The sequence below is a fragment of the Psammomys obesus genome, unplaced genomic scaffold (assembly GCF_907164565.1).
Source record: "Psammomys obesus unplaced genomic scaffold, mPsaObe1.curated_primary_1811, whole genome shotgun sequence".
NCBI classification, from domain to species: domain Eukaryota; kingdom Metazoa; phylum Chordata; class Mammalia; order Rodentia; family Muridae; genus Psammomys; species Psammomys obesus.
In genome coordinates, this window is record NW_026596109.1 from 15,103,807 (window position 1) to 15,175,405 (window position 71,599).

At 42.7% G+C, this 71,599-nt stretch overlaps 3 protein-coding genes across 4 annotated transcripts in view; 2 read left to right on the top strand and 1 right to left on the bottom strand.

Moving 5' to 3' along the window:
- Positions 1 to 4,290, bottom strand: part of Cmpk1 (cytidine/uridine monophosphate kinase 1) — a 29,141-nt gene extending 24,851 nt beyond the window's left edge. Inside the window, exon 1 of the mRNA XM_055629030.1 lies at positions 4,033 to 4,290. Coding sequence (XP_055485005.1) covers positions 4,033 to 4,200 — 168 coding nt within the window. The 5' untranslated portion in view covers positions 4,201 to 4,290. The remainder of the gene's footprint in view (positions 1 to 4,032) is intronic.
- An 8,959-nt stretch (positions 4,291 to 13,249) lies between these two features.
- Stil (STIL centriolar assembly protein) lies at positions 13,250 to 56,872 on the top strand. The gene is made up of 17 exons (XM_055629085.1): positions 13,250 to 13,354; positions 16,210 to 16,294; positions 18,242 to 18,349; positions 21,627 to 21,739; positions 22,397 to 22,584; positions 24,463 to 24,710; positions 26,717 to 26,800; positions 28,392 to 28,478; positions 30,855 to 31,005; positions 32,559 to 32,674; positions 35,020 to 35,134; positions 36,527 to 37,462; positions 42,264 to 42,420; positions 45,731 to 45,953; positions 51,435 to 51,624; positions 52,750 to 53,000; positions 55,088 to 56,872. The coding sequence occupies exons 2-17, from the start codon at positions 16,284 to 16,286 to the stop codon at positions 55,872 to 55,874; spliced, it is 3,765 nt and encodes a 1,254-aa protein (XP_055485060.1). The 5' UTR covers positions 13,250 to 13,354; positions 16,210 to 16,283; the 3' UTR covers positions 55,875 to 56,872.
- An 11,150-nt stretch (positions 56,873 to 68,022) lies between these two features.
- Positions 68,023 to 71,599, top strand: part of Tal1 (TAL bHLH transcription factor 1, erythroid differentiation factor) — a 13,681-nt gene continuing 10,104 nt past the window's right edge. Inside the window, exons 1-2 of one of the 2 annotated variants that reach the window (XM_055628705.1) lie at positions 68,023 to 68,362; positions 69,724 to 69,863. The gene's annotated coding sequence lies outside the window, so the exon portion shown is untranslated. Of the gene's footprint in view, positions 68,363 to 69,618; positions 69,864 to 71,599 lie in introns of those variants that run through there. The other variant, XM_055628704.1, reaches the window with a different exon arrangement.

The following is a 71,599-nucleotide window of genomic DNA, read 5'->3' on the forward strand; positions in this document are numbered from 1 at the left end:
GTACGAGATGAGTCCCAGATTTTGAAGTCAAAAGCTTTAAAAATTCTGCTTAATATGTAACATTCCTTCACTCAGAGTAAACAAAACCATCTGAAAGATAGGTCTCATTCATGTTAAGTCCAGAAAGCTACTTGGGTGCCCCCTAGGGAGCAAATATTTAAAATGTATATAGCTTCAGGATACATTAATAACTTCTGTCATCAATATTTATTCACAAAGTACCCACTATGTGCTAGGTACAATGCTCAACAACAGAGACAAAAAGATAAATAAAATCAAGTTTCTATTTTTATATTCTTAAATTTAATCTCATTCAAAACTTTTCTAAGCACAGTATAAGTCTTAAGGAAGTATGCCACAGATAATAGATGTTTTACTTATTACTTATGTAAACAAAATATTCACAATCTGTAAAAGAGAAATTAAATATTCTTTCCAATCAACTCATGCAAAATTGTGGATGCTGTTTTCAAAGTTAAGTTTAGGTTACAGCACTCTAATTTATTCTGGGCCAAGACAAAAATAAAGCTTAATTTTAAAAGTATTAATAAAGGAGGCCCGATGACCTACTCTCCATTCAGGGGCTCACATAAAGGTGAACGGAGAGAACCAACTCCACAAAGCTGTCCTCTGACCTCACATGGACCGTAGCATGTGCACACACATATGTGCGCACAACGTAAGTAGTAAGTATACAGCAGCCCTCTGAGTTTTACAAGTACATCATTAAGCCAGTCCAAAGGGCACATGCCTGTAATCCCAGCACTCTGAGAGGCAGAAGCAGGCAGCCCTCTGTGAGTTTGAGGCCAGCCTGGTCTACAGAGTGAGTCCAGGACAGCTACACAGAGAAACCTTGTCTTGAAAAACAAACAAAAAAGGAGGAGCCAGGAGTAAGAGGAGAAGAAAGAAAAAACATCCGTTGAACATTTAATTAAAATAAAAGTATTACACTGATTCAGAAAATGGTTAATTAAAAAGTTAGTATAAGAGATTTAGAATTAGAAGATAAAATTAAACTGAAATGGACTACTGTAAATAAATGAGTAAAGTCAATTCCCACAGCTCCCTCAAAACTTCTCTTCCCAGTAGGAGAGACCTTAAAAGGTTCTTCATAAGACCTGCCCCCTCCTCCCCGCCACTGGAGCAATTACTAAAGTGGACTGTGACTCCTGAAAAACTCCCAGCTTCCCCCCAGCACACTCTCTTACCTAACTCCAATATTCCAGAACAAGAGGGCAAGACACTCTCAGGTTCTGTATCCCTTGACTCTGACAGCATATGGCAGCACACATCTGTAATCTTAGAACTTGGTAGGCTGAGGCAGGAGAATAGAGTTTGAGGTCAGACTGTGTTAATATACCTCAAAACAAACAACACAGCACAATACAGCTTCTGGCAGCCTGAGATGGAAACCAAAATAGCTTTTCTCCAAAGAAACAATTCTATAATCAACACTTCAAGTACCTTGTGAAGTAAAATTGTTTTGGCATGATAGTTGGAGAATTTAACATTGAGTTATGTAACTTTTTCCTACAGTAAAAAAATAATAATAATAATAATTTTGAAACCTGCCATCTTTGGGGACTAAGTTCATAGCTCCTTGCATAATAAAATATTGAGCAAAATGCAGACTCTCAAAGGGGAAAATACCTGATTTACCTGACCACAGACATTCCAGTGTGTAATCAGCTAGGGAACAGTGATTGCTAAATCATACACTTGGAATAGCAGATTATCAGGTGAATGTTTATGGGAAATGAAAACAACAGCAAAAAAGTTCAAAATAATTTTTTCTAGATGGCTCAGTAGGACATGCCTATAATCACAGCTTTTTATGAAGTTGAGTCATCAGTTCAAGGCCTGCCTTGGTTACAGAGTGAGTGCAGGGACAATTTATTTAGAATTTTAAAGTAAAAAATACAAGGAGGATGCTCTGTAGTAGAGTGCATGCCGTTCATGTGTTGAAACCCTGGGTTCCACTGCCAGTGCAACCAGAAAAATGAACAAAAACCGAGACAAACAACCCACAGCTTAAGCTCATATAACTGCCAAAGTCTTAAATAAGTAAAAGAGTAAAAGAATAAATTTCAAGAAAAAAAAACCTCATCATGGACTCTCTTAATTTTCTTTTGTTTTTTTTTTCAAGACAGGGTTTCTCTGTGTAACAGTCCTGGCTTGCTTTGTAGACCAGGCTGGCCTTGAACTCACAGAAATCCACCTGCCTCTGCCTCCCTGAGTGATGGGACTAAAGACATGAGCCATAACACCCTGCTTCATGGACTCTTATAATTGCTAATTAACAGATTTAAGAATTACCAGCTATTACTTCATGAAGTAGAACTACTAGTTGCGGAACACAGAGAGTTTTTAATACAGTAGAGTAACAGGGGTATTATTAGGTTGAGTGTGGACATTTAAGGACTCACTACAAATTCAGAAACAAAGTAATTGAGTACACTCAAATAGAAAAGTCATAATCCAAGTTTTGAAAATGCATCTTTAAAATAAAAATTACCAGTTTTAGATAGTACTGATGCCCACCCTGCTGCCCCATGCAGTACATTAAATAAACCTGTTATCTTTCCAAAAATAAATTAAATGACCAACGTAAAAAAACCAGGAAGCTTAAAGAAGAAAATATTTGCATCTATGTGCCAGGTGTCAGGCCCATTTAAGAGTCACAAATACAAAACAGACATTTCTATTTTCTCCCTTCTTACAAAGCAACTGAAGCTAAAAGTCACTTCTCTTGTGCTAGAAAAACAATAGCAGAGTCAGGCACCGAATTGCTATCTATTTTGACTATAAAGTCCCTGGTCCTTCCTTTACCATGCTATTAATATTTTAATCATATTACTTATAAAATAAACTGAAACCAGTTATAAAATTACTTATAAAATCCACTTGTCATGGCTTTTAAAAAGTCAAAACCAACAGAAATAAAAATGAGAAAAATGCTATGTACTCTGTGATTGAACTAGTTTTCAACTGTAATTATAAATACAACTGTAAAACACATTATTCTATTATCTGTGGATGTTCTTTTGAGAATAGAATATAGGACAAGGAAAAATCCAAAGCAAATATAGGCCACAGCCTAGGAAAAGAGGAAATATTTTGTCAACTTCTGGGTCGAAACCTTTTACCAAACAATTCAGTGGTGAACGTTGGGTGTTTTACCCCAACAGTGGCTGCCTTTCGTTTTTGTCCTGTTTTCCTTTCAAACATTGCCCAAGACTGTCCCTTAAGCCTTCCTCATCAGATCATTTTACAGCTCACTGCAACTGGAAAAACGGGGTGTGGACCCACACCTGCTAGAGTTTAAAAGTCTTTTCCTCTTCCCGTGTACACGCCACCTCCGACCTCAAACACTAAGAGAATGGAACTGGTAACCTTGTGCCAAAACGTTGACTGTGTTTATATTTGTTTGTGTGGGCAAACACTTGAGCCACAGCTCGCTGGGGCTGGTTCCCTCCATGGGAGTCTTGGGGATGGAACTTGGCGGCAGGAGCCTTTAGCCGCTGAGCCATCATCTCTCCAGCCCTAAAGCAAACTTTTTTCCTAAAGAGGATTTTATAGTTGGGTGGTGTTTCACTTTCTCAGAAAGCAGAGTTTCTTATTTGCTTAGACAACTGAGGTCCAGAGAGAGGGGGTGACTCACTAGCCCAAGGAAAAAGCGTGAGCTGGCAGCTGGGCCAAAGGTTAGAGCCTGGGCTCTCACGGATCCGGTGCTTTAGCTACCACAAGATCCGGGTCCAGATCCTCGAGGCGGATTAGCCGAGGAATGACAGCCAGGACCTAGCCAGAAGAGAAGAGCCCCGTCCGGGGAACGAAAGCAAGGGCGCGCGGGAACAAAGCAGACGACGCTGCGCGCACCCGCAGACCCGACGCCCCCCGGCCCGGGCGCGCGGTGGCCGTCGGGACTCGTAGTCCGCTGCCCACGGCGGGGGGCGCGGCCGCCAACGCGGCGGCTCCCGCTGGCCCCGGCCCACTCACCCGGGAGCTCTCCATCGCCCTCCCGCACAGCCTCACCTCGACGATGCGCGCGCACTGGGTCCCCTTGCCCGCACCGGGCCCGCCCAAAACGAACACGACCAACGGCTTCATGAGATGGAAAGGGCAGAGCCGCAGTGCGCGGGTCAGCGGCGGAAAGCTCGGGACTGGGACGTGCAGCAGCCAGCGACGACAGCTGCTCAGCATACAACGCGACTCTGACAGCGGCCGGCGCGGCGGCACGGGCGGGGCGGCAGGGAGGGGGCGGGCTGAGCGGGCTCCCGGCCCGGCCGCCAGCTGCGGGCCGCCGCGACCGGAAGGGGCGGGGCCTCCATGAGCGGCCCCAGCTTCCGCTCGCGGTTCCGGTTCTTCCTAGCGTGGCTGGAGAGCCAGGGCGTTCCAGTTCCAGAGCCTGGGTCCGTGTTTAGCCAGACCCGAGGTTTGGTCACCCGGATTCCCCTCTCCCACGAGAAGCGACCGAACTGAATAGGCAAACACAGGAACCAGTGAGAGCAACGGCGCTGTTGGGAAGAAACCGAGGAAAAACAAGAACAGTTTGGTTGAGGTTTGCAGAGAAGGCCTCTGAAGAGGTGACCTTGGTACCAAGACTTCAGAGGCTAGGATGCAGTGGCACACCAAGAGACGGGGCCATGTTGGAAGGTTAGGGCTGGATTGAAAGGAATGAAAAGTGATGGAGAGTTGAGCCGATTAAGGAAAAGCACTTAGATGATAGTCTAACCGCAGTGAAAGCCTTTAAGCCCAGCTCTGTTACCCCGACCCGGGCCATTAGGGGAAAATCTTGAAGAAGAAGAAAAGTCTAAGGAGTAAGCCTGGATGAACACAAACCTTTGAAAGTTGGAGACAACAGTGATAGCATTTTCATGGATTTTTAATTCACAGAACAGCGTTATGAATCAAGACATTTTTCAGATAAGTTAGTGGAAATGGTTGATAGCAAAGCTGGTGATCTCTGCTATTGGCCTTAGATGCTATATGATGACATTCTTAGACTTTGGTTTTGGAAGCTAGGATTCTGTTTGTACATTACAAAAGGACTTACCTAATAGTCACAAGAATGTTAGGTCACACAGAGGTGGGCAATAAATGGTTGTTTTGTTAAGATAATTTGACTCTGGACCTGCAATAATAATACAGCTCCCCAAATCACTGAAGTTCTGATCAGTTAACCATTTAATGTTACACAGAAATGCCTTTTTCTTCAAACTACTGTTGGCAGGTAGGAGAGAAATCTGGAGAATGTGGTGACCCCTATAGAGCTCATTTGGGCCCTGAGACCATGGATTTCAGTTAACTGAAGGTGTATGATTGTTCCAGTGTAGCCAGAGAAAGCAGATGGTTATGATTTTTCAGAGTTCAGTTTTTAAGGTAAGTACAACAGAGAGAATCAAGAGGTCTAGAGAGTTGAAGATGTTTATGATAATGTTTAATCAAAACTACACAGGATAGCATATGGCATTTGTGGGATGATAGTGGGAAGGGAAGTGGACACAGTGGCAGGCATTTGCTCAAGTGAGCTAGCAGCACAGATGCTGCTGGTCTGTATGTGATATTGGGAAATGAAATTTCAGAGATAGTTTGTCCAGGGTTTCAGACCAGAGACAAGCAGCTAAGGTGCGTATTTAACATACCAAAGTGGAGCTGGCCTGCAGGTTCTCCCAGCATCCCTCAGTCCCAACCTGTTACAGAACTTTTCAGCCCACATCCAGACATTTTGGTTCCCTCCCTCTCTGCATTTTCTCTCTCCCTGGGAACCCACGTTTTTTCTCTCTTTCTTGTCCCCTTCCTCTCTGTCTTCTCCATGGCAACTTCCCTGGCCTTGTTCCTTGGAACTCCATCTAAGAGCTGCAATCAGTAAACTTGCCTTTATGCTTTAAGCTGAACTGAACTGACTCATTTCGTCAACGAAGAAAACCTTTTAGTTTCTATTATACCCATCAAGGTCTGACCATGTGAGTAAGGCTAGAAGAACAGAAGGCTGAAAAGAATGCATGCCCCTGTTTTTAGAAATGAGTGGCCACGTGAGCATTAGCTCCACGTGAAAGATGGAGTAAGTTATCATTGTGTTAAAGAGACTATGAAAAAGAAACAAAGCTTTAGAGACAGTGACCAGAGGTTTAAATGAAAGCAAACAAACAAACAAGCTGCAATTTAGCCCTCTGATTACCCTCTTTTTCCTTCTGTTACTCTTTTTTTCCCTCACCCTTCATTCCCTGGCCTCCTCAAGTCTTGGGCTGTTTTTTTCCTCCCTGGTCTGCTTTCTGCGGTTTGCTTTCCCTAACTTATTCCCTTCCCTCTCCTTCTATTCCCACTGGTAGTTTTCTTAAAGTCTCCCTGTCAACTTCTTTTTTCTTATCTTTCATTTCACCCTCTTATTTCTTTGCCTTTTGTGGGGAAGAGGGATCCAGGATATGATCTTTATTGCACTTATCCAATGGAAATAATGTCTATATCAAAGCCTTTGTTTGTTACTATAACTTCTACATCACAATTAAAATTCAAAGTTTTTTTTTTTTAAAGTCAACTCAATTAAAATACAGAATCAATAAGCTTCCTTAATCACACAGAAATTCTAAATATGGTAAGTACTCAAATGCAGAAATTTGGCTGGTTAGAAAGCTAATTAAACTTCTGGCTTTCTCAAATAGTATTACAAAAAGACAAAATTTGTGAGGTTTATGGAGATATTGGAATCCAAAATTAGCTGTGGAGAGCAGTCCTGAGGTAATAGGGTAACCAGGCAGCCTCTCAAATGGCAGTCCTCTGTGCCCCCTTTTTTCTACCTTTGCCCTTTGTGCTTCTCTCAAGTTCCTTCATTTCCACAATGTTTATCTTTCCAGCAGGGAAGGAGGGATAGGATATTTCCAGTTATTGCCACAGAAGAAATCTAATTAATAATAATTTATTGCTAACATTCTTTCAATACGGTTCATATATTGTTTATTGTGTCCTATCATAACTGCAGTCTTGTGTAGCAACATAATTATTGTTAGATAAGCTTATTTTGCAGAAGAAACTTAAAGCCAGAGGCTGAAGCAGGAGGATAATGAGTTTGAAGCACGGCTCTATTCCCAGCACTTGTGAGGCAGAGGCAGGTGGATCTCTGTGAATTTGAGGTTACCTTGTTCTGGACTACACTCTTAAGTTCCAAACCAGCCAGAGCTACATCAGCAAAACGAACCCAAACAGTATGATCATAACTGTAATTTCAACAGCTGGGAGATGTCAGTAAGAAAAGAAGAACTTTACGGCCACTTCAACTCGAATAGCAAGTTCCAAGTCAGCCTGGGCTAAATGAGACCCCATGTTTTAAAAAAAAAAAAAAAAAATTCAAAGCCAGTATCTGTAGCAATAAGAAGCTAGGCACTTCAAATTCTGGTCTCTCCAAACTGCCACACCTCCTCTTTCTGTGCTCTCATGTTTATATCCCTCAGAGCTCTACACCATGCTCCTCCATGCTGCATGAGGCAGGCCATTACCAGCTAACAAAGACCACACCCCACAGGAAGCAATTATCAGCTATGGACAAAACTAAAGCCCAAACTTAAAATCCCACACTTAGGATTAAAACAAAAACATTTATGGGCTGGAGAGATGGCTTCAGAGAGCCTAAGAGCACTGATGTTCTTCCAGAGGTCCAGAGTTCAATTCCGAGCAACCACATGGTGACTCACAACCATCTATAATAAGTTATGTTCTGCAGGCATACATGTAGACAGAACATTGTATACATAATAAACAAGTAAATCTTTAAAAAAACATTCACATAACATAATTGAGTTTTTAAAGACACCAAAACTTCCATTGCACACATTCTAAAAGATTAAACTGGGAGATCAAAAATTAATAAAGGAAATTGGGTTTATTGCAGCATAGGGCAGAACTGAAGCTAGAACAGTTGCTAATTTCTCTCTACCATTCCTGTAGCAGCCTTAAATTTATAGAAACTACTATACAATAGTCGGGTAGTAGCTGTTAGCTGTAAGACAGCTTTGCCTGTATTTTCCTGGAGAGGGCCACTTAGTGCTACTATCAAAGGGTGCCTCCATCCTCCGAATGAAAGCTATGTTATATTGTAAAGGACGGCTGACGAACCCGTTGCAGAATCTCAACAGAGAACTCGGAATTCAGGAGGTGGTGAAACAGAAAGAGCCCTAGCAGATTTGGTATCTGGTGAGGGCCTACAGTCTGTCTCAGGGTTCCTGTTCCTTACACTTGCTGACTTGCTGAAAGGTTTCTTTTGTTTAAATTTTAACACTTTTAGAATTTCATGGGGCTGGAGAGATGGCTCAAGGGTTGTTGTTATTGCAGAGGACCTAGGTTCAATTTGTAGTGCCCACAAGGTGGCTCACAACCATTTGTAACTCCAGTTCCAAGGGCTTTGACATCCTCTTCTAGCAGGTATATATATGGTATACAGACAAAATACCCATACATATAAGATAAACATTTTTACAAAAAAAAATTTATATATGGGAACTATACATAATTTTCACCCCTCCTTCATGCTCTAGAACCTGCCATGTCCTCATTAACTTTCAAATTCATGACCTCTTCTTATTGTTACATACACATACACACACACACATATGTACATGTAAATACAGCCTGCTGAGTTCACTTAGTGTCGCTTGTATATGTGTGTTTAGGGTTGAGCACCTGAGACTGGCTTACCTATCGGGGCTTGTCCCTGATTTTCCCCATCTATCCCTCTGCCTCTGCCTCCCTAAGTGCTAAGATTAAAGGCATGCCCCACCATGACTGGCTGGTGGCACATGCTTTGAATCCCAGCCCCCCAGAGATTCTCTATGAGTTGGGGTCAGCCTGGTCTATGTAGTGTTTCAGGGCAGCTGGGGCTACATAGAGAGACCCTGTCTCAAAACAATGAAAGGAGCCAGGCTTGATGGCACATGCTTGACTGTAATCCCAGCACTCAGGGAGGCAGAGACAAGCAGATCTCTGTGAGTTCGTGGCCAGCCTGGTCTGCAAAGGGAGTCTAGGACAGCCAAGGCTACACAGAGAAACCCTGTCTCAAAAAACCATGAAAAGAAAAGGAAGAAAGAAAACTCTGTACTCCAAACTAACTGATATTAGTGACTTTGTCTAGTTGGGCCACTATAACAGAATACCACAGACTTGGCAGATCATAAATAACAAAAACCTCTCATAGTCACATAGGTGATAAAGTCCAAGATAAAGGCACTCCCCAATTCAGTATCAGGTAGGAGCCATCTTCCATGTTCTGTGACTTCAGATGATAGAAAGAAGAAAGTACTCTGGGATCTTTTATAAGAGCAGGATCCCTACTAGTAAGTACTGTCATTCCATCACATTGGAAGTTAAGATTTCGATGTGCCTTTCATCCCAGCACTTAGGATGAAGAGACAGGCAGGTATCTGAATTTCAGGCCAGCCAGGGCTACACAATGAGACCCTGCTCATAAAAACCTTTTTCAACGTGACTTTTGGCTGGGACACAGTTACTTTACAGTAGTTAGGATACAGAATTGTGGGTGAATTTTTCCTTTGTAATTAGCCTGGTACATTGTAGAAGTGTAATACAATTTAAAAATTATAACTTGCATTTTATTTCTCACCTTTATCTGGAGCTTCCGCATTTCTGGCCTCATGCATGCCAAGCAAGTACTGCGCCAGTACACTATAAACACAGTCCAAAGTAATAAGTATTTTTAAGTAAGACAGACTTGAAATAAATTACAGCATGACAGCATGCTTTCCCTGTAAAGGTCAGTAGCTATAGGAACTCCAGTGTCTTGATGTAGGATATATATGAACCAGGATCAAAGGACAGCACAGGATGAAGTCAGTCTATTTAACCTGGCAGGCAATCTACCAATAATTTATATTGGTTTTAGGCAATTGCCTTTTATTATCTAGCCTATAAAACAGTACTTTGCTTGTTTTATGCTTGCCACATCATTTAAACTTCTCCCATTGTTTAACATAAAGCTTAGTGTGTAACAGGTCCTTGGTAGCATTTGTAGTTCCTATTTCACTCAACTCCTGCCTTTTCTGACTTAACAAAACAGTTCCCTTAATCTCTTCAAATATAGGATGGTGTTGCTCCTTTATTACTAATGTTAACTATAGTATACCTAAAGTAGCACTATTTGGCAGCCTTTTAACTAACTGACACACACTCTTTCATGATAGTCTATGATATCTAGATAAGGGAAATGAATTTCAGAGACTACATAGCACAATTGGAGCTTGCTGCATTACACCATTACTCAAAATAAAAATACTTGGAAATACAAGCTTTCCTAAAACTAAGCAAAGTCATTCCAATTCTAAACGTTCTTAAATTTTTCATTTTTCAGAAGCTTTTTGTTGGGCCTCATGCTGCAACACCAGGGGGCAGCACAGAAGAGTGTTCACTCAGCTGATTGACAAAGTGAGGGAATAGCACAACCTGCTAAGTAGCACGGTTATATAGCAAGGACTGTGTTGATGTGGCGTGCAAATAAAGAACTATTTACACTAGTCACAGCAGTGTTTCTGGTTCTATCACAGGCCTCACTTTGAGCATAGGGAAATGCCTTACTCAGAGGACCTAGGTGAGCCAGGTCCTCTCAGTCTTGTCTTAAGTGGTGTCCTCCAGGGTTGGTGCAGGTTCTGTGGTGCAGTCATGCTGGAGAAAAGCTCTCTGTGACGTGTTGTTCAGAGCAGCAGTAAAGAATCTAAACAGTGGGCCACTTGGGCATGATGGAATATGCCTGGAACCTTAGCTACTCAGGAGTCTGTGGTGAGACTGTAAGTTCCTGGCCAACCTAATTACCAAGACCTTGACTCAAAAAAAAAGGGGTGGTGGTGGTGGTGGTGAGGATGTAGCTCAGTAGTAGGGCACTTCCTAACAGGTACAGAGTTCTGAGGTGAATCCCCAGTATTGCAAAGAAAAGTAAGAATAAGTAAACAAAAATGAATAGCCAGCCTGCCTTCAGGGTAGCCTTGTTTGCCAAGGGTGATCATTTTTCATTTTGGTCAAAAAGTGCTTATGCACTGGCACTGAGGATGCAGTTCAACTGGCATAATGTTTACACAACATAGACCATAGCCCTGGGTTCGAGCTCCAGAATGGCACAAACCAGGCATGGGGACCATGACTGTAATTCTAACACTTGAGAGGCAGAGGCAGGAGGATCTGGGTCATCCTTGACTACATAGTGAGTTCAAGATCAACTATATGAGACTCTGTCTCAAAACAAGTGTTTATGCATTTAATTAAATTACACATTCTGATGAGAAGTCCAGTGCTAGTGAAATGTTTAGTTCAAATTGTTGACATATGAGTTGTCATGCTGTTTTAGTTGTTCAAAAGATAATACATGCTTCAGCTTTTTTCCTTTGCCCCCCCCCCTTCTTTTTACTTTTTGTTTTGTTTATTCCTTTTTGAAGACAGGATTTCTCTGTGTAGCCCTGGCTGTCCTGAAACTAACTCTGTAGATCATGCTGGCCACAAACTCAGAGATGTGCCTCCCAGGGGCCACCACTGCCACTTCCTGACTTTTTTTATTTTTTTTTTAAGATGTATTCATGTGTTACGAATATACACCAGGGGTGGCTGTGCCCAAGGAGGCCAGAAGAGGACACTGGATCCCCTGGAGCTAGAGTTAAAAACAACTGTGATCTAAACAACCAAGGTGCTGGCAACTAAGCTCAGGTCATCTGCAAGAGCAGCAAGAGCTCTTAACCACTGAACTATCCCTACAGTCCAGATTTTACTTTTTAAAGTATTTACTTGTATTGTGGTGGTCAACCCAGGATCCTGCATGTGCTGGGCAAATGTACTACCCCTAAGCTGCATACTAGCCTCCAAGAACAGGCTCAGATTTACAGAAAAACAAACAAACAAACAAACAAACAAAAAAAACCCCACGACACAGCACCTCCAACCCACTCTCCCCTATTTTTAACATTCTATATTAGTATGTACATTTGTTTCAATTAATTCAATATTGATACATTAACTATAGTCTTTAATGCATTTAGAATAGTTTTATCTGCCTTTTAAAAAATATACATATCTAAAGTTTAATGTAACACGAACTAATTGTAGTACAGGTTTGCTACCCTCTCCTAACCTTACAGATGTGCTTTCTTTTTTATTTTAAAAAGTGTTTTGGGGCAGAGAAATGGCTCAGAGCTTAAGAGCACTGGCTGTTCTCCCAAAGGTCCTGAGTTCAACTCTCAGCAACCACATGGTGGCTCATAATCATCTGTAATGAGATCTGGTGCCCTCTTCTGACATACAGGTACACACACAGGCAGATTACTGTGTAAATAATAAATCTTTTAAAAAGTGTTTTATCACAATGCCTGATCATCGCTTAAAGATACTCAACACGTTCCTCTGGCTGCACGCCCACACAAATCACATACCACAACTGTCCCCAACTTTAGCACTAGAAATAAGTATAAATGGCCCACAGGTTCTTCTGTTCAACGAGAAACAATTTTCCAAAATTGCTAAGATCCTTCCCAAGAAACAACTTGGAACAAATTTAACCTCCTCTGTTCTCTGTCCATCCAAGTAAAGGGCTTGAAACTTTTTTTTCTTGAGACAGGTTCCTGGATTTGCTTCGTAGCTCAGCAGATGTTGACTTGCTGATCTCGGCCTCCACCCACCTCTTGAAAGTCGGGTTTCGGCACCACCACACCTGACTAATCTTTTTGAGACAGGGTCTCTAAACAATCCCAGCTCCTCTGGAACCCGCGATGACCCTCCTGCCTGAGGAAAGAGCAGGAATAGCCGGGGCGAACCTCCAAGTTGGAAAGAGACAATCCTAGCAGTTCGGCCACAATCGGTGTGTGGAGCCGCGGAGCACTTCCGGCAAGTCACTTTTTTTTTTTTTTTTTTTCTTTTGCGCATGCGTTTGGCCTACCCATTCCGGAACTTAACCGTCGCCCAAAGGAAGATTTAAATCCTCGGAGCAGCGCTCCGGCGCTTCGGAGGCGCTGGCTTCTCTACAGAGCCTTGGGATAGGGCGAGCGCCAGCCCAGGTCGGGCTCCGATTGGTTGTCAGAGCCGTCTGTCGCGGAGACGTGGCGCGCCGCTCCTCGTACCGCCTCTGCCGCGGGACTGGCCGGCCCGTGGCCAATCAGCAGGCGCGGCGCGCCCTCCGCTTTCCCGCAGCCGGCGCTTGCCGCCTCGGTTCCCGCGACCCCAACGTCCCAGAGGCGGGGCCGCAGTTACCTGAGGCCGTGCTTGGAGCCCGCCTCTGCGTGCCCAACAAACAAGCCCCAGCTTGGCGGCGGCCGTGCCCACGGCGACGTGGATCTTCGTGCCCGGGTCCCCCGCGACGCGCTCCGGGCGGAGAAGCACGGTGAGGAACGCGCGGCCGCGGAGGGTCGATGCTAGCGCCCCGGGGCTGGCGACCGCAGGGCAGCCGGGGGAGAAGAAAGCGGACTTCAGCGTCCTGCCTGCTGTCTGCTAAAGAGTATGAAAGAGGTTTACCTTCGTAACGCGCCTCAGATTGCTTTCACTGTAGGAATTTCACTCTTGCATCCTTTACGGTTTCTGGCCCAGACTGTAAGGAATCTGTGTGTTTACAGTCGGTCTACAGGAAGTAGACCCGTGTCAAAAGGGAGTTGTGAACGTTCTGTGTCTGAACACAAAGGCAGTAGTAACGTTACTAGGAGAGATTTCGCATTCGAGTTGGAGGTTGGACGGTGGGGTTTAGTCGGAAATTCCAGCTAAGGGGGAGGGCAGTCTGTGCAGTCCTACCTGGGACTGCGGATAGTTGAGTTGGGGATGGGGGATGAGTGACTTGGGTTTATAGTTGCAGTGATTGGGTAGGACCTTAACTCTGAAGGTTTTTTATTCTGTATATGAAGATAAGCTATTGACTTCCTAAGCTGGGAAAACCTTGAACATAGACACATATTGTGTCTGCACCGGAGGGACTTGTCAATACCTTCGGCAGGGCTAATGAAGTCAGCTAAAGTGGGAGGAGGAAAGAACTTTATATGCATAAGAGGGAGAAGAGGTGCAGATGACTTGATGGTTCTCGTTTGCCACGCAATAAAGACATTACCTGAGGAGAGGTGTTTTTGTTTTTGTTTTGTTGCTAGATATTCGTTTTGTACAGTTTTGACCATTAGCTTTATGTAATTCTGTCAAATCTCATTTGGTGGTTTTCAAATGATAAAGGCCTAATGCTTGAAAAAAGAGACTGGACATTTAAAAACACTTCTGTTGACAGTGTTTATGTACTTTGTGGAGGTAGAGTTATCAGTGTGATTACTGTTACTATGACAACCAAGTGCTAAAGAAAGTCTTTTTTAAAAATAGCCCGTATTTCAAGAAGTCCCATATCTCTGTAGGGGAGTTTTTAGTTTATCCTTAAGGGTTATGTCCAGTAGAGTTTCGTTCTCTTGGACGATATAGAAAAAGTCTCTTCTAGGTGACTTACACCTTTGTTCGCAATCTCTTTTCCTGAGTCAGATAATTCCTTTTTACATTTTTTATTAGAGTTTAAAATGTGTTTATTGTGTGCAGAGTGGATGTGTGTAAATGTGCAAGCTACAGAGCACTTGTGGAGGTCTGAAGATAACTTGGTTCCCCTTACACCAGCAGGCCCTTGGAATCAATCTCAGGTTGCTAGTTTTGGCAGCAAGCACCTTTACTCTCTGAGCCATCTTACTGGCCCTAGATTTTTATCTATTGTTATCATGACTGTTGTTGTTTTGGGGGGGAGCAAAGCGTAGGAAAACATGTCCCACTGAGTGCATGTGAAGATCAGAGGACAACTTCTAGAGTCTGTTCTTTGTTTCAACCTTGCACTCTGGGAATTGAACTCCGGGCACTAGCCTTGCAACGAGTGCTAAAACGCTTGGTCCACCTCAGACAATATCTTTTTGCTAAAATCAAAACAACCCACAGAAGGTGAAAAGTTAAGACTTTAAAAATACGGTAAACGTTGGCTGGTCTCAGTGACATGCACCAAGGAACATACCCCAGCACTTAGGGGATAAGTCTCATAATTCCCAAAAAGCCACACACACAAGTATCAAACAGGAAAATTCACAGATACATTTTATAAAAAGTTATAATTAACCCATTCATCAAAAGACTGACTTGTGGCGATGAACAGGCAAGTCTCTGCCTGGCTTGTGAAATGATCATGGTATGGATCCATAGTCATACTTGCTGGCTATCCTCACTATTCTCTGCACTCATCTACACAGCAAATCTTTAGTTTCTACCTCTCCTGAGTTTCAAATTCATATCTAATTTCCCGCTAGTTTCATTCAGTGCTAATAAAACAAAATACAGACTATATAGTCCTTTTTCTACAGGTTAACATTCACTGTTTTGTTTTGTTCTGTTTGCTTTTTGAGATAGGGTGTCTCTACACAATCCTGGCTGAACTCACTTTGTAGACCAGGCTGTCCTCAAACTCAAAGAGATCTGTCTGCCTGCCTCTGCCTCCCAAATGCTGGGATTAAAGGCAAGCACCACCAAACACATATATTAACTACTTCTTGTTCTACCAAAATCACTAAATTGAACTTGAGAATAAGATTTTGGGGCAGCCGTATATGGCCACCTTTAATGGCCATGTTTGGGAGGCAGAGGAAGGTAGATCTATGTGAATCCAGACCATCTAGGAATACATAATGAGACCTTGTGTGTGTGTGTGTGAGAGAGAGAGAGAGAGAGAGAGAGAGAGAGAGAAATTCTGTCTCATTCAATAGCTCTGAACTCACTGTGTAAGCCGGGTTGGCCTCAAATTCACAGAGCTCCATCTGCTTCTGCCTCCCCAGTGCTAAAATTAAAGTCTTGTGCCATGAGACCTTGTATTTAAAAAAAGAAAGAAAGAAAAAGATTTGGGGGTAAAATATGTAGTTTCTTTAATGAATAGATATACTTGTTGCTAAAATGAATATTAAGGTTAATATAAAAAGGTTAATATTCATTTTAGACCGAATGACTCTGGTATATGAAAGCAATCAAAATCTATTAACATTTTAATCTTTTATTTTTTCCTGCACTGGACATTAAACATAGGGCCTTCATGTAGTAGGCAAGTTTGCTACGTCCTCAGATTTACAAGCATTTAATCAAATTGATCTGTAGTAATGTTTCATATGAGCAACTTATTTTTCCAATAATTTTGTTACTATGTGATTAAGTAATGTTTCTTCTATGTCTAAAAATATTTTCTTATTTTTGTAGGGTACTGAGGATTAGAAATTGAATAAATCACTCACCAAATATAGAGCCTATATTTCCTCTAGAAAAAGTTCCAGATGAATACCAGGTACAGAAACTTTAACTTATTGAGTATATATTTAGATTTTTTTTAATTTATGTGTATGAGTGTTTTGCCTATATATATGTATATATTTGTACCATATACATTCTTGGTGTCCAAGGAGAGCAGAGAAGGTATTTCATCCCTTGGAATTGGAGCTGTATATGGTTGTGAGCTGCTATGTAAGTACTGAGAAATAAATTCAGGTCCTCTGCTAGAGCAGCAAGTACTCTTAATTGCTGAGCCATCTCATCTCTCCAGGCCCTATTTTATTTTATTTTATTTTATTTTATTTTATTTTATTTTATTATTTTATTTTATTTTATTTTATTGCATCAAGGTCTTGCTGTGTAGCCCTGACTGGCCTCACACTCACTGGCCTCCTTCCAGATGCTAGGATAGTAGGCATATGCCACTGTGCCTGGCTGTTTATTTACTTATTTGTGGTGGAGGTCTCATTTAGATACTCTTTCCTTGGCCTCTCAAACTTTGGGACCTCAAGACACCTGCCACCATGTCTGGCTTCAGACTGTTTTCATGTAGTGTTTTATTACAGCTGTCCATATTAACTTGAGAAGGAATACTGTAAGAGAAGACCATGGTCTTCAAACCAAGAATGTCTGGCTCTACAGTTAATTAGTTGGACCCCTCTATCTAGTTCCCCCACTAAACCCCAGTTCCTCACTGTAAGATGAGGGTCACTTTCTAATTGATTGCCGTTATTAAGAACAGTAAGTATTAAGTATTAAGAATGCTTATTAAACTATAGGAGCGGGTAGATAGTAGGCACTTAGTAGATACTAGCTCCCTTTCCTCGCAAAGTGACAGATGTTTTTATTGGTGAGACAGTAATTGAGGCTGTAAATTAGAAGGTTGCTTACTACCACCCTAGAGGGATGGGAAGTTTTGGGGTTACTTCTTTCTAAGCACTGAATCCTTGGCAGTAATCATCTCACATTGGCCAAGTTTCTCCATGCTTCCCTAAGCCTTTCCTTTTATGTGGAGTAGGAAGGAGGAGCTGGCCACCTGTCTCTGCTTTTTTGGTCTGTTATTCCATGGAGGACCTGGTAACCTGGCTTGGGTGGTTTAGTTTTATGGACTATTATTTCCCCTAGAGAAGAACAATTAATGCTGGCATATGGATTTTTTTTTTCTTCTAAACTACAGTTATGCCCATGGGGAGCTTTTATATTCTCTGTTGATTCCATTATGCCAGATGTTTTTGGTGAAGACAATAGGAAAAATGACCCAGGGAGGCTATCGTATTCCTTTTACTTAAGTCTTGACCCTTCTGTTGTATCACACTGCTGCAGTATATATTTTATTTTTATTAATAAATTAATTTGTTTATTTTGAGACAGGGTCTCCCTATTTAGCCCTGGCTGTCTAGGAACTCACTATGTAGACAAGGTTGGCCTCCAGTTCACAGAGACCTGCTTCAAGTGCTGGGATTAAAGGTGTGAGCCACCATGCCGGGCCCCATGCAGTATTTTTTAAATGAATAAAGTACAGCATAGAGGTATTGATCATTCTATTGTGATATAGTTAGTAAGTGGTAGAATTTCATCTGACATGTCTCTTTCTTTATTGTGCCGAGGAAATAAACAAAGTAGTATTGTAGGATGATCTTTAAAGGTACTGTGGACTGTGGAAAATTAAAAAAAAAAAAAAAAAAAGAAAAGAAAAAAAGACAACATTGAACATTTAACAATGATTTAGAAATTATTTTAAAGCATTTTACATACATGTTCAATATTCTACTGTTCAGAGAAGCATTGGTATCCTTTTTTGTCTTATTCAGGTCCTTAGCATAGCTCCCCTCAACTGTATTTTGGCTGGCCTGGAATTCCACGTCTTGGCCTTCTAAGAACTTGGGATTCCTGGCAAAGAGAATTAACTTTCTTATAAAATTTATAATGTTTGCTTTTCCTGTGCTTTAATTTTTTTTTAAAGGTTTTCCTCAAGCAAGATGGTACCCTTTCATTTTCCCCCGTCAAAATTGGCCCTTTGGAACCCAATGCCAATTGGAGATTTCGTCTACTTGCATGTTGGTTACTATAGGTATGTTTTTCTTTCCACATCAAACCAGTATAAGCATGAGTAATAAAAGAATATGTAAGACAGACTTGATTGTTATTGCAATTGTAAGTTGGGCTGCCTAAATCCCAAAGTCCAATTTTTTTGTTTGTTTTTTGTTTTGCTTTTTGACATAGGATTTCTCGAGATAGGGTTAGTCTGTGTATCTGGACTTGCTTTGTAGACCAGGCTGGCCTCAAACTCACAGAAATCCATCTGCCTCTGCCTCCCCGAGTGCTGAGATTACAGGCATCTGCTACCATGTCTGGCCCAATTGTGTGTATGTCCACTTGTGGAAACCAATGGTTGATGTCCAGTGTCATCCACTATTCCTTGCTACATTATCTTTTGAAACAAAATCTCACTGGATCTGGAGCTTGCCTTTTCAGCTAGACTTGCTGACCAGCTTGCCCCCATTCTACCAAACACTGGGTGATACAGATGGTGCCACTGTACCCATTTTTATGTGGATGTTGAGGACGCAAGCTCAAATCCTTGTGCTTACCTGGTAGGATCCATTTTCCGAGATCCTAAAATCTGAAGCTTGGACTGCCAAGACAGCTGAGTGGCTAAAGGCACTTGCCCTCAAAATCTGAAACTTATTGAGTGTCAACAAGATACTATAAAGTGCTCCATTCCACATCATATCTAAATACAAAATAGTTATATAAAAATCACCTTCAAACTATATGTATAGTTTATAAACATAAATGAATTTCACGTTTAGATTTGCGTTCTGTCCCCAGGATTTTATATATGCAACTATTCCCAAACCTGAATGTTGTATTGTTGATTAATATTTACTATTGATGTATCTTTTGGTAACACTGCTGTTAATCCTAAACAGCTGTATACCCAAATCACCACACAGAGACTGGGATTTATTTAGTTAACCTAGATCACAATGCTAGGCAATAGTTATTTCATCCTAAACCTCTAAGCCCATGTAGTTTCTTACCATTCAGATTTCCCACATTATACTTGCTTTTAGTGATATATTAGGTCCAGTCCATCTCTCCATGTCGTTCTGAGACCTCTCCTACAGCCTCTGTCTCCCAGCTTCTCCCTGTCTCTCCTCTGCCTCCCACTCCTTCTTGTCCACTGGCTCCTCCCCTCTCCCGCTTACACCTTCCTCTCCATTGTTTAACATTGTGGCTGGTTGTTTTATTTTGGCCTGTTTACACAAATTTGAGATAGGTGATGCATAGAATAAGTATCACAATGCAATGTCTGGATTGAAACCAGAGAGTGGGGGAGAGAAGTCAGCATTTGAATGAACAAGGGTAAGGTGTATACATTCCAAAAGAACATTATACCAACACCTGAAATGCTGTGGTCTCAAGTATTTCAGGTAGGCAATGCTCAACCTGTTCATTTTTCTTTACTTTTTCACTAAAAGCTCCTATCAGATAAAAATCTTGTCTGTTTGTTAAGTCTTCCTTACGCTTTTGAGAAATAATTTTAATTTCACAATTAAAGTATTTTGCAAATTTAAAGTTCTAAATATTGTAGGAGTGTCTCTTGTTGCTTCAGCATGGTGTCTGTGTAAAACACTGAGAAGATAGAAATGAGATGGAATCAATCAAGTTAGAAGGCACATGATACTATAGTTCTATATAGGACCTTTTGAAAGAAGTTCAGACTTAAAATAATAGTAATCAATTGAAATATTGTGTCTTACTTGCTAAAAGGAATATTCTGCAGAGGATAGATTATAGTGTAGAGAGCCAAGTCAGTCAGTCTGTAAAGTACTTAGCAGTAATCATAGATTTTTTTTTTTTTCCATAGTGATTTAAGGTACTCTTAACTGGGATTAGACTATCTGGACCCTCAACTCCTGATCCTGCCAATTCTTATTTAAATGATTCCTATAAAGAAGTCAAAGATCGGTTTCCTTAATTATAAAATAAATTTAAAAGTACCATGAAGACCATGTGTAGCTCAAGTACATGAAACTTGAGCATGCTAAGCAAACGCTCTACCATAGGGCAACACACAATCCTTTGCAGATGAGATCTTACTACATAGCTCTGGGTGGCCTGAAACTCATCATGTAGACTAGACTGGCCTTAACCTCACGGAGATCTGCCTACCTCTGGTTGTGTTTTGTTTTGTTTTGTTAGGTTTTTGTTTTGTTAATTTTTTTTTTTAATTGTCTGATCTTTCTTTCTGGCTTCTTGTTTCTTCTACATATTTTGGTTTCCCTCATATTTCTTTAAACTTTCTTTAAAATTTTTATTTTGTTTTTAATCATGTTAGTATAGGTGCCAGAAGAGGCCAGATATTCTGGAACTGGAATTACAGTTGATTGTGAGCTACCTGATGGTGCTGGGATTGAACTCCAGTCTTCTGGAAGAGCAGTATGAGCTCTTAACTACTGAGCCATCGCTCCAACCTCCACACCCACCCCCTGAGCCCCCTTTTTAAGACAGAGTCTTACTATATAGCTCTACTTGGCCTGATCACTATGTAGATCAGGTTGGCCTCAAATTCACAGAGATCTGCCAGCACCTCCTGAGCTTTGAGATTAAGGATTGATGCCACCATGACCAGCTCTTTTGTTGTTGTTCTTTTATTTTACATGCATTAGAGTTTTGACTGCATGTATGTCTGTGTGAAGGTGTCAGATCACCTGGAACTGGAGCTACAGACAGTTGTGAGCTGCCATGTGGATGCTGGAATTGAACCCAGGTCCTTTGGAAGAGCAGCCCGTGTTCTTAACCCTGAGCCATCTCTCCAGCGCCTCTTGTTTTAAATATGTTTATGTTTTGTATTCAAGAATGCTGTGATCCTACATAAATAATATGTAAACAAGTAAATGTGACTTTTTTTTTTTTTTAGACAGTTTCTCTGTGTCCTAGACTCAATTTGTAGACCAGGCTGGCCTCAAACTCTGAGAGATCTGCCTGCCTCCCTGAATGCTGGGATTAAAAGCGGGTACCACCACGCCCAGCTGAATGTGACTATTCTATCAAACTTTATTTACAGAAACACATTGGCCTCCTACTTTGTCACATTGTACTCTGATCCAAGGTAGGCAACAGCCTGGAGGACATTTGTACCTTCTCAGCTCATGGCCATTGTGGTTTCCCCGTGGCCTTGTCTACCCCTTGGTTTCTTGACTAGGGATATCCTGATGATAATCTTTGTGTACATTTTTATAATTTTGTGTTACATTTTAATCAGTACTTCTATAGGAAGTTTTTCTTTAATGTGGACATTAGATATACCACTTTCATAAAAGATTTTTCTTATTTTTCAGAAAGCCAAAGCTTGTGGTAACTGAAAAGGCCATCCGACTTGCTTATCGTCATGCTAAGCAGAATAAAAAAAATGTGCCATCCTTCTTACTTGGTTCTCTCACAGTGGATGAAGGTAATATGTTGTTTAGAAGGATATTCTATGGAGCTGTGTGTGGTGGGGAACACCTTTAATCCTAGCACTCAGGGAGGCAGAGACAGGCGCATCTCTGAGTTCAGTGCCAGCCTGGTCTACAGAGCAAGTAGCCAGGGCTACACAGAGAAACCCTATCTCAAAAAAACCTATACATAAATATGTACATATATTAATCGCTATTATAGAATATACATCTATTTCAGCAAGCTATTATGTGTACCTTTGCTAATTTCTTTTCTGTACATCATAGATATGAAAATGAGTAAAACTGCCCATTATAGAATTCACAGTGTAGTACCTGGTAGACTATGTAAGCAAATCGTTTTTTTTAATAATTTATTTAATTTTTTATTTTATGAGCATTGATGTAGGGTGTCACACCACCTGAACTGCTTATGGACAGTTGTGAGCTACCATGTGGGTGCTGGGAGTTGAACCTAGGTCTGGTGGGAGAACAGAAAGTGCTCTTAACCACTGAGCCATCTCTCCATCCCTGCAAATCAATTTTTTTTTTAATGTAAGATTTTAGTATAGTACTGGTATGATCAAAATACTTTGCTAAAAGTGTAATTTTGCTTGGTAGTTTCATGCTTTTAATTAGCATGCTACATAATAATTGGTATTTTTGTTCTGCAGATGAAGAAGGTGTGACATTGACAGTAGATCGCTTTGATCCTGGTCGAGAAGTACCTGAATGCTTAGAAAGAACTCCTACGGCTTCTCTTCCTGGAGATTTTTTGATCCCCTGCAAAGTTCATACTCAAGGACTTTGTTCAAGAGATATGATAGTTCATAATGCAGATGACTTCAGTTCAGGTTTAAAGGTGAGGTTCACTGATAACATTCTTTTTATAACAATTTTTATTTTTTGAAATTGTGATATAGTTACATCATCTCCCCCGTTCCTCTCTCCAACTCCTCCCATGTAGACCCCCTCTTGCTTGCTCAAATTTATGACTTTTTGAAAAATCATAGTTACAGATACTCACACACATACATAACTTCAACCTACTCTGTATATTACCTCAGGGCCGACTACTAGATGATGGATAACCAAATAGTGTGCTCTTCCCGAGGGAAGACTGTCTCCCATTCTCAATATTTCCCATTTGCCTGTAGCTCTTTGTCTATGCTGAGGCTCATAAGATTTCTGTCTTTCAAATGAGCATGTCTATTGGTATTGTCATCGTTCTTTGGGGCTTATTTAGGCAGCCATGTTGATGAGACTTTATTTATGTAGCCTCTAACATTTCTAGTAGAAACAGTCTCATAGCAAACATCCTATTCTCCAGCTCTTACAATCTTTCTGTCATATTCACCAGTGATTGCTGGGGCTTAGGGACAGGAGTTGTGTTGTAGATGTACCAGTCTGCATTTTGATCGGTTTTTTTTATACTGATCTCCTTCTGTTAAAAAGAGAAGTTTCTTTGATGAGGGGTAAGAACTACACTTACCTGTGTATAGAGAATATTTGGCATGTACTTAGGAATTAATGCAGTTGGGTAAACTTGTAGTTGAAGGTTTTCTAGAACCATGACTTTTCCAGCCCTGGGTAGTTGGCCAGGTTTCCAGTACCAGGAATGATTTCCCTCTTGAGTGGGCTTGAAGTCCATTAGAAAGCTGTTGGTTACCACCAAGGTATGTGTACCACCCAAGGTATTGCTCCCTTAGGGTGATTGTGCCATGCTGGTCCTTGTGTTCATAGGTGTCATACCTGGGCAAGACTGTATGCTTGCCTCTCTTAGAAGTTTGCCTTAAAGTGCTGTGAAAACTAGTCCTCAGGGAGGAGGCTTTGGGTCAGATCCAAGTCAGAGGTCCTCTGAGTTCTGTGTCTGAAGTGTAGTGACATTGTTTTTAATTCCATATAAGAAACTATATGTAGTTTGTAATATTTTAATCTTTATTTGATAATTATTTATAATGCTCTGTGATTGAATCATTGTATACTCAAAAATCCAAGGTAATCAAGTTTCTGAGGACAGAGATTATAGGTCTGGGATATGGGTGGTATTCCAGACAGAAAGGTGCAGGAAGTGCTCAGGGTTGCTAATGGTATGTAGACTTTTACTAAAGGCAATTAGACTAGAATGTTACTTTAATCAGATTATAGAGAGCTTATTGGGTAAAGAAATTTCTTTTGTGTACATAATTACTAGAGGTTTCTGAAAAGAAACAGTTTTGTCAAATCTGATCAAGCAGGCTCACTAAAGTCTGAATAGTCCACTAGGTTGGATATGTATTAGAAAGGGTATATGTGTGTGCATGTATATACAGATAGAACAGAAAGGGCACAGTAGATACAGATAAATTTGGACGAAGAGCTGCCCCAATTTGAATAATGAGAAAGAAACCAAAAAGGAATGATTGCTATTCTCGAAGACTGGGTCACAATCAAGTTATATACACCTCACCACCCTGGTGTAGCAAAATTTATTAGGAGTGATAATTGCCTAGCAAAAATTTGAAGAGCTTGCTAGGACATCAAAGTTGGAAATTTATGAAGGAGCTTAGGACTTGCTTTAATAAAATTATTCACGTAATCTTTTGACCATTTGAAAGAAATGAAAATTGAAATGTTGTGAATTAGAACTATTTTAATTTTGTTAATGTATTATAGAGGTATATGTAGCAATGTTAAATGAACTTTAAAGATATGGATGTAGTCAACCTTTTAAAGTAATTGTGTAATATTGGTTCCTCAGGCTTTACAATACCATGTCTGTAGCAAAGAATTCTTGGACTGTGGAAAGCTGCTTTCCGTACGAGCTCAAATCACCCCCAGGGAGAGTTTGGACGGTGTGGATTTTGACTTACATTGGGCCGCAGTAACAATAGCAAATTCTTTCAAGTGTGTGCCTGTGAAGCCCATCCCCATTATTCCTACAGCGCTAGCAAGAAACTTAAGTAGTAATCTGAATATTTCTCAAGTTCAAGGAACTTATAAACATGGGTAAGTAAAAGATCCATTAGTCTAAGCTCATAAAGAATGGTTGAATTAATATGCTTTTCAAGATATTGACATAATACTAAATACTGTAGTCAGTTTACATGTCAGAGATCCAACCATTTGAACAGTGGTCAGGGAAGACAAAAATGCTTATTTCTAAATATTTGTTGCTGGGGATTGAACCCATGGCCTTCACAGGCTAAGCATACATTCTACTGCTGCAGTATAGCACAGGCTATTAATTTTGTTGCAGAGTGGTGCCTCTCCCTACAAATAAATAGGTGGAGATATATATATAGAACCAGGCATGATATTAGACACTTAATCCCAGCACTTAAAAGACAGCTGCAGGCAGATTTCTATGAATTTGAGACAGACCTGATCTACATAGTGGATTCCAGAAATGGCCAGGGCTATAAAATAACCCTACTAAAAAAGAGAGCGGGAAGAAGAAAAAAGAAAAAAATTGACTGTGGCTGTAGAATTGTGGCTTGCTGGTAGGGTTCCTGTCTGAATCTGAGTTAAGTCCCCAGCACCACACAAAAACATCAGTTGATAACATGATTTGATTTTTTTTTTTTTAAAGTAGAGGGAGAAAATAAGTTGTATTTTGCCTACTTTGAAGGCTATTTTCTTTTATTAACCAAGATCTGACAGAATCTGTAAAAATGCTGGAGAATTTATTCATAATGTTTACTTTTGCTGTTAGTAATGAACACAAGGATGATTAAACATTTGCAGTGTTCTTGCTTACCACATTGTCAGCCACTTGAGAGTGAGTTCCCTTGCAGAGCAGGAGCAGATCCTCTCCAGCTCACTGTCCCTTAGTTTCTCAGGTCAAGATGTATGCTTTCTAAATCTTCATTTACTTTACACCTACTGGGCACATTAGATAGTGGCAGGATGGGGAGAAATGGCTGTAAGCATTAGACTTTTGGCTTCCTTTCCCACTGACTGCACCATAGTTTGTGTTAGGTCTCTAGAGCCAAAAATGTTTGCCAAGGTACACTTAATTCTGACAGAGAGAGACTGAGAGACTTTTTCTTTGTCGTAGCGAGGAAATCCCATTTTGAATTTCACATTCTGACTAGAGTGATACCTGCTGGTTGAAATGGCACAGAAGGAAATGTGTTAATTATACTACAAATGATCAAAAGCCACAATGAGCAAAAACTATATGAATGAAGCATTTATATCTTTCGGAATAATAAAGTGCTCCTTAACGGGGACGTGAGATTTGTTTTCTATTAAAATTAACCAACAAGTAATTTTATTTTTATTTGTGTTCATGCCCGTTTACTTAGGCAAAACAAATTGTCTTTGCATGATCGATTTCTTACTTCTGGGTATTCTGGTAGTAAGCAGGACATGGGGATATTCAGTATTTTTGATTTTTTTGTCTATGTAAGTGTGTCTTAAGAGTCGGTTTGTGCAAATCAGTGCAGGTGCTTGAGGAAGCCAAAAGATGTTGGCTGGTAGTTGTGGCATTCTGCAAGCCAAATTTGGGACCTCTGCAAGAGCAATATGGGCTCTTATCTGAGACATCTCATCAGCCCTTTGCTTAGCATTATATCCAGCCCAAGGCTTCATAATGTCCTTTACAAAAAGTGGGTTTTGAGTTTTGTTATCATATTCTTTGGCAGTGGTTGGAGGAATGTCATATATGGAGGATTGATTATATTCCCCTTAATGCAGTCTCTTTCACATTTCTCATATCAAATTGCCTGGATACTTGGATACTTCCAGTAATGGGAAATTCACTTTTTTTAGTAACTTAGTTGGTTCTAAAATGTTAACATTGTTTAAAAGTAACAGGTAAGTAAAGTTGAGGAGTAAAATATTTTAAGTATATAATCGTAAATGACTATTTAAATGGGTAAAACGTTTTATATATTGTCTTTCTAATCTCTTTTATCCATTACCTAAAGTATGTTTCAAGACTCAGTTTGCCTCTTTTGGGTTAAAAGCACATGCTTAAAATTATTCTTACATAAATTTCTTCTGTTTAGATACATTACCATGGATGAAACACGCAAATTGTTACTTTTGTTGGAATCTGATCCCAAGGTTTATTCTCTACCATTAGTGGGAATGTAAGTATTATTCTACTTAAGAAAACCTCTCAGCTTAGTGTGTATCCAGATAATCGGGAAAATCAAGTGTATTAGGAATATTGAGCTCTTTTGTTGTTGTTGGTTTTCCTTTTTGAGGCAGGGCCTTTCTATGTAGCTTTGGCTGGCCTGGAGCTCAGAGAGCTCCTTTCTGCCTCTGCTTTCAGAGTGCTGGGATTAAATGGAGTGTGCCACCATGCCTGGCTTGAGCTCATTTTATAAACTCACAAAAATTATTGATTCTTAAGCTGTATAAGCTAACTAAGGCATTTCTGATTCCTAGTTGAAGTTGAAGGTTTCCATCCTTTGCTCATTAAATTTGTGTTTATGGTATCTTGGAGAATCCAGGACTGAACATAATAGAATTTAAAATGTGTCCACAGGGAGTTGTATAGAACTTCTCTTTATTGTTAACCGTTTTCTCTTCACAGTTAGTGGGTTAGTGACATTGAAAAAGATGATTCAGAAATTCATTTATTCAGTATCTATTACTGTTTTCTATTTGCATAGCATGTTTGATTCTGTGTTAGGGCTTAAGATCCCTTCTCAAGGAATTTCTACTCAAACTGAAGTGATAAGATATTCACAAATATAAAAAAAATAGATAGTAATGAAGTATATGCTTTACCTGTGAAATGAACACTAAAAATAGTATTTATAAAAGAATTAATTGTGGCTGGGCTGCAGTGGTGCATGCCTTTAATCCCAGCACTTGAGAGGCAGAGGCAAGCAGATCTGTTGAGTTTAAGGGCAGCCTGGTCTGTAGGCCATCCAAGGCTACACAGAGAAACCCTGTCATGAAAAACCAAAATTAATTAACTAATTACTTTAAAAATAAATAAGTAATTGTGGCATTTGTTTGTTTGATTTTTTTTCTTTTAAGAGTGGATTTCTCAGTGTAGCCCTGGCTGTCTTGGAACTTGAGCAGTAGACCAGGCTGGCCTCAAACTCAGAGATCTGCCTGCCTCTGCCTCCCGAGTGCTGAGATTAAAGGCATGAGCCATCACCCATCTCCTGGCAGTTATGGGCATTTTCTTGTAAAATATTGTAAAGTTTGAGCTACCTGTATGTATATATTATAGATTTTATCTTCTCCACAATTCCAGTTAAGGCCACTAACTTTGGTTTCCTCTAATTTTGCTCCTTTCCAGTCCGTGCTGGTTTATTCTGATAACCCTTCTTTACCTCCACAAACTGTTTTTCTCTCCCACACCCAAGTGGAAGAGAACGAAGAACATGTACTTATCTCTTTGTATATGTAGATGTGATATATTTATGTTGCCATAGATATCGATGTAGTCTGCCTCTTAATTATCAGTGTGATTTTTCATTTGTGAAGGTTTTAATGTACTACTATTGAGCATCAAGAATCAGTCTTAGGAAGGATGTAATCCAAAGCATGTTAATTTTTAAATGACTGTAGGGTTTTTTCCTTTTATCGTTGGTTTTTATTTTGAGGTGAGATCTTTTTGTGTAGCCCATGCTTTGTATGATTTGCCTCAGCCTCCAGGTATTGGGCTCTCAGGCATGTGCCACTGTACTTCACTGATTATGTACTGTCTTTTTCTTTTAGTTGGCTGTCTGGAATTATACATATCTATAGCCCTCAGGTATGGGCTTGCTGCTTGAGATACATGTTCAGTTCTTCCATTCAGGAAAGGCAAGTTATATTTTATTCTATAATATTTTAGTTTGATTGTTTCCTGTTTATATTGTATTGGTTGCAGTTAAAATTCATACACAGTTTTAATCTTTTATAATACTTAATAATGTCCACTTTAAGGAAAATAAGCCTCACATTTAATGAAGCTTAAGAAGGTAAGCTCACAGCTATTACGGGTAGACATAGGATGTGTTAATTTCAGAGACTCTGGAGTGAAAGATCTCACAGGAAGGATACTGTATTGTTAGACAGAAGGGCAGAGAAGCAGGACTTGAGCTCAGGAGAGGTGAATGGAAAAACCTTTGTTTGCTTTCTCTTCAGTATTTTGAGACAGGGTCTTAATCTGTAACCAGAATGGCCTTGAACTCATTTGGTGACCCAGATTGACTTTGAACTCAGGTTGTCTTGCCGCCAGCCTCTTGAGTATTGAATTACAGCTGTGAGCTGCTATTTCAGGTTACAGAAGCCTTTGATAACCTATGCTAATCTAATAGAGGAAGAATATTCTTTTCCAGCGTTTATGACTTCTTCTAGGTGTTGTCTTTTGCTATTTTCTCTTGCATTGTGCTTCTTTCTCATATTAATTTGTAAGGTCATGCACTTCCCTCCTTTCTCTCGGCACATATAAATACTTAGAGCAAACTTTCTTCCCTCAGCTTATAACTTCATTTAATTTTAGTTAATTGTATTTTTCCAAGACTATTTCTTTTTCCTTATGGTGCTGGGTCTCCAGGCTAAAGCTTTGTACATCTCTGACGCATGCCCCAAATTCCTGCCCCCACCCCATGTGCATTGCTGTTTTGCATACACGTATGTCTGTCTGAGGATGTCAGATCCTGGAACTGGAACTTCAGATAGTCGTGATCTGACATGTGGGAGCTGGGAATTGAACCCAGATCCACTGGAAGAGTGGCCAGTGCTCTTGTCTGCTGAGATATCTATCCAGCCCCCACCCCCTGCTGTTTATTTTGTTTTAAGCATCCTTTGCCTGCTTGTGTGTCTGTATACTGTTTGCATACTCGGTGCCTGCAGAGCCCAGAAGAGAGCATTGTACAGCTAGAGCTAGAATTATGGGTGGCTGTAAATACCATGTGGCTCTGGCAGTCAAGCCCAGGTCCTCTAGAAGGGTGTGAGTGCTCTTAACTGCTGAGCCATCTCTCTAGCCACAACTCCAAGCTTATTCTTTTATTTGTTTTATGTTTTGCTTTTTTAATCAAATGTATCTTTTTTCTTTCTTGCTTAGGCTTTTCATATTCTAAGGGTATTACTAAATTAAAGAATCCCTATATGTTTTTTTAATGCTTTTATAGTTATACTTTTTATATTTTATTCACTTTTCCAAGTGTATATTTTATATATTTGTACTAAAATAAGCCAGACATAATGATCCTAGCACTGGAAGTCTAAGTCAGAAGGACCATCTTGAGGCCATCCTGGGCTACAAAGCAAGTTTTAAGCCAGCCTACATTATGTGAATCCTTGTCCCAGGAACACAGACAGAGGAAGGGTGCTAAGTGCTTTCTTTGTTTTTAATTTTTTATTATTTATTTTGTGTGTCTGGGTGTTTCATGTACGTATATGTCTATGCATCATATGTTCCTGGTTTCATGGAGGCTAGACGAAGACATCCAGTCCATGGGACTGGAGTTACAGGTGGTTGTGAACCACCATGTAGGTGCTGGGTATTGAACCCAATCCCCTGAATCCACTGAGACATGTCTTCTCCCCCAGTGTGCTAAATGTTAATTGTTGGTTCTTTTCTATGATTTATTAGAGTTAAGTTTTATTGTCATTTATTCATCTTGCTTTAAGTTTTTATAGACAGTAGATGTTCAGTAAAAGCTCAGATGCATGTTGAACGAGAAGTGTTCCTTTCACAGTGTCAAATAGCTTCAGGTACATGCCATTGTGTGCACATTCTTAAAATAGACATACACACACAACTGGAGGTTGAGTGGGGAAGTTTTCATTTTATACCTTCCTGTTTTATCTGATATTTTACAAAAATGTTTATATATTTTACCACAGAATTTATTTTTTAAATTGGAAAATTAATATTGGGGCTAGAGAGATGGCTCAGTGGTTAAAGGTACAGACTGCACTTGCGGAGGACCCTGGTTTGCTTCCCAGGACCCACATACTGGCTTTGTGCCTTCAAGGGTCCCAGACATGCACACTGTGCAGGTCCATACATCCAGACAAACACTTATATACATAAATAGAAATAAGTCCTTTTTAAAAATTAATAACTTTAAAAGGTAAGCGTGTATATTTTAAGCAATCTAGTGACTAGACTGGGAAACTTACCTAGGAGATCTTTCAGTATAATCTTACCACTAAATTTTAATTCAATGCTATTTTTTTTTTGTTTAGGGTTTTTTCAGAATCTGGAAATTTCATCGTGGTTCTTTATTCATTGACACATAAGGAACCTGAATTTTATGAATGCCTTCCCTGTGACAGTAGGACATCTGACCTTCATTTTCAGTTATTGACCAACAAGGAAACTTTACATGTTTTCAATGTAAGTGCTTGAGCTCACCAGTTTGTGGGGTTTTTTCTCTTCACTCTGACCAAAATATCTGAGATAAACAAGGAAGGAGAGTTTTGGGGTTTTTTTGTTTTTTTTTTTTTTAAGATTTTATTTATTTCATGTATGAGTGTGCTATCTGCATGTACGCCTGCATGCCAAAAGAGAGCATCAGATTCCAGTACAGATGGTTATGAGATACCATGTGGTTGCTGGGAATTGAACTCAGGACCTCTGGAGGAGCAGACAGTGCTCTTGTCTGCTGAGCCGTCTCTCTAGCCCTGGAGAAGTTTCTTACAGTTGACGGTTTCAGAGACTTAAGTGTCTGGTTGGTTGGCCTTCTGTGCTAGAACAGAACGTCGTGGTAGTAAGACTGTGGCGGCAGAGAGCTACTCACCTCCTGGCTCGCCGTGAAGCAGGGCAGCAGGAATGCAGACACTCCGCTATCTTCTCCCCTTGATGTAGTCAGGGCTTCCGCATGCGGGATGGTACCCACATTCTGGGTATGTCTTCAACAGTTAATCCTCTCTAGAAACAGTTCATCAGTGACATGCAGAGATGCCTTCTCCATGTAGGTGAACCCAAGTCTAGTCAAGTTGATAGTGGAGAGTAGAGAAATGGCTCAGGGAGGCAGAGGCAGGGGGAGCTCTGTGAGTGAGTTGAGGCCAGCCTGGTCTACGGTGAAAGTCCAGGACAGCCAGGGCTACACAGAGAAACTGTAAACAACAACAACAACAAAATACTCTAAATTTAAAGGATAAGCCAGTGGTGCCTTTTATCTTAGCGCTCAGGAGATAGAGACAAACAGATCTCTATGAATTTGAGGCCAGCCAGGTCTATGTAGTGAATTTCATGGTAGCCAGGGCTATGTAGAGGGACCCTGTCTCAAAAAACAAAACAAAACAAAAAACCCAAAGCAAGAATAAACAGAGGAAACCCTCTTTTATGCTTAAGTGGGCTTCAAGTTCCTTGGCTCAAATAATCTTATATCAGACTCCTTGTGTACCTAGGACTATATGTGTCTACCATTCTGGCTTAGACACTACTTTTTATTAAATTCCTGTTTATCTTAGATCAACTCATCTTGTTTTCTTTGGATTCATTTATGGATTGTATCATTTCATGAATATGTTTTTATATTTTTGTATTATTGTTGTATTCACTGGTTACTGAGTGAGTTCATAATACAGGGTTAGGTTTTTGTCTCATTACAAAGCCAGAAGCCAGGCATTCTACAGAAGCAGGTTACAGAAATCAGAAGTGCTCTTGTCAGTGATCCAGAGCTACTATTCAGATAAATAGAATTTTTTTGGTGTTTTAAGTCAAATCTCAAAAGTAGGGATTGAAGAGATGGCTCAGGTTAAGAACACTGGCTTTCTTCCAAAAGTCCTGAGTTCAATTCCCAGCAACTACATGGTGGCTCATAACCATCTATAGTGAGATCTGGTAACCTCTTCTGGTATGCAGGTACACATGCAGGCCAAACATTTCTACATAATAAATAAATTTTTAAAAATCTCAAATGTATATGACCTACTTCATTTCAGAATGTTGAACCTACTGACAAAAATACAATCCATTTTGAACTCAGTGCTGAGAGTCAAGATGCAGAAATGGAGGCAGAGTTTTTTAGCAAGATTTCCAAGAATCTTTCAGTTAAAAGGTAAAAGATAATCTTTATAAACATGTGTATTTTCTTTACTAGTTATTAGTTTTCATTGAGTAATTAAAATATTTTGGGGGCTAGTTTGATGGTTCATTGGGTAAGTCGCTTGCTATTAAGCATGTTGTCCTGAATTTGATCTCTTGAAGTATAGGTGGCAGGAAAGACGCAACTCCAGAGTTGCTCTCCGGCCTCTACATGTGGAAGCATGCATCATCCCCTCATTTTAAAATAAATACTAACATTTTGTCTGTGTTGTCAGAACCCTAAAGGTCCCTAAGAGAAGGCCAGTTGAATTGCCTGCACAACATAACAGTATGTGCATACAGTGCCTGCAGATCTCCTGGAAATGGAGTTGTAATGGTTGGGAGCTGCCCTGAGGGTACTAGGATCCAAACCAGCCCTCTGCAAAGTAACTGTGGAGCCATCTCTCCAGCTTCTTAGCTTTGTAAAATGTAAACTGAAAATGCCTTTCAGTTCTCTTTAATGTTATATGTTTAGAATATTGTAAGAGAAATATACAGATACAAAGAAATTTTTTATTGCTCATTGAAGTGCTTTGGTTTTATTGAGAAAATGGCTGGCATCAGATATATCTATGTTCAAGTCTTTATTCTGGGAGTCAGAAATTAAAAACGGTGTTTGAATCTCAGAATCCAAATATTGGAAGGTTGTGTTCATTGGAGTTTTGATTTTGGTTTTGTTTTGCCTCTTTTAGCTTCTAGAAACCACCTGTATTCATTGTCCCAAAGCTCCTTACACTATTCTCAGAGCCAATAGCATATCCTCTTCAACTCTCCCATTCCCTCCCTTTTCCTTCACATCGTGTCTCTGACCTGTGCTTCCATCTTCACGTTTTCTCTCATTCTAATCCCAGCTCTTAAGATTATGTTGGGACTGTGGTGGTGGTGCACACCTTTAGTGCCAGCACTCAGGAGTCAGGCAGGCGGATCTCCAAGTTTGAGGCCAGCCTGGTCTACAGAGTGAGTTCCAGGACAGGCAGGGCTACACAGAGAAGCGCTGTTTAGGGTGGGAGGCGTGGAAGGGATTGTACTGGGTCTCGAGGAACCCCAAGCAATCGCTGTCTGCAGAGTCTTAGTCCCATCCACAGGTTCCTTTGCACCCATAGCTATGAGAGGCACCAGGGTTGGAGAGGTGTCTGAAATGCTCCTTCCCATCTTTGTGGGCGTTAAAGTTATCCTCTTTGATGAGGTCACCAGAAACAAGTGCTTCTAGCCTATTGCAGGAACAACTTGACTTTCTAAATTGTAAGCCTTTATTTTACCATTTTATCACATGTTTATGAAAGAAAAGGCCAAGTTAAGGAAACAGAATCCTTGATGTTAAGGGGCTAGGTGTGAGGCTTAGTGGTAGAGTGTTTGCCTAGGGTCTGCAAAGCACTGGGTTTGATCCCAGCACTACCAGAGAACAACCAAGTTGTTGAAACCTTTCAACGCTCAATGAAGCAGTAATGAAGACCTGCTGCTTTTTGGTGAGATAACAATTTAAAGGTTTTCCTTTTGCTTTAGGTGTTTACAAAGTTGAGTTTGTTGTTTTAATTCAGCCAAGAGTGTGTGTGTGTGTGTGTGTGTCATAAAGAAATGTGGCAGTAGCCAGTATTCCACAGGATAATTCATGTGCAAAGTAGTGTGCCCTGTCTTCCTCCATAATTAAACTGAATGTCTACCTTAAGCGTCCGTTCTGCTTGTTCTTTTATTCGCTGTTCCAGAGAGATTTCAGTTCTTGGTGGGAAGGCATAGTGACAGAAGCAGCCCCACCCAATAGCAGTGGACTTGACTGATGGTAACTTCACGTGGTGGGGTCCAGGAGACGTACAGCAGGATGAAATCAGAAGCCAGTGTAACATTCAGAGGTCCTCCCTAACTGACCTATTTCCAACCAGCCATTCCCGACCTACCTCCTGAAGGTTCCATAACCTTCAAAATACCACCACAAGCTGGGGTCCAAATCTTCAAAACCTGAGCCTATGGAATACCTTTCACATTCAAACAATTCAGGGTGCATATCTGTCATACATTTCCAGAAAGTGCTAAGCCTTCTTTCTACATTGTTCAGTGGGGTCAATCAGAAGGTGTTGAGGTACTGTATGTAACAGTTAATAAAGTAGGGTTAAACTTTCAGTAATTGGGTAAATGGGGTAGCTAATTAACTAAACCTGAATAAGCCACCTTTCCTGGTAATTTAACACTGACCAAAGAAAATCATCTGTAGTTGTCAGGTGCTGACTTATTTCAGTATTTACAAAATGACATTGTCACATTTCAAAAAGGAAAAACTACCCTGGTTTGTTGAAGCTTTTTCTTGTCTACTGTACTATTCTTTAGGTCTTCCCAAAAAGTATCTCCTGGGAAAATACCAATAAATAAGCATGATGCTGACCTTGAAGATGAAGATTTTTCTCCAAGACCGATTCCCAGCCCTCACCCAGTGAGTCAGAAGGTAGCACTCTTAAAATGAACTTACTTCAACTAGAAAACTTAAGTGTCTATAGTAAAGCACCTCATCCTTGTAGAAGTGTCATTCTGGCTATTATAAGATCATATCTCTATCTGGGATATGTGTATATATCCCAAAGGTGCATATAGTTAAGTAATAGTACATACATACTTTCACATATAGGTAATAATGTATACATAAGTATAAGAAAACTGAGGTTTCAGTTGGCTGGCTGTCCATGATCACACACCTAGTAAATAGTAAAACTGAAATTCCAATTCTGGGGCTTTGATTTCAGAATTTGGTGCTTTTAGCAATGACATACATAGACTTGGCATTCTGTGTCACCAGTGTTCAGAGAAAACATACTACTTGCATTTAGAGGTTAGTTATCATTAACCATTACTGGCCAAACTTTTTTTAATTGCTATAAACTAGTGAGCTACTTTAGAAATGTTTACCTTAACTGAAATGAAAAGAAATGGAAAAGGTTTTTTGTTTTTTGTTTTTTTTAATTGATATGGTTGCATTCTACTTTTAGAAGTCCACATCCACACTATTGGGTGTTTTAAATTTTTTCCAAGCATCACTTTCTCTTAACCCTCATTAAAATCTCCACCACTGCTTCAAAAAAATGACAGTGTATCAGATTTTATGTTCTCCCATCTTCTATTTAATATTAGAAGTGTTACTTCTTTTTCTTTTTTCTTTTGGTTTTTTGAGACAGGGTTTCTCTCTGTAGCCTTGGCTTTCTTGGACTCAACTTTGTAGACTAGGCCGGTCTCAAACTCACAGAGATCCACCTGCCTCTGCCTCCCTTAGTGCTGAGATTACAGGTGTGTGCCATCAAGCCTGACTGAGTGTTATTTCTTTAAGGAATATTAACACGGGCTATTGTGTTTATTGAAGCATTCTGCCTATACTAATTTTTTTGGCAGAGTGAAGGTAAGAAACTCTAGTATAGTTCGCTTCCACTTGTCTAATCTAGATAATTTTAATCAGTGTCATAATAAAAGTTCCCTTTTAAATAAGTCCGGGAGCTGGGTGGTGATGGCATATGCCTTTAATCCCACTTAGGAGGCAGAGGCATGGATTCTGAGTTTGAGTCTAGCCTGGTCCACATAGTGAATTCCAGAACAGCCAGGGCTATCGTAGAGAGACGCGGTCTCAAAAAACTAAATAAGTTGGGGAATATTTATGTATACGTGAGGGCAACAACTTCGTTTTTTGTGCTCACAGTTGTATTTTTACTGCCATGTACCCAGAAAATATTGGTTGATGGTATAAATAATGAACAAATCTTAATATGTAATTGGATATTTTTGGCAAATGCTTGTCTAAGGAAAATGGAGCAAATAAATTTCCTAAGAATTTTCTCTTTGCTTCCATTTATAGATTTCTAAGATCCAGCCATCTGTTCCTGAACTTTCACTTGTGTTGGATAGCAACTTCACAGAATCAAGCAATGACTCTAACCTGTTGGAAGTGATGAATATGGAGAATTTTTTATTGATGAGGCCATCGCAGCATGAGCTTTGTGATGACAAACATAGTTCAGAAGCTGACGCTGGGGAACCTTCCCTGAAGGGAATACCAAATCAGTTAAGCCAGGACACTGCTTTGAGACAGTGTAGAGGGAAGCAACCATCTTGTAAGAAAGAGAGCCCCCAGCTCAGGAACACTAATGCTCAACCATCTTTCAGTGCGCCATCTCCTGATGTATCCGAGAAACCTCAAGCAGTTTCTGCTGGCAGCATGCAAAATGAAGACTATCCTGTGAGACCTTCCACATTGAATTCTAGGCAGCCCTCTTTTGCTTCACACGCCCACCCACACAATTTTGTTTTTTCACCCCATAATTCAACAAGACCAATGGAGCGTCAACTACCTACACCTTCGCTGCCATCTTACTATTCCACAAACATCTGTAGCTGTTGTCAGCATCATGGCCATATTCAGTATAGTACAATCAATTCTTGGCAGGGAAATACAGTAGGGTCCATTCAGGACCTCCACTCTGAAGCCCTTCCAAAACATGCATTATTTCACTCAAGTGGATGTCCGCCTCTGTGTCATAAAGCCATCTTCTCTTCCAGTAGCCCTGTGGCCACGAAACCTCAGGGAGGCATGGGCAGTTTTTCTCCCCACAGCAATGAAGACCCATCCCCTGTGGCAGGACCTTCACATATGGACTCATGTGTGCCACAGCCTTGTGCCATGTGCATGCACACACCCAGCACAGCTCCAGATAATGGCATGATGGGACTATCTCCTGATGCATATCGCTTTGTCACAGAGCAGGACAGACAGCTGAGGCTACTTCAGGCCCAGGTTTGTATGGAACTTTCTCAGTACTCTTAGATTCTCAGATATTTCCTTAGTATCTGTCAACTCTACAGTGATATGCTTTATAGAGCTGTAGACCTTAGCCGCTGAGTTCTAGTCCCTCTTGTTTTGCAGATAAAGTTAGTGTTAGAGAGAATAACCTAACTCCGCTCCATATTATCGGTTAATAGAACAAGGACCAGAGAGCAAGCTTTCCTTCTATCTCTGCATCCTAATCTACAACATAATCACATTTTCTTTCAGTTTTTCTCTAAACCTTTATTATACAGCTAAATCCAAAGGCTGGCAGGTTGCTAGTTTGTAAGCCTTTGTGTATACTCATCTGAGCCAGTGACTCTTTAGGACCTTACTTGCTACTGTATTTGAGACTAAATAAGAGAGCAGTTTAGAACCACTGCTTGTTTTATGTGTGTGTGTTGGTTTTTTGAGACCTGGACTCATAAGGCCTAGGCCTTGAACTTTTCATCCAAGAACCTAGGTCTTGAACATTTGCTCTTCTGTCCCCACCTACCCTGTACTGGACTACAGATATGCACCACCACGTCTAGCTGTCCATGTCTGTAAAAGGCCTGTTCCACTCATTTTACTCTGCAATATTCCCTTTCTTCAGGACTTTCATTACAGGCTTCCTAAATTTTTAATTTATCCTTATTCAAAGGTTAGTCTGATTTTGCCTTTTCCCCCCCCTCATTTCTATCACCCTTTGCCCACATACATATCCCAAACCAGTTCTTCTCTTCACAACCAATGCTAGTGAAAATTACTTGAAGTGTATGTTTCATATTTTTTTTCTTGGCCCTGTAACTATACAAACACAACTCTATAATCTGTTATTTAGAAAATTCTTTGTTTTAAAGCATTTTTAAGGCCATTCTAGGCTCTATGAGTCTCTATTTTAAAAAGGGGGGGTGGAGAGATGGCTCAGCTGTTAATATAAAAAGTTAAATAAAATTTTTAAATCTTTTATAAAATTGCATTTTAAAAAAAGACAAAGGTTTTCAAATTCTGCTTAAAATTTTTCTGATAGAAACACCTGATAAAATTAAGTGTATGTGTGTAGTGCTGTGTGAGTGTATGTGAGTCATATGCATGCCTGTGCCAGAGGTAGAGAGGGCATTAAATTCCTGAAGCTAAGTTACTGGTGGGTGGATGCCAGCTGCTGCCGGTGCTGGGAGCCATCTCTCCAGCCCCAGCTTTTCTTTTTAAATAGACGTAAATTCTCTGAGATTTACGTAAGTTTGGACTTTAATAAATCATTAAAGACTAAACGAAAAATGTTAATATAGTAAATAATATCTTCATATTGAAAAGGACTATCATTTATTTTCTGTCTTGCTTAAGAAAGATAAAACCTAAAGAGAGACGTCTGAAGAGATGGCTTAGTGGTTAAGAGCACACTGGTTGTTCATCCAGAGGTCCTGAATTCAATTCCCAGCAACACATGGTGGCTCATAACCATCTATAAGAGTCTGATGCCCTCTTCTGTCATGCAGATGTACAGGAAGACAGAACACTCATGTGAATAAATGAATAAACCTTTAAAAAGAACTGTAGTGATCCATTAGACTGTTTAGAAACCTTAGCTACTTACAATGTATATTTATAGACTGTGAGTTCTCATCTAAATAATCATTACATGAACTATGACAGAAAAATTTTTCCTCATAATTTTTCCCTCTGTAAAGGAACTCTGGGTGTGGCACACGTGTGTGCGCATGTGGAGGCCCAGGGTCAGCCTTACATGTTCCCTCAGAAGCTACCCACCTTGCATTTATCATCGTCATCAACAACACTGTTATTATGACTGATGAGAACAGCTATTTTGTAGATTACAGCAGTTTCAGAGTAATACATACTATGAATGGATTAAAGCTTTTACAAACATCTAAATATGAATTGAAGGAACAGGAGTCACACAGAAGAAACCTGGAACTACGGGCAGCCGTTTCCTCTAGAAAGAAGAGTTGAGATAGCCGAAGAGGATAATGCGATGGGGCATAAACATAGTTTAATGTTATTGATGCATTATTTCCATATCACACAATTTACCTACTTGAAGTGTATAATCCAGTGGTTCTTTGTGGTTTTTAAGTGTTTTCGAGACAGTCTCGGTGGGACTTGGGGTTTAGGCTGGGCTGACTGGTCAGAGAGTCTGAGCGATCTGCCTGTCTCCACCTCCTCAGTACTCCCATTGCAGGTGCACATGACACCTGGCTTGTACTGGTGCTGGGGATAAAGCTCCAGTCCTCACGTTTGCATGGCAGGCGCTGTGCCAGCTAAGCTATTCCCCAACCCCAGCTAACTTCCCGACAATTTTCCTGTGAATGCAAAAGAAGTTTATTGCAGTGGGTCATCTGAGAGTACACATGGCCTTTCTAATTGTTTTTTCCTGTTCTGTCAGCAGTTTGACCTTTCTTCCATTGCAGTTAATGCGCCCGATACTTGTGATTTAAGTGCATTTTTATGTATTTATTATTTATTTGCATCTCTAAATTGGCCTTAGTGGCTCAGCCATCTTTCCAGCCCACTTTATTTGCATCTTTTATTTACATTTTTAATTGCATATGTGCTAACATTACAATGCCATAGACATAATCTTAATTTTTTTTTTGTTCCCTTTGTGTGTGCTTATGTTGTACGTGTGAATGGAAAAGGGTCAAGGAGTCAGTTGTCTCCTTCCAACACATGAGTCCTGGGGATCAAACTCGGGTATATCAGGCTTGGCAGCAAATGCCTTAACCCACTGAGCCATCTCACTGTCCCTCTAGAAGTAAATTGTGAAGTCGAAGGAAATGGTTTTTTGTTTTTTGTTGTTGTTGTTTTTGTTTTAAGTTCTGAGATACCCAGACTTGGGTTAGGGATATAGCTCAGAGGTGGAGCACTTGCCTAGTAATACAAAAGGATGCTCAAACTTGCTTCTCTCCTAATAGTCAGTCTTTTTTATATAATACTTAATGGAGTGGGCACATGAATTGAACAGATTCCTTAGATTCTAATTCAGTTTCCAGCTGATATAGATGTTATGTAGCCTTAGAAAAGCAACCTTATTGATAATTATTTACTCCACTAAAATTAATTAAACTAGTTAATCATAGTATAGGAAAAAAATCAAAATATTTTCTTAAATATTTTAAAAATCAACAACAAAACAAATAAAGGGTGATATTTCTCACTCTAGTATATATTCAAGAAAAATTGAAAACCCTGTGCATAAGCTGCTGTGGTGGTACACCAGGAGATAAAGGAAGTGGAAAATGAATCTGGGAGGACAGCCTGAGCCACAGAACGGGAGGTTTTAGGTCATCTGGGACTATTTAGCAAAGCCCTATCAAACCCTTATATATAAATGTTCATCACAATATCATTCACAACAGGCCAACCTATAAATAGCCTAGTTGTCACTCAACTTTTGATTGTTGGATAAACTCGGTAAACATATACCTACGGTGGAGTATTCAGCAGTCAGAATGGTTAATGTGGTTAGTCTTGAAAGCTTTATGCAAAGAGAAAGAAGTCAGGCACACGGCTTAGGTCTTGTCTGAATGAAATGTCCAGAATCAGCAAGCTAGAAGGTGTGTTAGTGGGTACAAAGGGCAGGAGAGGGGGGGAGTAAGGATTGACAGTGAATGGATAAAAAGGCTATGCTCTGGAATTAGTAGTGATTATTGTTTTATGTTTTGTGAATATACTATAAACTTCAGAATTGGGTGAATTCTAAGGTATGTCGATTACATCTCCATTTGAAAAGGAGGAGGGAACGCTCTTTGGTGTTGGGACCTCGGTTTTACTACTTGCCATACAATCTCCACAGGTTACTAATGTTTCGAGTTTCCTACCTGTACAATGCATTTTAACAGTACACTCTTCATGGAATTGTGAAACTCACATCAAATCTGTGGTATGGGGCTAGAGAAATGCACTGTGGTTAAGGGCACAGCTGCTTTTCCAGAGGACTGGATTTAATTCCCAGTATCCACATGATGGGTCACAAGTGCTTATAATTCAAGCCCCAGTGGATCTAATGCTCTCTCTGGCCTCCAGGGCCACCATGCATGTAGGTGATGCAGATAAAACACCCATACACCTGAAATAATCTATGGTACGAGTGTCTTACAGATAAGAAAGAGCCAACCAGTATTAGCAATTGTTTGTTACTGTTTTGTTTCAGTGTGGCCACACATGAGCAATTTTGACTAAACTTTATAAAAAGTTATGTAAAATGCTTAATATTGGTACATGGAGGGTATGCCTCCATCTCCATTCTTACTTGATTTATAAATGAAGTAGTAATAAAATATATTGGTTTGGGGCCTGGAGAGACAGCTCAGCAGTTAAGAGTACTGTCTACTCCTCTACAGGTCCTGAGTTCAATTCCCAGCAACTACATAGTGGATCCCAGCCATCTATACTGGGATCTGATGTCCTCGCCTGGCATGCAGATGGAACACCTGTATACATAAAATAAATAAAAATAAAATATATTGGTTTGCAGTCTTTAAATAAAAAGTATGATTTGAAACCATTCAGACTTTCCATGTAAGTGTCAATTTATGAATAACTAACCACCTGTATGTTTCACTTTTAAAATTATACTTAGTGAAAGTAGGTCTTAGTAACCAATGATAATGGCTTCCCCACTAAATAAGTCTCATGGTATGATTTAATTGTATTGTGAGAAAACACAGTTAAAAGTCAGCTCTGTAATGACTAGAGTATTTGTAATTTTCCAAACTGTGCTACCTGTTTTGTTGATTACTGTTTTGCCTGTTTTAATTAATTGATACAGATTCAGCGCTTATTGGAAGCACAGTCTCTAGATCCTGGCACCCCTAAGACGGTGGAAGGCACCATGAAGGCCACAAAGCAAATGGAGCTGGTTTCCATGGGAGCACAGTCTTCTGGCTTGCACATGAAAAAAAGTGTAAGCATTGCTGTGAGCACAGGTAACTATTTTTTTTTTCAGTTGTAAGAAATGAGTTTCTAGTGCTCACATTTGCCTTTTGAAAGAAAGGAACGGAGGAAGGAGATGGCTGAATACAGTGCCTGCCAGACAAGCATGAGGATGTGAGTTCAGATCTGCAGCACCTATGTAAAAAGCCAGGTGCAGTAACGTGCATCTATTATCCTAGCACTGGAAGGCTGCAGCAGGATGCCTGGAGCGCTCTGGCTGACACAGCATCTTGCCCAGTCAGTGAGCTCAAGTTCAGTTCTCAGAAAAATAGGGTGGAGAGTAGTAGAGAAAGACACCTAATAATGACCTCTGGCATCCACGTGCATTCGTATGTGTGTGCTCACACTTGTACACATATTCCACACTCATTACAGAACACACCCAAAGAAAGAAAAAGTGTAATATTTTTCTGTCTTGTGAAATTCTGTATTTACTGTACTGTTGTCCCTTTTTGTTTTTGTTGGGAGGTTGGTTGGCTGGTTTTTTTGTTGTTGTTGTTGTTTTTTTTTTTTTTTTTTTTTCCTAGAGGAGAAGAGGAGTTCAAGATAGGGTTTTTCTTTTTTCTCTAAAGATTTATGTATAGAGTGCTCTAGTTGCATATACACCTGCATGCTGGGCTGGGGGCATTGATCACATTTTAGATGGTTGTGAGCCACCAAGTGGGTGCTGGGGTTTGAGGTCAGGACCTCTAGAAGAGCAGCCAGTGCTCTTAATTGCTGAGCCATCTCTTCAGCCCAAAATAGGGTTTTTCTGTGTAGCACAGGCTGGAACTCACTCTGTAGACCATGCTGTTTTCAAATACAACCTGCCTCTGCTGCCCAAGTGCTGGATTTAAAAATGTGCACCACCACCGCCCAGCTGTTGTAGCTTCTTATCATCTGTTTCTATCACTAGATCAACTTGTTAGGATCTAGAAATGGCTTACCCACTTTTATATCGTTTATCATACATGGAAACTTAATATACTTATTGAAAGTGATAAATGAAGTCATTGACATGTTTGTGGGGTTTGTTTTGTTTGGGTTTGGTTTGGTTTTTTTTTTTTTTTGAGACAGGGTCTCTATATAGTCCTGACTATCCTGGAACTTACTATGTAGACCAGGCTGTCTTGGAACACCCAGAGAGCCTCCTTTCCTACCTCTGCTTCCCAAGTGCTGGAATTAAAGGCTTGTGCCACCAAACCCAGTTCCAAAACAAATTAATAGTCATTTTAACTAAGAGACGTATAGAAGTATATTCATTTTATTTAACTTTCTCTGAAGGTATAGAGTAATCAGGACTTAACACAACTTTTCAAAATTCTTTTTTTTTTTCCTGAAAGAATATGAATGTCAAGTTAAACCTCGATATTATTGATTTATTTTCATAAGATCACGCAAGTAGAAAGTGTTTTCATGGTGGTACATGCCTGTAGCCCAGGTACTCTGGAGGGTCTTGAGTTTGTACCTTGTCTCAAAAACAAGTAAAAGGAAAGGAAGAAGAAAGAAACCATTTCAACTTAAATTTTTTGCTTCATCAAACCATTGCACTAAAGTGTTTCCCAGGTTGGAGAGGGAATGTATATAGGTCAGGGTGCAAGAGATTATTTGAGGTAGTGTCCAGATGAGTGTCTTAATTTTGTAAGTCTGTTTTTCTTTTTAGATTTATTTTATATGTGTGAGTATTTTACCTGCATATATGTATGTATGTTCACTAGCTGTATGTCTGATGCTAGCAGAGTTAGAAGTTGTTAGATCCTGTGGACCTGGAGTTAAGGATGGTTGTGAATCACCATGTGGGTGTTGGGAACCCTAACCCAGGTCTTCTCTAAGAACAAGTGCTCTTAACCAGTAAGCCTTCTTTCTAGCCCCAATTATTTATTCTTATCTGTAATGGAAAAGGTATGACTGGCATATCAAGCCTGTGACTTCACAGAAGTGGTGAAGCTAGGTAAAAATAGAGTGAGTTTATGTAACAGAAATTAGAAACAAATACTGTATAGATAGGCTCTGAAAATGTACAAATAACTCCTTACATTAGAGAAGCACTGGGTTGTTTTTTAAGTGTGTATGTGTCTTATGTGCATGTTTACATGTGTGTGCAGGTATGCTCAGCCTGTATGAATACATGCCAGAAATTGGCATCCGTCTGTCTTCTCATTTGCTTCTCTGCTCTGCCTGCCTGTCTCTCTCTTTCTTCCTTCCTTCCTTCCTTCCTTCCTTCCTTCCTTCCTTCCTTCCTTCCTTCCTTTCGCTCTCTCTCTCTTTCTTTCTTCATTTCTTTCTCTTTCTCTCTCTCCTCTCTCTTTTTCTTTCTTTATTTATTTTGGTTTTTCAAGGTAGGTTTCTCTGTGTAGCCATACCTGCTAGAACTCATTCTATAAACCAGGCTGGCCTGGAACTCAGAGATCTGCCTGCCTCTGCGTCCCAAGTGCTGGGATTAAAGGTGTGCACCACAGCCTGGCTGCTTTCTTTCATAAGAAAGGCTAGGCTACCAGCCAGCAGGTGGCTTTTACATGGGTACTAAGGATCCAAATTGAGATCCTTATGCAAGCAGTTCCCCAAAGCACTTGATTTTTAAATACTTACCTGGCAGTATGTGTGCCTTCTGCACCTCTAACACAGTTTCTTAGAACAAAACCAGAGAACCTATGAATTTACAGGGTTTTTTGTTTTGTTTGTGTGTGTGTGTGTGTGTGTGTGAATGTTTTTTTTTTTTTTTTCCTTTTCTCCTGAGCTATTTCCATTTTATTTTGAGACAGACCTCTATTAATGTAGCACAGATTGGTCTTGGACTTGTTACATATTCCAGGCTATACTCCATTCATGATGCTCCTGCCTCAGCTTCTTGAGTCCTAGAATTACAGGCATGCCACTGTACCTGAATTTGAGAAGCAGAGCCTCCTCTTGAGCAGGCAGGATACATGTCCCCTGTCCCTTGCCACTGGTTTTCTGTTTCCCTGACTTTTACCTACATCTCTTTGTGGCATTTTTTTTTTTTGGTAATTTGAAACAGTGTAATTTGTTAAGATAAAGTAGCCGGCTTGTTGTTGTTGTTGTTGTTGTTGTTGTTGTTGTTAATGCACAAGTGCTTCATCTGATGTAACCCATGGATGCTGGAGAAGAACATCAGATCCCAGTATAGACAGTTGTGCGCCACCATGTGGGTGCTGAGAATTGAACTCGGGTCCTCTGGAAGAGCAACCAGTGCTCTTAACCACTTGAGCCATCTCTCCAGCCCCAGTAGATGGTTTTTACAGTATTACATTTATTCTTTATCTAGTTGAATATTTGTTTTAGTATCTGAACTAATTTAACCCCCAGGTGCTAGCTTGTTTTGGAACGCAGCAGGTAATGATCAAGAGCCGGACTCACAGCTGAAGCAAGATGATACCAAGATTTCCAGCGAAGACATGAACTTTTCTGTTGATATTAATAATGAAGCAACAAGTCCTCCAGATAGCGCATCCTCATTGAAAGCAGTTGACATTCCCAGTTTGGAAGAGAGCTGCCTTGCTGTGGAGGAGTCTAATCCGCCAGAGTCTAAGTAAGAGCCTTCTGCTCACTGTTTCACACCACTCACTACTTTTTTTTTAACATTTTCTTTCTTTGCAATGCTAACGATTGAATATATTTTATATTCGGGGGCTGTTTTTGTTTTGTTTGTTTGAGACAGGGTCTTTCTATGTAGCCCTAGCTGTCCTGGACCTCATTATGCATAGCCTGGTCTTGAACTCATAGTGATGTGCCTGCCTTTTTGCGCAGGTTAAAATGTGATTTTTACATTTATATACATAGTATAGAATAATTAAATTTGGCATTCAAAATTATGACCTCATATTTTTTGTGGTAAAAACATTTAAAATTTGCTCTGCAATTCTGAAATGCACCATGCACTATTATTTATTATAGTCAGCAGTGTGTACATTTTCTTTCTCTTTGAGACATTGATATACTTACTGCATTTTCATTGATGTATTACATAGTGTCAGTATAACAGAATCTCAAAGAGAACTTTCTTCATCTGTTCCCAATGTCAGTTGTTGGGTTTGTTAATCTCTGAATCACAACATCTTGAGACAGCTTCAGCATTCTGTGTGCTCAGGCCTCACTTTAGAGATTCTGGTAATACAGGGTTCAAAGGACTGTACAACTATGTTTAAAAGAGACAACTAAATATTTATATATAAAATGTAATTTCATATGTGTGTTTCAAAATTAGGAGATGAGCTGACTAAATGTAGAAACAAAGTCGGGTAGTGGTGATGCACACTTTTAATCCCAGCACTCTGGAAAAGGCAAGCAGATCTCTTGAGTTGCGAGGTCAGCCTAGTCTACAGAGTCCAGGACAGCCAGGGCTACACAGAAAAACCCCAACTCGAAAAATCAAAAAAACAAAAAAGGAATTTGACAAAATGGTAATTTTAAAAACATTGTATATGGTGTTTCGTTATAAACAGTTTTCACTTGTGTTTAGTGTTTTTCTATTATAAAATTTTCTATTAAAGTAATGATTCCAAAGTAATTTAGATTCTCAGTAAATTTGGCCAAATTTAGCAAAAGTTCTTTGAACTTTCAGCATGTGCTACAACACGTGGCACTTAGTGACCCAGCAGTGAGTAAAGCTGAGCTCCCAATTGTATGAGTTTAACCACATCAGCAATAAAAATGAGATTGTTTCATGGAGTGACCATTGCTTTGAAGAAAGTAAACCAGGGTGGTCAGAGGATGTAAACTAGGATGGAGGTGGGGGTGATATACATGGGACATATTCAGGAGAGTGGTAGAGCAAGGCTCTGATCTAACATTTGAGCAGTGGTCTGAACAAGAAAGAGCCAGTCATGACACTATCTCAGAAGAATGTTCTGGTTGAAGGAAATGGCAAGTATATAAACACCCTAGGTGTATGTGAGCTTACGGTGTCTAGAAACAGAGACACAGGCTGGACATAGTGACTGAACAGGAAAGAGTAGAAAATAACGTCAGAGATAGAGAAGGGATCCAAATTGGATAAAGCTTTGTGGGTTTTGGATGATTTTTTTTTCATCTTCTTTAAAATAAGGTGTTAGACAGTGTTGTTCTGTAATCTGGTTTGCATTTTTTGAAGACACTTCAGGTGATTTTTGTGGAGAACTGAAGGTGGGATTAATAGTAGAAGTTGAGAGACTTGTACAAAGAACAGTAGAATGAATGAAGGTGCTGTGGCCTAGTTTTGAGGGTAAGAAGAATACCTCAGGCAATGTCATACGAACTTCTAGAGAAGAGAACTCGGATGTGAAGTAAATAGCATGGGAAAAACAGACTTTATTTATTTTTTTTTTCAAATTAAAAGCTTTCTCATACTAATTGTTATTTAAAATTATTGATTATATAATAGTTAAACCAATGAATATGTGCCTCCAAAAAGCTAATAGAAACACATACTTTTTATTCCATATCTGTTTTAATGACAGATTTTAATTAAATGTTCATTGTATATACCAGTTTATTTAAAAGCCTTTTGTGAACATATGTACGTCTATCCAGCTAGCCTGAGTTCCTAGAACAGTGTGGTAATGGTGTTAGCTCATTCATTCATTCATTCATTCATTCATTCATTCATTCAGACAGTCTAGCTGTCCTAGAACTTGTTATGTAGCACAGGCTGGCTTTGAACTTGTGAACCTCCTGCCTCAGCCTCCTCCTCCTTACAGGTGTGCACTACCATGTCCAGCTCATGTTAAATTCTAAATAAATGTTTACTGACAGAAATGGCCCCAAGTCTATATTATTTGGAATAATGTCAGAAACTCAGAGAGTTTACCTTTTGTCCTCCTTGACTTAATTCTTTTTTTTAATTAATTCATTTTTTATATATGTGAGTATTTTACTTGCATGATTATCTATATACCTTGTAGTTGCTGTCACTTGCAGAGGTCAGAAGAGGGCATGGGATCCCCTGGAACTGAAGTTACAGATGCTTATAAGCCACCATGTGGGTGCTAGGAACCAAACCCAGGTCCTCTGGAAGAACAGCCAGTACCTTTAACCACCGAGTCATCTCTTCAGCCCCTTCCTTGACTTAATTCTGTTCAGAATTCTTTCTAGCATTGTTAAAGTTTTCAAATCTTTGAAAATCTCTAATCCTTTGGTAGTTACTTCAGAAAAAGACCTAGTTTAACTGATAGAATTAAAAAGTTAATTGCTTTTTCAGAACACTTAATCATCTCCATTGATTGTAACACATACAAGATGTACATCTAGTCCCTTTTATTTTTTCCAGCATATAATCTATTGACTTAGAATCAATACGATCTCTAGGCTAGATGTGATGGCATTTAGAATACGGAGGCAGGCAGAAAACAGTCATGAGGATGAGGTCAGCACAAACTACATAGAAAGACTGTTCTAAAAACCATCTTCAGAGCTGTCCATGGTGGTTTTGCTGGTCTGTGGTCGTCCCTGCTGAGTATTCTCTTCAGTGTCCCTTAGCTCTCCAGGCTCCAGTTCCTCTTGGACATCTGCAGATAAGTCTTTGTTGTGTTGGAACAAGATATGTTTATTGCTGTGCAGCTTAATTGGTTATTGATTGCTTTTTCTCACCACTCAGGAAAGTGGTGGTTTAAGGCATCTGTAGAAACATTGTTTAAAACAATTTTTTTAAGAAGCCATGCTATGGATATATTGGCATATTGGAATCATCCTTTGAATTTTTGTTTTAATCTTAAATTTTTTGAGGTTTAAAATCTTCCACGTCATCTTTTTCAGCTTTGGTTTTTATTTACTAGTTTAGACACTCAGATAATTGTGTATGTGTGTGGTGTGTGGTGTGTGTGTGTGTGTGTGTGTGTGTGTGTGTGTGTGTGTGTGTTGTGTGTGTGTTTTCAAGACAGGGTTTCTCTGTGTAACAGCTTTGGCTGTGCAGGAACTCTCTTTGTTGACCAGGTTGGCCTCAAACTCAGAGCTTCTCCTGCTTCTACCTCCCAGGTGCCCCTGGGATTGGAGGTATGTACCACTCTCGCCTGGCTATAAAATCTTTTTTGTTTGTTTGTTTCTTTGTTTTTGAGACAGGGTTTTTCTGTGTAGCCTTGACTTTCCTAGACTCTCTTTCCAGACCAGGCTGGCCTCAAACTCACAACCATTGTTCTGCCTCTGCCTCCCTGAGTGCTGGGATTACAGGTGTGCTCCACCGTGCTTAGCGTTTGGTTTGGTTTGGTTTGGTTTGGTTTGGTTTGGTTTGGTTTGGTTTGGTTTGGTTTGGTTTGGTTTGGTTTGGTTTGGTTTGGTTTTTTAATTCTTGAGCACACAATATATCTCAGTGATTATGAGCACACTCTTTGGTCTGAGCGTCCAGTTTAAGTCATGGCAGTATGACCATGGACTGTTCTCATGATCCCCATTTGACTGTTTTCCCGTGTGTAAGATGAAAATAATAGATTCTGATTATTGTGAGAATTAAATGTTTATATGGAAAATAGTCAGAACAGTGTCTGCAGCTGTGTAGCCAGCGTACAGTTGACAGTGAAAACTGAGAAACTATTATGTGGCTCAGTTTCAGAGGTTTCAGTCCTAGTAGATGGCAGCATTGCTGTGGGCCTTTAATGCAGCAGGACCCAGAGAACCTGAGCTCTTGAGAGGGCTTTGTCCTGATTTTCTTTACCGTGACCGCCAGCTGATTAGATGGTGCCTGGCCTTATCTTCACCATTTTTAAAAATTGAGTGTTTTGATTTTATAAGAACACCACTTCACATAAACACATAATACAAAATGACAAGTATATTTAGGGTATTTCAGAGCCATATTCTAACACAGTACAATCCAAAGAAGAAGGATAAGAAAATATTAAACTTTTGTTTAAACCATTATGTTTCTATAAGAACAAAAACTTTGTATATAATGTAAACACTGTAGTTCATAACATGCCATAATCTTGAATCTGAGCCACAGCATTTCCGACAGCTTTCATTGAAGTATCAAGGTGTGATGAGCATGCTCAGTGTGTGTACTGTGTGTTCAGAACAAAGGTTGCAGTGAAGTCATATGATGTGGTATTGACTTTACCTTGGGATGCTTGTTAGTGGCCTGAAACTGAGGATTCTGCTTCTGCCTCCTAAGTGATAAGACTCATTGGGGCTGGAAAGAATGCTTACTGCTTTCTAGAGGATCTGAGTTTGGTTCCCAGCACTCATTGTCAGGTGGCTCACAGCTGCCTGCAACTCCAGCCCAGGAAAACCCAATGCTTCTGGCCTCCACAGGTATCCACACATACCAACACACATATATACATGTAATGTAAAATAAATCTTTGGAGGCTGCAGAGATAGCTCAGGGGTTAAGAGTACTAGCTGTTCTTACAGACAACCCTGGATCTTTTCCTAGCTCAGATATCTAACACCTGGAACATTAGTTCTGGGGGCCTGACTTGGTCTGGCCTCATTGGGCCTTTACATATACACAGTGCACATAAACTCACACAGACACACAAATAACTAAAAGATTCCAGTCATGCCACCATACCTAGCTGTTTTGTCTATTTTTTTGTAAGCGCCATAGATCAGTGTTCTAACTAGAAATGTGCTTATAATGCTGCTTCTCCCAGTTCTGTTTTTATTTTGAAAGTAATAAATGCTCTAAAGTTGAAAAAACAAAAACATAAAGAAGAAATACCACCAACTAAATAATGTGATTAATAATTGTGGCTTATGAACCTTGAATTGACAAGGATCTTTTCTATGTGAAAACTTGAAGTGAGAAAATTATATATTTAAAATGTTGAGATATCCTAAAAGGTTTTCCTGCATCAGATTTAGACAATGTCAGTAGCTTGGTTCTAGCCTTCAGTGAAAATCATCTTAAATGAGACAGTAACTTAAAACAGTGCTGTGGTTGGTTTATATGCAGACCATCAGGACAGTATACCTTACTAAGAGTTGAGTATATAAACAAAGTGTTGCTTGGGTCTTACCGCTTTCTTCCAAAATTACTGCACTTCAGATATATGGTAAAAGTGTTTTCATAACTGTTAACCCTGTATGTCCTTTCAAGCAGCTCTCCAGAGCAGAGCAAAGAACCTGATGTGCCTGTGTTCTTCCCAAATGCTATGCTGGCTGAGAGTGTGAGCATGTGCTTACAGACTGCACCAACAGAGGAAGCCAGAAACAACACTGACTCACCAGGAGGGCCAAAAGTTGAACCTTCCTGGCCAACAGATAACCAGAAAATTTGCCAGGACTTGTTGGTAAGTGTAGACCATTTCTCCTTTTGTGAAGTGGCTATTTAATGTAGGAAATACTAGTTTAGCTTTCCCCAGATTTAAAATGATTGAGACCTTTTTAAATAGAATCATTTTTAGCTATTTAGCAATATGTAATTATTTAGCTTTTCACAAATTTTGATAACTTACAAGCTTTCTAGTCATCAGATACTAGATACAAGAACAAATAATCTTTATTTTAAGAATACATATGTTAAACCAGGTGCAGTGGCGCACACCTGTAATCCCAGCACTCAGGGAGGCAGAGGCAGGTGGATCTCTGTGAGTTTGAGGCCAGCTGGTCTACAAAGCAAGTCCATGACAAGCAAGGCTACACAGAGAAACCCTTTTTCAAAAAAACGAGAAACAAATATTACTATTCTGCCAAAATCATTCTATAGCTGAAACAAGAGGGGAAAAAAAGACAAGCAACTTGAGTTTGTGAGGAATTTGAAAATAGTGGAATATTTATGACGTTATTAACTGATTTCAGTTCAGGTAGGCAGATAATTAATAAATATTTAGCTTAGTCTAGAAAAAAAAGATTTGCTCTGTATCACACTCCAAGCCAGCCTGGTCTACATAGTAAGTTCTAGAACAGCGAAGGCTACACAAAGAAACCCTGTCTCAAAAACCAAAAAAGAAAAAAACAACTACCACCAAACAACTAAGCCAGCAATGGTGGCTCATTTTTCTAATAATAGCACTCAATAGGCAGAAACAGGCAGATCTCTGAGTTCGAGGCCACCCTTGACATTTTGTTTCTTTAAAAAAGAAAGAAAGACAAATAAACTTGTATCATTGCAAGTATACTGGTACTTTATGAAATTTGACAAGATAATACTTAGCCTGCCTTATGACTTTATCCTAAAATCTTAAGGTTGAGGGCCAGAGGGGGCTGCGCAGTTCACAAAGCTCGCTCTCTATTCGAGGACTAGAGGTTGATTCCCAGCACCCAGGTCAGGTGGCTCACAACCACTTACACTGCAGCTTTGAAGGCACCCACACGCACACAGACACACACAGAAATAAATAACAAGGAAATCTTTATTTTAAAAAGGATCTTAAGATTGCTATTGAGTTTTAGGTGCATTCTTTTTCTTTCCATAGGGTCAAGTGAACCACCTACTGAATAACTCCTTCCAAGAAACTAATCAACCAGCTACCAAAGCCATAGTTATCAACCATGAATGCACCAAAACCCAGACTACTCACCATGCAAGGAAAAATAAACACAATTCAGAACTGGTAGACAAAGATTGTGTGCTCAGTGCAACTATTAAACAGCTAAGGAGCCTCGGAGTGAAAATTGATTCTCCCACTAAAGTGAAGAAAAATGCCCAGAAAGTGGATCATGCCAGGTAACTTTAAGTTGTGTTAGAGAAGATGAATAAATGCTAGTATATTGCAGTGGACCGCCGCACCTCGGGCCTGCTGATTGGCCACTTACTGAGAGCCTGCTGGATGTGACGTGCAAATACCATCTTTATACTCTCCAGTCATCTAGTGGGAGAGAATACATAGAAAAGTTGACTGAGGGCTTTGTCCTATGGATTTAGTCTTTTATTGGTATCTTTCCTGCTAATAAAATACTGGAAAAGAGAAATGTGTTTTATTGGCGGTGTCTGGAAGTTCCACTGGAAGTGGTGGAGTGACACACCAGTTCCCGGTGCAGGCGCACACTCTGCCGTTTTGGCAGTGTGCAGCCAACTATTAGACCCTTCTGTTTAGTTTCCTCTCTCCCAAAGCCAACCTCAGCATATATACACCTGTTAAAAAGAGAATAAAATCTAAAAATTATATTGTTACTCCAGTAAGTTTTCTCATAATTGTTTCTGTTATTAAAAAACTAACAATTTCGTAGTTTTTAGAACAGGCATCGTTGGGGCAATGTAAAATGAAATACAAAAGTTCCCATTTCTTCAAACTCAATGTGTAGCATTTGTGGTTACTCCTAGAAATATTATTTGGGTATGTGCTGGGAACTGAACTGGGACCATGAAGAGCAGCAAATGCTCTGTCTGCATCATCCCTATACGCCAGGAGAGGGCATCAGATCCTTTTCTAGATTATGAGCACCATGTGGGTGCTGAGAATTGGACTCTGGAAGAGCAGCCAGTGCTCTTAACTGCTCATCAAGCCCCTCTGATGCTTTTAATTGCTGTATTATATTGTGTTGTATCCATGTACTATAATATGTTGAACCCTCATTTTGCACTTTTGTGCACTGTTTAAAGCAGTTCTAAGTAAAGGGAATACTTGTCATTCTGCAAGTAGTTGTTCAAATTAAACTTAAAAATGGGTGTTTTACCATTGCTTGCCAAATATTTATATTCATTTTAATCTTTACCAGTAGTACAGGAAAATAAGGCTAAAATTTTTGAAAGTTTTTCTCTTTGAAAAAAAATATACATTTATTTGTGTGTGTGTGCATGCATGTGTGTGTAAGAGAGAGATCAGAGAATAACTTGGAGTCAGTTCTCTACTTCCACCATGTGGTCATTAGGCTTAGCAGCCAGGGCCTTTGCAAATTGAGCTACCTCAAAGGCCCTGATGGTTTTATTTATATACTGAAAGATGAGAGATTCAAACATCTGTGACCACAGTTTCTCCACTTCAAGGGATCCAGGGCTCTCTTCTGTTCTTTAGGTACCAGGCACATATGTGATGCACATATGTACACATAGGCAAAACATTCGTATACATAAAATTAAAATAACTCTAAGGGGAAAAAAGCATGAGAAAGAACTGCATGGACCTGTGGGAATCCGCAAGTTCCGTGTGCTTCCTGTGCGGCACGATGTTTGTTTGAAGAGCTCATTATATAGGCCAGGTTCATTGTTCTCTTGCCTTAGCCTCTCTTCCTGATTACAGGCATGATTAAGGCTCTTATGAGGGAGTGATTGTATAATACAGTGATGTCTTTCTTCCTTCCTTCTTCCTTCCTTCCTTCCTTCTTTATTTGCTTTCTGTTTCGTTGTACTTTTTATTGCATTTTGGTTTTGTGTGTTTGTTTTCCGTTTTTTGCTTGTTTTGTTTTGGGAGGGTTTCTTTGCTGTTCTGGATGGAGCTGGTATATGTGCTTTTTAACAGTCTTGTGGAGCCAGTGTTGGGCTTGAACTGGTTACTCTGCCTGGGGCTGGGGTAGCTGCAGCCCCACACCTAGCTTGGTCATGTGTTTCTTCGTGATGGCCATCGTATGTCCACGCTGTCAGTGTGAAACATTGAAGCTGCCAAGTCAGTTAGTAATCTGCGTTCTGTCTGATATGGGCCACCTCCTCTTACAATGTATACCCTGAATGTGTGTCTGCACCATGAGGACCTTAGTCTGAGTAGTCATTTATAAAGCCCAGTAAGCTTACAGCCAAAATGTTTGGGTTTTTTGCAGAAGGAAACTCTCACTACTTAAAATAAGGTAAACACTGCCTTACTTTCTTGTGTCTTTCAGTGTTTTGGCATGCATCAGCCCGGAAGCAGTGATCTCTGGATTAAACTACATGTCGTTTACTAATGTCGGCATGAGCAGCTTAAGTCCCACTGGTGTAGATTTGAGCATGGAGGCAAATGCCATAGCTCTAAAATACTTAAATGAAAATCAGCTGTCACAACTGTCTCTTGCTCGATCAAACCAAAATAACTGTGACTCATCTTTTGGCCTTCTACATATTAATTCAGACAAAAGCACGGTGGGGCTTAGCTTAGTTTCGCCAAGCAACATGTCATTTGCAACCAAAAAATACATGAAGAGATATGGACTCTTGCAAAGCAGTGACAACAGTGAGGATGAAGAGGAGCCTCCCATCCAAACAGGTAGTGAGAGTGACCATGTGTTGGACAGAAACCCAGCATGCAGACCTGTACAATTTGGTCATCAGAAAGAGCATCGGAATGCCAGTGAAGTAGCTCAGTGTTCTAACTATGGCTCTGAGGACAAGCACATAGACGTGCCAGTGCTGAGAAGTATCACAAACGAAGCTGTGCAGTCAAGAGCAAAAGAGCACTTGAATGAAGATGCTGCTACTTCATTAAGGAATCTTAAACCAAACCCTGCAGTGAACCTCCGGACTGGAAAAGCAGAGTTTACACGACATCCTGAGAAGGAGAATGAAAGAGACATTGCAGTTTTTCCAGGGACCTTGCAGCCTCGTGAGGCTTTAAAGCAAATGAACAGCCTGAATTCCGTGGGCACCTTCTTAGATGTAAAGCGCCTCAGACAGTTACCAAAATTATTTTAACTCTTTACTCCTCCTTTGTGGTGTGAGGACCAGGTGTGTGCTGAGGGCACTTAAGGAAGCCAGACCTTTGGGAATTTTGTTTGTTTGTTTTTCCGAGATTGGGTTTCTCTGTGTATCCCTGGCTGGAATTCACTCCATAGACCAGGGTGGCCTCGAACTCGAAGAGATCCACCTGCCTCTGCCTTCCAAGTACTAGGCAGGATTAAAGGTGTGCACCATCACTGCTTGGCCATGACCTTTGGGATTTCTAATAGTTGTAAGAGTCTTGTTTCCTGTATAGTAACAGTCAGCAGGTGACCCAGTTGTGAGATGGCTGGTTAGTGGGAAGGCTGGGTTTATTCAGCATCACTGAACCTAAAGCAGAAGCAAAACAATCCTAGGATCAGGTACTGCAGCCAATCAAGTTCATGTGTATCCCCCAAACCCAGGATGTTGCTTGTGCGAATGGGCTCTGTTACTGAGTCCAGCGTCTGAGCTGCATCCTCAACAGTAAGGTTTTGGGACAGGGTCTCAGTATGTAGCCTAGGCTGGCTTCAGACTTAGAGTCCTTCTGCCTTCCGCATCTGGCTTAGGTATGCACTTTACCCAGTGTCTGCTACATAATCATAGTAAGTTTCTGAACCAAGCAATTACATTAGACACAATACTGAATAAACTGGAGAATTTTTCATTGCCTTGGTTGTTATTTGGTGAGAAGAGGCAGTGCTGGAGTTGGAACCCAGGACCACACACCTGAACTTTATACCATAGTCCATGAGGTGTTAATGTATACGTTGATTTGCATTTTCGTGTATAGATGCATGAAATTATATCACATAGCTTCCACTAACCTAAGACACGTCCTCCCTCTAAACCTACCCTGATGGTCTTTTTACCATCACCAAAATGTTTTTATCATTTTAAAAATGTTTCATGAACAGAAATGTACTTTTAAAAAATTTAGCATTATATCTTTTTCAATTTACTGTCTTCGAATAATGTCCTGAGATCTACCCATATGTTGCGTGTGTCAGTAGTTCTTTACTTATTCTTTACTTCCGCTTCCCCCAAGTTGTTTCAAATTGTCATTTCTAAGGAAAAAAGGGGTGAAAATCCTCATTCACTTGAAAGATGAAGGTTCCTGCTTAGGTTAAAATATTTTAACCTGTGCCTTGTATTAAAGTTTGGCTCATAAATAGAAAAAACAGACTTCTGTTCTCTAAATGTTTTTCCTTCTCTCTGAGACAAGGTTTATATGTTTACCCCTGACTGTCCTGGCACTCACTGTGTAGACCAGGCTGGCCCCAGACTCAGAGACCCACCTGCCTCTGCCTCCCAAGTACTTGGGATTAAAAGTGTCCACTCCGCCACCGTGGCCCCCCCCAGACAGTTACTAATAGAGAACTTTGTTGTTGTTATCAAGGCTAGGAGCCAGAGACCAGTTGGCACTCCTTTTCTTACACTGCTTCAGTCATAATCAAGACATAAGTAACCATAGTATTTCCCTGTGTTTCTACTTGGAATTTCCAGTAAGAGTAGAATTGTCAATGCCACTTAGACATATGCTCTTTTTAAATTGAGCCCTCCGAGTTTCACCCAAAAAGTGATATGGGTGCAATAATAGTGTAATATTTGTATTGCACTATAGAAAACAGAATATTAAGCCAGGTATGGTGGCACACGCCTTTAATCCTAGCTCTTGGGAGGCAAAGGCACTGGGACCTCTAGGTTCTAAACCAATGTAATCTACTTAGCAAGTGCCAGGACAGCCAAAACTACAAAGAGAGACTTCGTCTCAAAACAGAAGAGAAAAAAGGTTAATGGATTAACCAACAGCCTCAGCAACTGTCTTTTGCTATGAATTCTCTAACTTTTATGTGAAACAAGCTGTTTTTCTAGACAATACAAAGAACCTGAGGAAGAAATTAATTTACCATATTTGATTGAATGCTTCTGATAAAATGTTTATTCAAAAATGAATTTAGAGCACAGATTAATTCAACAAAAAAACATTTCTTTCAATTTAGTGCTTGTTAAGAAGCCTACTCTAGAAAGTTCTCTAAAGAAGCACTTTACTGTGGGAAGTTAGGTGCTCTCGGGTGTCTTTGGCAGAAGTGTTAGTACAGGGGAAACTGGACTAGAAGAGTAGAGTTGTTCACCCCTGGAGTAGCATTTCTTAGGATTTCTGTCTCCTAGTCTCTTGCTATTCATAAGATCATGGGTGCTGTTTTAATTGGAATACAAAAATGATGGAATTTATATTATCCAGCTTCTGCAGAATAAACTCATTGGTCTGGGTTCTGGCCAATTGGTACATTGTTTCTCCTTCAAATGTCCCTCCCTCAGGCTCTTAAGAGCCCTGCTTATTGTGTTTGTTTGTCTTCACCACCCTAGCCAGTGCTCAGTCCTGTGGAAGTCGGTGAGGACATGTTAAGTAAGCCTTGTAAAAGCTGCAGTGATTATAAAGAAAAAAGTTTTGTCGTTTGATTAGATAATGAAAAGCCGCTGTGACTGCTTCCGTCTTTTTAGGAGTTGGCTGTGTGCTCAGGGCACCGCACCAGCACTTAGTAAAACACGGATTCTTTGAAGCTTCCTGGCAGTCCTGTTGTTACCTTTTAGAATGAGATAACCCTGCTTACCCATGTAAATCACTATCCAAGTTCTAAGTTTCCTAACGCCATTGAGAAAGAAAGCCTCCCTGATGCCAGAGAAATCCAGGAAGAGCTAGCTTCCTACTGGGCATTCAGATACTACTAATACCGCGCTAAGCTGCCACTCCAGTTTCCTTCTGGAAGGATCTCTTGCCTTTAGCCAAGAGCAGAAATCACCATTTACTGAGTGTCCTAAAGGAGGCACTACCAGCTAGCTAGTTCAGGGCTGAACTAGCTGAGTCCGCTCTAAGGGCCCCAGATTAGCAGTCTGGGCTGTGTCCCTGCTCTCCCATTGTCACTGACAAGGGCAGGACTTTTACTAGCCTCCCAAATTGAGGGGCACAGTAAAGCTCAGAATGGTGCCTTGTATTTGTAGACTTTCTGCTTCCAAAGTGCTTTACCAGGCATTTCACCCCATCTTCTTAAAAAGCCTTACCAAACCTGTACAGCAGACATTTAACTCTTCTCCACAAAAGATAGAACTGAGCCAAAGTCAGTAGCCGCCATCCACAGCCTCTCGCCATCGGCAACCGCCCGCTCCATCCTTCTCTACACCTACACCTGTTGACCCTGCTAGGTATTGACCAATATGCTGAGCTTAATGATGAACGAGGCAGCCGCGTTTTGTCAGAGCTCTGACCAGGGAGTGATGCAGATAACAGCAACACAGCCAGAGAAGTGCTCGCAGTTAGACTAGTAAGACGTTAGCACATTAGAAAAAGAGAAGGAAGGTTGTTCGCAGAGTATTCTAGGAAAACGACGCTTTTTCTGGAGTCTTAGTGTCGTAAGAAAGAGAAGGAGAAATGGAATATTTTCTGTGGCAAAGCTAGGGGAGGTGAGCAGACACTGCTTTGGAGGAGGGGAACCAACAGTAGGAAAGAAAGCAGGTTGCACTGGGTTCCTGTCATCCCGATGGCCCCATACTCGACACGAGGTAGGTAACGTCGAGGTTTTGGAGATGACAGGATAACCCTGTGTGACACCCTGTGCATGACACGTTGGTACAGAAATAAGATGTAAACTAGACATGCTAGTTCACATGTTGAATCCCAGTTCCTGGGAGACAGAGGCAGGTGGATCTCTGAGTCTGAGGTCAGTCTAGTCTGCATAGAAAGTTCCAGGACAGCCAGAACTGCTTACTAGACAGACTCTGTCTCAAAAAAAAGAAAAGGGAGAGAAGGAGAACAAGAGACATGAGCAGAGCTGTCAAAGTCCAGAGGGAGGAAAGGCTTTCTGTATGGGCACGCTGGTGTCCAGCCTCATCTGAAGATCCTGAAGAACTTCCCCAGTGTAAATAAGAAAAGGTTTCCCTTTGTGTGTGTTTAATATACTTCACAATTTAAAGAAAAACAGTTGTTCCCCACCCAATCTTCATCTCCCCCCCCAAAAAAAAAAAAGAACTGGAGGAATGCTGTCTGAAAGGAGACCATTCCTCTGACTTTCACATTACCTTTTTAAGTGAGAGAAAGCTCCACTGAAAGGTGCCTGGGAGTGTGGAGGCCTAGGTGATGACCCCACATCCCTCATCTCCCCTAACCGGAGCCAGCCGTCTGGGTCATGTGGGAACATCCTCAAAGGAAATCCTGCTTTCCCACTTCCTGGCCAGAGGCTCAACTCCAGGAAGAGGATGGATTTGGGGAGAGCTGTGTCCTGCCTCTTTATGGGAGGTCTGGGGCCAGGACCAGGACGAGGGCTCTGAGGGCTCTCGTTAAAAACAATGGGAGGGATGACACCAGGTATCCACGGAGTCAGAGCTGCTCTGTCTCCATTTGCATCTGAGGACACAGCCAGAGGAGAGAAGGGACTTGGTCTGGTTCACAGTGCAGGGTGTACTACAGCAGGTCCACAGCATGGTGGTAACTGTCTCAGACCTGAGCAAGTTAGCCATCAAGCGGTCAAGCCCAGGTCCTCAACTGAAGCCTGACATTCCAGAAATGGAAAAAGGCAGTACACACTCAGAGCTCCAGACTTTACTCATATCCCTGACCTTCCTTCCAAACCCAGCTCTGATGCTCCCCTCATATTCTTCCCTCCATCTTACAGACTTGGAGGCCTCCAGTGGGAGTGCTGTTTTTCCTTTGTTGAAACTCCACAGCCCTTTCTCTGCCCCTCTCGTCCTCGTAAACCATCTTGCATGTGTATCCATGGCTATGAGCACTCTCTGGTGTAGGATTCCCTTGTCCAGTGAAGAGCCACATGTAAAACATTTTTTCTTCCCCCTTCCTCAGGGCAGAGGCCTGTGGTAGGCAGGAACTTAGGTTCCCTAAAGCACAAGCCTTACCTTGATAAGGTGGCGTCAGTTCTCAGCTGAGGTTGGGAGTGCACTCCAGCTGAGCCTCTCCTGATGAGTGACTCCACATTTCCCACGCCTGACAGAGGGCTTGGACTGCTTGCCCTGCCCCCACCAGCACGTAACTGACTGGAGTTAGGGCTGGGCGACTCGATAGAAACTTGCACTTTCCTGCTCCACCAGATGGGGGCACCACCCAGACTAACTGTCTGCACAGGCCAAAGGCTGGTTTTAGGGCCAAGGCAACTTTTTTTTTTTTTTTTTTTTTTTTTTTTTTTTTTTTAGCAATGAGAAGGTGTTCTATCCTTAGTTAACGGGTTGCTGGGAATCAGACCCAGGGATTCAGCATGCCAAGCGCTCTACGAACTGAGTGATTTTCCAGCCCCAACCAGGAGTCTCGGACCTTCCTGCAGCCTGCTACCCTAGAAAGGCGCTTTCACCCCTGTATCCAGGCAACCAGGGTAGCGTCCGGCACAAACTAGCCCTGTAGGAAATGAATGGCCAAAGCTGGATTTGCTTCGTCCTGGCTCACTCACCGTCCTCAGAGCCACAGTCAATCCGAGTTTCTCACCATCCTCAAACGTGCCTTCTGCTTCCTGCTGCTGGGTCTTTCTTCTTGCTCCTGATCTTCCCTCTCTGTCCCTATCACATCCCAAAGCAGAGGCACCAGGGTGAGGCCCTGTCTGACATATATCCTCTCCCGAATTCCCAGCGCCTTTAACATCCCTCTCTAGCAGAACACGTATCAGGCTGCATGGTAACTCTTTGCTTCTGCTTCCTCCACACCTGAATATAGGGTCTAAACAGAGTAAGGCTCATTTAAAAAAAGAAAAGAAAAAAGAAAAAGAAAAACACTAATCACTCTGTTCCTTCAATGTCCCAGGCCCAGTGCTTTCTGCACAAGTGTCAGCCTGTTCATCAACCCTGCGAATAGCGGTGTTTCTAGAGAAGAAGCTGAGGCACAGAGCAGTTGAGGAGAGTCTCTTCTAGCTCAAGAGTGTCCTGATGATCAGTTATTCACCCCTAACTATGCTAAGAGGTCATGCCCTGGGGTGTGGTACCCAGGTCTGTGTAGAGGAGATAGATGTCGTCTGCCACGGCTTTTCCTGGTGACCCAAAGCTGCCTGGCAGAATCCAATCTACCTAGTCCCTATGGTGCCCTTAAAGATACAGTTAAAAACCCTAGCCTTCCTTCTACACACCTTTCATTTCCTCCTCTTCTCCATGCCATCCAGCTAAGGACTGTCTCAGTCCCCGCAGAATGTGAAGAGGGTTTATGGAAAGCACAGGCTTTTGCAGGTGCCTCTGCAGGACCAGCAGAATGGGAGTGCTCACTGAGAGCCTAAGCAGAGTGTACCGAGGAAGGAAGTTGAGACAACAGATTAAAGACAGATGCAGAGACAAGGGCTTTATACAGGAAAGAGGAGCAGAGTCAGAGCTTGCTCAACATAAGATACAGACTGGAGAAATGAAAGGCAGAGTGAGCGAGATAGGAGATGAAAGGAATGGGCCCTGGGGTTCCTCCACTGCATCCTTGTTAGGATAGGAAGACTGAAGGTCTAAGGAAGAAGTGGCCCTACTTCCTGCGGATGTGCCTGTCACTCTTCCAGACATTAATGGATCAGGTCCTCTCTTATCTCCAGAGCTTCCCTCTTGCCCTTGTGCACAAGGACTGAGCGATACAATTGAGCTGTGTGGAAAAAGGCTCCTGGACATGTTAACAGGAAGAGGGAGAAGAGGAGACAGTACACGAGGGCAGCTTGACTGTTTTTTCTGGGTTAGGTAAGCCCGAGGAAGGGCACAAAGAGTGTTTGCAAACACCTGTATTACGGTATGATTTACGAGCAGTCAGATGTGCCATTTCTAAGCTGGGTCCAGCCAACTGAGGTGTGGCAAGCACATATACTCCACTACTCATCCCCACAATCAACAGACAGAATATGTCTCTGATGGAATGTTCCTTTGTGTCTCTTTGAAGTTGTACTCTCTCCACTCTTCCCTTCTGAACTCTGCATTCTAGATTCCTTTTGCCTTTTCTGGAGTTTCATGTACCCCGAGGACAGACAAGCTTGTGCACACAAGTTGAGAACACAGCTTTGGTCCTCTGTTTAGAAGAAGCATAGGTTGGGCAGGAAGCTGCGGACTAGAAACCCTGGAGATGCCTTCTGCATACACTCATTCCTTTTGCTTTGGACTTTTTTTTTTTTTTCTTTTTTATAAATGGTGGAGGATTGCTCTGGTTCTTAAGCTATGTGCTGCAGGCATCACCCTTTAGGCTGGTGAAACACTCCTGGCCTCACTTCCAGTGGAACCTAGGGTCCTCTTCCAGAACTGACTTTTCTAACAAGCTCATGGTGACATCAACCCTCCTCTGAAAATCATACATTAGAGCAAAGCCCTTTCCGTCCCTGCAAATGCTGACCGGGGAGGCTGGAATATGAGAGCGGAAATTATTTCATATGTGGGGCTCTGGACTGAGGCATACAAACTGTCATAGCAGGGGTTCTTTCCTAGAAGGGTCAAAAGCAAAACTGAAGTACAGTCACATGGAAATGAAGGGGCAGTTTATGACATCTCCTTAAGTGGGCATATTCACCGTCGACAATTTTTATAAAACCCGGTGTTACGTACGGACAGTTATCACCTCCTCTTCACAGAGGAGGAAAATGGAACAGGCTGTTTTGCCTAGACTCATCTAACCCACCAGTGAGAAAACAGGAACGAGGGCTCAGGCACGCCATCCAACGGCTCTGGTCTGCTGCCTGGTGGCACCAGTCTGTGGTGGGTGAGAATTTTGTCTCCAGTACTTACCAGGGGAGCATTCATTGCAAGTTGCCCAGACTGTGTGTCTACCGAATGGAAGTCTCGGACCTCCCTACCTCTTTGAGCTGTTGTTGGAATTAACAGAACTGATACTATGAAGTGTTTAGGCCCGGCAAGATAAAAATTTGTTGGAGATAAACCCAGCTACCCATCAGAGTGCTGGCACATCGAATCCCTCCAGGGTGGAAGCTCAGAAATGGTACAACACCTGAAAAGATTGCAAACCTTAGGCCCTGGTAGTGGAGGAGTCAGTCTCCTGGAGCTTGCCCACCGGGACAAGACTCCAGACTCACTCCCTGGGTATGCACCTCCCCACCCCAACCGAGGCGCTCCGAGTTTCCTGCCCGACTGGGGCCCGGGCTGCGGGCGGGTGGAGGAGGGCTGGCATTTCCTGGCTGCAGAGTCACTGGCTCAGGGGCGCTCGGACAAAGCGCTGACCGACAGGCACCAGATGCTATTTCGGGCTTAGCGCGCAGTTTCCGTTTTTCCACTGTCGGAAACAGGGAACGCGGAGCCTGCGGACGTCACGAGCCCCCAGCCTCAGGAGGGGGTCCCGAGCCCAGGAGGGGCAAGGCCCAGGTGTTAGAAACTGCGAATGGGCGGACACTGCCCCTGCGCCTTCTATCCAAACCTCCTCCTTAACCGGCTTTGGAACCGCCCAAAGACCATTTCACACTCAGGACAAAGATCCAGCCATCATCATCCACCGAGTTCAAGACAAAATGCATAACCTCCCCTAAGTCCTTGGGCCTCGAGACATCCCCGACCCCACTCCCTCTCCTGAAGTAACCAAACTGTCCCAGACATCCAGAAGCCCAAGATTTCCTGGATTCCTCGCTTTACCTTACTCTCCATCCCAGCTCTTCCAAACTCAGTCTTATATACTACAAAAACCTACCCCCACACCCTCTCTTCCACCTCCTCTAGGGAGTATTAGAACAAACTCTAACACCCCCTTCCTGGTCCCAGAACACCCAGCCTTCACCTCCCCGCACCCTCCCCTCCAGTCCCCTCCGCTTGCCATTTCAACCCAAAGGTTTTCTAACAAAGCAAATCTGATCTTCCATAGAACACCAAGCCCTTATGTAAACAAACAAAACGGTAAAAACAAAACCTTCAATTCCTCCACCCATGCTGTACCGGCTTTGTTTTCTATTTCTTACGAGAACTCTCCCCCTTTCTACTTCGGCCCTTGGTCCAGGCCCGTCTTTCTCGGGAGGGAAGCGTACTCACATACAATACAGAAATAGATGTCTTCTTTGTGCGGGGATTAGATGGCCAGCGACTTGCAAGCAGAGAGGGCTCAGTCTCATAGCCACATGCCTTTCGCTCTCTCTAAATCATGCAAAGGCAAGGGCTTTGTGACCGTGTGTGGAGGGGTGAGTGGATCTTTTTCTCAGGACACTGGTGATGCTTTCACTGGGAGAGTCCATGGAAATTGCCTGTACAAGCAGAGCGGCTGGACTTTGATCAAGACACACACACACAGGAACAGACAGATGTACTAAACTACACTCCATTTCATGTATTGTTCCTGAAATCTAGGAGGGACCGGACTCAGACTGGAGCCACACCTTGTGATGAGCCCTTGACTGGGTCTCAGTCTGTGACCAGACTAGGGGGCTTTTACTTTTAGAGCTACTGGAAGGTTCAGAGCTACCGGAAGGCCCCCTCTCCTGGTCTCTGGATACAGCACACAGACATGCATACAAGCAAAGCACTCATATACCCGAGACACATACATACATAACCGATGGGCAACTTGGTCTTCACCTGGGTCTCCCTAGCAAGTGGGTGTCTCCGACATGGATTCAGTCACTTGCCTCTAGCTGGGCTGCCTTGTTTGGCCTCAGGGGAAGTCCTGGATGTGCTGGGGAGGGTTGGTAAGGTTGAACTCCTCTTTTCTGAGAAGGGAGGGGGTGAGGGGAAAGTAGATGGGAGTAGGAGCAGAGGAGGGAGGGTGTGCATTCAGTACGTAAAGTGAATAAATAAAAATTAAAAACTAAAAATAAATAAAACGGGCAACCCCCCACCTGTACACATAAAATATTTTTTTAAAAAAATTCACTGAGACCAACTTATGCGCATTAAGTCATGGGTGTGGGGCTAGAGGATGGTCTCCTTACCAGGGGCCACACCCTTAGAAATCATTCCCCTCCTGGACAAGTACTCAACTGTCAATAGCTCTTCAGTTACTTTGGCTCATGAGCCCCCACAACTCTCCACCCTAGATCGGCTTGATTCTGTGCATGCCACCACAGCTATGGGTTATCAGTACAAAAGTCTGATGTGACTAGAAGATACTGTTTCACTCTGGTCCTGCCTGATTGGCTCTTACAACGTTTTCCGTTTGTTTCTTCTCTACTTCAAAACGGGGTCTCACTATGTAGCTGTGGCTGCTCTGGAACTCTACATGTAGGCCAGGATGTCCTTGAACTCATGGATATCCACCTGCTTCTGCCTTCCAATGCTGGAGTTAAAGGCATGCACCACCACAACCAACATTAGTCTCTGCTTTTATTTTTTGAGACAGGGTTTCATGTAGCCCAAACTGGTTCCATAAATTGTTGAAAATGACCTTAAGCCTATGATACATTCGCCTTCCCCTCCTGGGTGCTAGGATTACAGTAGCCAGTTTCCACCATCATGAAAAGATAAACCCAGATGCTCTTCAGCCCAACTGAGTTCCTGCCATGAGCTGTGTCTATGGGCTTCAGCGCCAAACTCCCTTCAAATCAGGCTTCTGTCACTCTCTAGAAATCTGACATTGAGTTACTTTGGCTCAGCCCTCCCATCCGCCTCTCTCTACTCTGTTTTCTCACCTGTAAATTGGGAATAAGGGCACCAGTGGTGGGGGGACCCAGGAAGGGAAAGAGTATCACTAAAGCACAACTTTGTTAAAAGGTGCCAAAATACATGCTAATTGTGTGCTAATTAACAAACAAAAGCACCACAAAAACGGGTGTGTTGGCGCACACCTTTGCTCTCAGCGCTTGGGAGGCAGAGACAGGCGGATTCCTGAGTTCAAAGACAGCCTGATCTACAAGACGAGCTCCAGGACAGCCAGGGCCACACAGAGAAACCCCATCTTGAAAAACCAAAAACAAAAGAAAAAGAAAGGGAGGAAAGAAAGAAAGAAAGAAAGAAGCCAGTTTAGAATTCACTAGCTTATGTGCCACCGCATTTTATTTTTATTTTATTTTTATTTTTATTTTGGCAGCATTGGTATTGGAATCCTTAGCCTTAAACGGGATAGGTAAGCCTCAATCTCCGGTGTATCTCCAGTTCTTAGGGGTTTAATGAAAACTAGATGGTGGAGTCTCCGGTACCGAGATTAAGGAGTGTGTTAAGTAACAGGCTGTGTGTGTGTGTGTGTGTGTGTGTGATGTGTGTGTGTGTGTGTGTGAGCTTCATAGGTTTTTATCCTGAAAACCAAGCCAAAAGGGGACGTTTTCATCTCTCTGTTGACACATGTTCTGTCCCAAATAGACCCCTTGGCTTTGAGCAACTCCAGTTTAGAGCCGTCAGGGTCCGATGCTGGTGAGGGTCAGCGAGGAGCTGGGGGTTGGACCGCGGGACTCGCAGAGGCAGACCACACCACGGCCCCCTGGTTTGGAGGACACAGGAGAAAGGACGAGTAAATCAGCGAAGGTGAAGCGGTGGTTCGGGGGTCCCGGTGGTGCTAAGAGGCTAGACAGCGGCCAAAGCGGCTGGGGGAGCATCTGGAAGGCGGGGACCCACGTCGGGTTGTTTGCGGGGAGCGGGAATCCCCAGCGGCCTGGGGCTGGACCCAGCGGGCCACTCAGCCGTCTCCACCGCCCCCTCCCCGGGCAGGCCCAGCGCCCAGCCTCCCGTCCCCGCTCCCTCCGGAGAAATTGCCAAATTAAAATGAATCATTTGGCCCATAATGGCCGAGGCGCTTATCGGGGGCGGGCGGGCCCGCGGCGGCGCCTTATCTCGGCGGCGCACACGGCGGCTGCTAACGACGCCCGGGGCGGGAGCGGGAGGAGAGCGCGCGGCGGGGGACGGGGGGGGGGAGGACGAGCGGCCACGCGCACACCCGGGGCCGAAAAACCCCACAAAACCCCACAAACGTGAGCCCCTCGGCGGGCGCAGGCCCCGGCCGCCCCCGGGGGCCCGCGGGGCCCTCTCCTCCGTCCTCCCCCGCGCGCGCCGCGGCCTCGGCGGCCTCTCCCGGGCCGTCCCGGGGGTCCCCTTCCACGACGCCCCTCCCGCCGGGGAGCCTCTCTTCCTTCCTTCCCCCTTTTCCCCTTGCGCAACAGACAGAAAATCGCCAGGCGCGGGCGGCTGCCACCGCTGCTGGGCTCGGGCGTGCGGGCGGGCGGCCGCGGCGGCTCCCGCGCGCGCGGGCTTCGGGCAATCGGCGGTGTGCGGGAGTGGGGGGCCCCCCGACCTTCCCTCGGGGCCCCCCCGCGTTTTATTCGTTGTGCGTGAATCACCCCGTTTCCTCTCTCCGCGAGGTCGGGCCCCCGCGGGGCGCGGCGCGGCCGGCCGGCTCGGTTATGCCGCGCGGGTGCGCCCCCCACCCCGTGGGCTCGCGCGTCCGTGGGCGGCTGCGTGTGACTGATGGCGCTGGGTGGCGTTGGACAGCGCGGCCGCCCTGCCCACGCCGGCTGGCGGGGCCCCGAGCCGCCTCGCGCTCCCCCGCTCCCCTCCTCCGGGGCTGGGCCGTGCGCGGTCCTGTCCGCCGGGGAACCCGCGCCGGGGGTCCGTGTCCTTTAGAGGTGCGTTGGCGAATAGCCGGGGGCGGGGGCGAGGGCTGGGGGGCGGGGAGAGGGGTCTCACATTTTACCCCAAATTATGATGTGCTGGGGGGGGGGCTGGCTCGCGGAGGTCTGCGCCTCGGTGTTGGGGTGTTGGGGGGAGGGCGGGCTCTCCCGAGCCGGAGGAGAGCGGACAGTGCTCCCCAGGGCCACCCTCTCCGCGCCGGGGCCCGAGCCCCGCTGCGCCCCGGCTCCGCCCGCCTCGGGTTGGTTCGGCGGGTGCGTCCGCGGCGGCTGGGAGCGAGGCCCGGGGGGGGGGGGGGGCCCCCGGGGGGGGTTTCCCGGGGGGGGGGGGGGGGGGGGGGGGGGGAACGCGGGGGGGGGGGGGGGGGGGGGGGGGGTAGCCACAGCGCAGCCCTGCACCTCCGGGAGCACCGAGGGGGGTGGTGGGGGAGAGGGACCCCGGCTTCCGCCGCGGGGGGACGCCTTGGCGATTAACCCGAGGCTCCGGCGTGTCAGGAGAAGGTGGACTTCCCCGGCAGAACGAATTTAAAGGCCCGAGGGGGGCCGGGGAGGGGGGAAGCTCACCGGGTCCGGCTCCCTCCCCTGCTCTCCCCTGCCCCACCTTCCCTTCTGCCCTGTCGGTCGCTGCAAAACGAGAGTCTCTCCCAGCTGCCGGTCAAACCCTCGAGGAATCGGGGGTCGCCGTCTGCAAAGGTGGCGGAGGGAACGGGCGCAGAGAGCGCCTCCCCGCAGCCCTCACCTCGCGCGGAGGAGAGCGAGGACCAGACGCGGCCTCCCCCTGCCTTTCTGCGGGGAAGCGGGGCCTTCGGGAGCGCGTCCTGCCTCCGCTCCGGCCCGGGGCTCGGCAGATGGGGGGGGGGGGGGGGGCTCCTAAGTTCTGACCCTGCGACCTGGGGACGCCTGTCTCGTCCCTCCCACCCTCTCCTCCCGCGTCAGGCAGGGAATCACGCCCTTGCGCTGCGGGGCAGCCGGAGCCCGGGCTCAGGCTGCGGAGCCAACCGCGTAGACGCGTCCACGGGCGGGAAACAAATTCAGCCCTACCGAATCGGGCGGACCCGTTAGCAGGGTTCCAAAAGGTTCCGGGCAGCCTGCCTGAGAGGCTGCTGTTGTTGGACCGAGGGGCTATTCCTGATTGGTCAGGTGGAGGGTTCTTTTTTTTTTTTTTAATGGGGGGGGGATGTGTCTGGGGGAGGGGGCCTCCGAACACCTGCAAATTGTCGGCGGGAAGCCCTTGGCTATTCTCCGGGCTGGCGGAGCACAGGAGGTAGATCCCAGCCACTGACCCCCCGTTTTCTCTCTCGCCCTCCCTCTTTCTCTCCACCCCCATCTTTCCTGGAAACTCGCTTTGGGCGCGGCAGACGGCGCAGGACCTCGCGGCTCGCTAAGTAACTGCTGGCCTCTCGGCGAGAGCCGGGGGAAAAGCCAGCGCCGGGGTCCTACCTTGATCCCTCCGCAGAGGTCCTAACCAGACGGCCCGGTCCCTCTAAATATGCCCCAGGTGAGCTGCGGGCCACAGTCCGGGGGGACGGGGGCGGGAGGCGGCGACGTCTGTGGAAACGGGGTTCAGGGTTGTGGGGGACCGGGGTGGGGTAGGCTCAGAACCGAGAAGGTGAGCGGAGGGGAGAGGTGGCGTGGTGGAGGGGGAGAAGACCAACCTAGGCTGACTCTTCCCGGGATCTTACGGCCACTCAGCTGCCTCAGGCCTCCGGCAGGGCCCTTTCCTTTTTCCGGCCTTCGATAAAACCAGCTGGTTGGATTATGTCGTGTGTGCCCCCCCACCCCCCGGGCCGCTCCCATGGTCTCAGTTCCGAGCACATTTCATAAGGCCGGTAACTTTATTGTGCCTACATCCGGGTGGCGCAGGCTGAGCTTGGGGCTCCAGGCAGGAAAAAGACCAAGGCCATCCCGGCTGAGGCCTGAGGCCTAACGAGCTATGTTGGAACGCATCTCCAGGCCCGAGGTGGCCGAGACCGTGTTCACCGGCGGGTTAGGCTGCGGCGCAGGCTTTGCGTTTCTCCGCCGACTCTTGTTCCCTTGTTCAGGCACAGATTGTCACACGCTGGCGTTGGGGCAACTGGAAGCTGAAGGTGGCGTTGAGGCTGCAGCCTGGGTCTCCGCAGCACAAAGAGCTGAGATGGTCGAGTGCGCTAGCCTAGTCCTGAGCCCCCTCCTTTTTCCATCCTCCCTTAATAAAAACAAATGCGTACAAAACCAGCTAGTGTTAACCCCTGGGCTGCTGGAGGTGATCCTGGTCTTAGGAGGGTTTCCCGAGGTTCGGGAGCCGGGCATGGGGAGTTCTCTTGGAAACCTTGAAGGTTTATAGCATCTGGAGAGGGTCAGGGTCAGCTTATCTGGCCTACGTGCTCCCTGTGGCCCTTGGGAACCTGCCTGTACTGATAGGGGAGCCAGAAGGGAGCTGGGGCTCGGTTAGTGCATGCAGGTTTGTTCCTAGGAAGCTGGGACTAGCGCTGGTCATTGAAAGCACACAGATGGCGGTGGCGATGAGGTAGGGGACAGCATCTCTGGCTTGTAGGTGTCACCAGGCGCTGGTTTATTTTGGGGGCACTTCACCAGCTAGAAGGGAAAGCCAGGGCGGCTACCACACTTCTGGTTCATTTCCGGTGGTTTTTGGTATTCTCTGTGTATATAGGCATTCTGTCTCCACTATAATCGTGAATTCAATTTCAGGGAAGCACCACAGACCCATACTAGCTCTGCAGCTTGTGTGTAACAAGTCTTGGGGAATTTCTTAGCCCAGACTGGACTAACCCAGAACAGCTAGTGTAATTGCAGCCGTTGGGTCCCCATTTGTATTTGGCTATAAAGAGTTTTGGAGGGGCCTGAAGAAGGTCCAGTTTCCTTTCCTTAACAGGAGGGATCAGTTCCCAGGATAACGATGGTCCTGGCGTTGCAGTAGCCAAATGGGAGCTCCATGTTTGTGTCAGTGATTAGACAGAACTGACTTGGGCGTGTGTGTGTGTGTGTGTGTGTGTGTGTGTGTGTGTGTGTGTATTTTTAAAATACTCCAATTCTGGCCAGTGAGTTGACCAGGTGGATTAGGACATTGGTATCAATGTCCTAATTGGTATCAAGCTTGACGACTTGAATTTGATCCCCAGTATCCAAGCAAAAGGAAAGACCTGACTGAAAATTGTCCTCTGAGTCACACACTAGTGGCTGTGGCTGCACCCTCATCCACAAATAAGTAAATGTAACAAAAATTAAAACGAAACA

Coding starts and splice junctions, on each gene's coding strand:
- Stil (XM_055629085.1), top strand. Junction 21,740..22,396: donor TTCTCTCACAGTGGATGAAG/GTAATATGTTGT, acceptor TTTGTTCTGCAG/ATGAAGAAGGTGTGACATTG. Junction 51,625..52,749: donor AAATTTGCCAGGACTTGTTG/GTAAGTGTAGAC, acceptor TTCTTTCCATAG/GGTCAAGTGAACCACCTACT.